General features: G+C 40.3%; 1 protein-coding gene and 1 pseudogene across 1 annotated transcript; both read right to left on the bottom strand.

The window, feature by feature from the left end:
• Window positions 1-8,922: 8,922 nt before the first annotated feature.
• LOC101125479 (zinc finger X-linked protein ZXDB-like) lies at window positions 8,923-38,408 on the bottom strand. The gene is made up of 2 exons (XM_019018851.2): window positions 35,940-38,408; window positions 8,923-12,863 (listed from the first exon to the last, which is right to left on the bottom strand). Exons 1-2 carry the CDS (start codon window positions 38,337-38,339, stop codon window positions 12,852-12,854), a joined length of 2,412 nt encoding a protein of 803 aa, XP_018874396.2. The 5' UTR covers window positions 38,340-38,408; the 3' UTR covers window positions 8,923-12,851.
• Window positions 38,409-61,808: 23,400 nt separating this feature from the next.
• On the bottom strand, window positions 61,809-62,676 carry LOC101125838 (protein L-Myc-like; annotated as a pseudogene).
• Between the last annotated feature and the right edge of the window lie 9,413 nt (window positions 62,677-72,089).

Below are 72,089 nucleotides of genomic sequence, written 5' to 3' on the forward strand. Positions count from 1 at the left end.
GGATCAGGGTCCCACTTAAAGCAGCACTCTGGCCATGTTCTGGCAAAGCAGCTGTGCTGTGCTGGGAGGACCCTTCCTCACCCAGACCATTTGGATGCGCCAAAGCCCACAGGCTTGAATGACTGAGTTGACCAAGCAGCAAAGATGGCCCACCCCTCCCTCTGGGGGCTTTGTTCAATCTCAGGCAGGCCCTTCCCTGTTGTTGGTGGCTGGCTGGAATTCCAAGCCAGTTGGTCTTATCCTGTGAGGTGTGATAGAAGTGAGGCCTGCAGACCAATGTTGCTCACTCACTTAGATTCAGACCCCTTCCTAGGGGTATATACAGACCTCCTGCCTTGCTAAGCATCCCAGGGCCAGAGTATGTAAAGTTCCCAGGTCTCTGTGCATGCATGAGCAGCTGCTCTGCTGACACTCCACACAGTTCTGTGTGTCAGACCCAAGGCCCTGGTGGCATGAGTTCATGAGGGGATCTCTAGATCTGAGGGTTGCAAAAATCCATGGGAGAAGCATGGTTTTCCAGTGTTGCACATTCACTCACCACTTCCCTTGGCTGTGGGTAGGGGTTCCATTGCCTCTGTGTCACTACCAGGTGGGCCATCACCCTGCCTTGCTTTTCTTCATTCTCCATGGCTGTAGTTGTTTTCCTGATCAGTCCCAATGGGAGTACATGGATTTTTCATGCCTTTCATTCCTCTCCATGAGGAACACACAACACAGCTTCTTCTACTTGGTCATCTTGGCCCCTCCCTAGAATGATTTCCAACTCACAATCTAACATTGCACCCAGAGGAACTAGAAAAACAAGAAAATGTAACCGTAATGCTAGCAGAGAAAAGAAATAACTAAAATCAGAGCATAACTGAATGAAATTAAGACTCACACATCCATACAAATTATCAATGAAACCAAAAGCTATTTGAAAAAATAAACAGTATTGATAGACCATTAGCTAGAATAACAATGAAAAAAGAGAAGATCCAAATAAGCATAATCAGAAATGACAACTATGACATTATAATCAAAGACAAGGAAATATAAAAGGTCCTCAGAGACTATTATGAATATGTGTATGCACACGAACTAGAAAATCCAGGAAAAAATTATTAAATTCCTGTAAACACAGAAACTTTGAAGTTCAAACCAGAAAGTTATTGAAACTCAGAATAGACCAATAATCAGTTCCAAAATTAAATTAGTAATAAATCCACAACCAACAAAAAAAGCCCTGGGCAAGATTGATTCACAGATAAATTCTATCAGAACAACAACAACGAGAGAGCTGGTACCAACCTTACTGAATTTTTGCAAAAATTCAAGGAGGAGGAACTCCTCTCTAACTCATTCTACTAAGCCAGCATCATCCTGATGGCAAAATCTGGGAGAAATATAATGAAAATGATAAAAAATATGGACCAATATGACCAATGAATTTAGACAGGAAAATCCTCAACAAAATACTAGCAAATTGAATTGCTCAGCACATCAAAAAGTTAATTCACCATGATCATGTAGGTTTCATTCCTGGAATGCAAGATTGGGTCGATAAATGCAAACAAATAAATGTAATCCATCCCATAAACAGAATTAAAAACAACTACTATACAATCATCTCGATAGATTCAAAAAATCTTTCAATACAATCCAAAATCCCTTCATTATAAAAACCATCAAAAACTAGGCACCAAAGAAACATACCCCAAAATAATTAGTGTTATCTGTGGCAAAACTATAGCCAATAGCATACCGAATGGGCAAAAGCTGGAAGCATCCCTTTGAGAACTAAAACAAGATAAGGATGCCCCTTCTCACCAGTTCTATTTAACATAGTATTGGAAGTCCAAGCCACAGCAACCAGACAAGACAAATAAAAAGGTGTCCAAATAGGAAAAGAAGTCAAACTATCTCTTTTTGCTGATAATATTATTCTATACCCAGAAAACCCTGAAGATTCTGCTAAATGACTCCTAAAACTGACAAGGAATTCAGTAAAAATGAATGTGCAAAAATCAGTGGTATTTCCATATACCAATAACATTCAAGCTGAGAGTCAAATCAAGAACCCAACCCCATGTACAATAGACACAAAATAGATAAAATACCTAGGAATAAATCTAAACAAGGAAACAAAGATCTCTACAAGAAGAATTATATAACTCTGCTGAAAAAAAATCAGAAATGATACAAACTGATGGAAAAACATTCCATGTGAATGAACTGGAAAAATCAACATCGTGAAAATTACCATACTTCCAAAAGCAATTTACATATTCAACACAATTCCTATGAAACTACCAATGTAATTTTTCACAGAATTAGACACAATTATTCTAAAATTCAAATGGAATTTAAAAGAGTCTCAATAGCCAAAGTAATCATAAGTTAAAAAACAAACAAAAACAAAGCTGGAGGCATCATTTCACTCAGCTTCAAACTATAATACAAGGCCATACTATACTTCAAGTATAATTTGAAGCATACAAGACAATACCTCAACTTGTGCTACAGAAATAGACACAGAGACCAACGAGACAAAATAGAGAACCCAGAAACAAAGCCACACACCTACAATCATTTGACCTTAAACAAGTTGACAAAAATAAGCAGTGGGGAAAGAACTCGCTTTTCAATAAATGGTGCTTGGATAACTGGCTAGCCATATGTAGAAGAATGAAACTGGTCTTTAATGAAAACTTAACTCAATGGATAAAAGCCTTAGATGTAAGACCTGAAACTCTAAAAATACTAAAAGAAAACTTAGGAAATACCCTTCTCAACATCGACCTTAGCAGAGAATTTTTGGCTAAGTCCCCAAAAGCAATTGCAACACAACCCAAAAATAGACAAGTGGGACCTAATTAAATGAAAGAGCTTCTGCACAGAAAGAGAAACTACCACTAGAGTAAACAGATAACCTACAGAATGGGAGAAAATATTCACAAACTATGCAGCCAACAAAGGCCTAATACTCCAATCTATAATGGCTTGTTTTCCAAGATGGTGGACTGGAGGCAGTGTTATATGCCTCTACCACCTAGGAGGATGTAATAGTATGTAGAAGTTCGCATTGTAATTTTTTTTTCTTGAAGCAATGCAGGAACTTGGGAAAACTGAAAGAATACACAGACTTTGAAAGAAGCAGCAGGCTACAACCTACACTACATGCCAGGCAAATATCTGTAAGTCCCCAAAGTGTGAGGGCGGACAGACTGCCTTCAGGATACACACCCCCATGAGACAACCTGAAAATCCAGACCATGGGAAAAGGTCTTAACGCTAGACAAGTCTAGAAGGGATTTAGGGTGCAGTAAGAAATATAAAAATAGAAGCAGCGGTGGAAAGTGCCTTGCATGCATTCCCAGTCTCCAGTGCTCATGGGGGAAAGCCATTCCTTGTTATATCTCACAGGGGACCTCGTGTAATTCTAAAAACGAGCTCAAGCAGTGATCACAGGCTGAAAGAAGCTCCCAACAGAATTTCACAGGATAACCTCAAGTGAAGGCAAACTCCCCTGGTCAGAATCCGAAAGATGAGTGGGAAGAGTGCTGCAGCCAGGAGCACAGAAGCCAGGCACCTGGCTTTGCAGGCAGACAGGGAGGGGCATGGCCTAAAAGTTGTCATTGTAGGGAAAGCTTATGGCCTAAGGCAGGTTTGAGTTCTGAGCAAAGGTTGACTGGAACTTAGTTTGCTGCATCTAGGTGAGCACTGCAGGAGTGAGACTCACCTTACCAATTGCATGGGATCTGCATGGGGCTTACTGTTGCTTGCTACTCTTCACCCCCTGCATGAACTCTTCTGTCCAAGAGAGACAGTTACACTAACCTCTGAAACATTACTCCAGTAGCCTGGGGACCACCCCCCAGCCCCCAGAGAGGCCACAGATTTCCCTGCACTTGGAGAGTCATAGCATAGACCCACCTGACCCAGCTGCCACCTTGCTGTGCCCCTCCACCTGACCTGGTAGCTTAACGTAAGAGACAGAAACTTGTGAGAGCATTATGGCCTCACCCATCACCTGAGAAACCAGAATATCTCCCCTGGCAACATAGGGCAAGCACAAATCTCACTGGTACTACTGCATCTGTTGTTCTTTTGTTGTTGCCACCTCCTGGCTGGAGGTCAAGTGACACAGGCCATTATAGTATTCCATGGTGTGGCTAGGACCCAACCCGGTACCAGAAATGAAGGAGTTAACCCTGCAAGACCCACAGCCCCGAACGATGTGACTTCTGTGGATGACACAAACCCCGGACGTTACCTGGGGGATGCTGAAAAGGACAACTCAGGAGGCTGAACAAATTCGGTTCTGGACACTGTCCCATTTACTCCAGATAATTTGTTTCTTGCTATGCTTTCTGTTGTACATTGCATCTCACGTAGGTTATTAATCCTTTTTGTGCTCTCACTTTGTCTGCAACCTGTACCTGCTACCTTATATTGGGCTCATATCTTAGACCTGCCTTTCTTTTGCCCTGTTACCTGGGTAGACACTCCCTTCCCAGCCTATAATAACGTGACTGCTTGGATAGGATGGATAGATTTACTCCCAGTGTGGTCTCTCAGTAATGGCACACATTGGACTAAGGTGCCAGATTGGAACAGGAATTAAATGAAATTTAAAGATGTGTAAGCAGAAACTCAGTTGTATGTAAGAAAACCCAATTCCCCCTGAGAAAGAGAAAGACCTGGAGTCCTTTAAAAATTAACTGCCTGTTTTTCTGTGGCTAGTGAGTCTTATCTCTTCTCCTTTCCCAGGCATTGTGAAGACCCTGTTTCTCTAGCTGTGCAGCTGCAAGGTCACTAGACAGACAAAATCAAGTCATAAAACATGTTTTTCCTTGAAAAGTAAGAAATGATGTAATGCATATCTCAATTAATTGAATAACCGTCTTTGTTTCTTGCTTCTGTAATATGCCTCCCCCTGTACAGATCTCCCCCTGCTCCACAGAATGCTTAAAAGGTAACTTAACTCTTTATTCAGGGCTCAGTCCTTCGGATGTTAATCTGACTGGGCTGGTGCACCTAAATAATAAATATCCTCCTGAACCCCATTTGTCTCTCTGATTCCTTAAAAATCCCGCTACAAGATAACACTACATATCATTTCACTATCTTCCCACTGCGTGTAAGTTATAAAGGCTCTAACCCTTACTGTGTACCTGCCCAAAGACAAGTATGGCTACATCATGGCAAAGAAAATGCCTTAACAATTTTAGCTGCAGGTAGTCTCAAACCAGGCAATTATTCATAATCACACTGATCAGTGCCTGATTTGCACTGACCATCCATATGTTTTCCTTATGGGAACTAACATTTCCATTACACTCTGAAACACCATGTTTGTGACACAGGTGTAAGGACAGGCTTGGTTTGCCTCATGTGTCACTAATCACAATGTATCTAATTTAAAAATTCTAGTGTCATGGTATTAAGGAGACAATCTGAGACATTTCTACCAGTCAATTTGACACGCAACTGGCAGGGTTCCTCTGCCCTTGCCACCTTAGAATGTGCCCTGTCCCAGGTCAGACACAAAAGATTCATATTTACACTTATGGCCTTTATAGTCTTAGCCATAGTCATCCTGGCAACTACTAGCATTGCTGTGGCATCTGTTACTGAATCAGTACAAACAGCTTTTTTTGCAGATAATCTGGCCAAAAATGTGTTTAATGAACTTCTCTTACAGCAAAGTATAGATCAAAAAATTCTTGCATGTCTGCAAGCCATCGAGACTGCTTTAGAATATGTGGGAGAGCAACAAGATGCACTAGCATTCCAGCAACAATTAAACTGTGACTAGGAACATAAACATATCTGCGTCGCTTCTCTACCATGGAATCAATCAATACATAGTTGGGATGAGGTTGAAAAGCACCTCTGTGGAACCTTTCATGACAATTTAACAGCAGATGGAAAGCAACTTAAAACTAAAATTTTAGAATCCCTTCACGCCATAGATCTACACACCCAACATAGGCCATATGGAAGGGTATACAAGATCATCTCTCCTGCTTAGACCCCTGCTCCTCAGGGTCACTCTTTGGGAAAGAATGTTGCTAATCATACTCATTATTGTTTTATGTTATTTGCTAATTCTAGGATGCAAAGCCAGAATAAGCATAATGACTGCCACACCTGACCTGTTGCTGCACACATCTATGCTCTCCAATCAAAAAAAAACCTGATGCAGAAAACAAAAAATGGGGAGATTTTGGGGTTCAATCAGGCTGGTGGGAAAAATATTAAAGATAGTTATAGTAATAGCCACAATATGTTTTGGAAAGCCTGAGAGTTTGCATAGCTTCAGATTGTCTGGCTGAAGGCAGCCAGAGTCTCTTTGCAGTAGCCAGAGAGCTTAAGGTGCAAATACAAAAGAATGTAGAGTAGTTTATCTAACTAACTTGTTTTCCTAAGACCACCCTTTGATGTACCATGGGTGCTTGATTGCTTTCTACTCAGAAAGTCCACAATATCAATTACCCTCTAATGGTATTTACTCACGACCTTTGTCACTTAATCTTTACTAAATAAATGCAAGTCTCACTCACTGATGGAGGCCACAGTGTCAACTGTTTACAGTACTCTCCAGGGAGTCTGTAAGCAGCTCGAATACTCAGCTAGACTGGCAAAGCAGAATATCTGGGTATCACTGTACTTCATTCATCTGCCACTGGGTCAGGGTCTGCAGGTCAGACCCCCGCAGTACACTAGTAAATCAACTATGGAAAATAGTATGCAGGTTCCTCAAAACACTAAAAATAGATCTACCATATGATCCAGCAATCCCACCGCTGAGTATACAAACAAAACAGAAAATAAGCTATACAGCTAACCAAAAAGGTGAAAGATGTCCAGAAAAATAACTACAAAACACTGCTGAAAGATATCAGAGATGACACAAAGAAGTGGAAAAACATTCCATGCTCATGAACTGCAAGAAGCAATATTATATAAACAGCCAAAAAGCCCAAAGCAATGTACAGATTTGATGCTATTCCTATCAAACTACAAACATAATTCTTCAGAGAATTAGAAAAAAACTAAAATATATATGGAGCCAAAAAAAAGGCCCAAATAGCCAAAGCAACCCGAAGCAAAAAAGAACAAATGTGGAAGAATCACACTACTTGACTTCAAAAAATACTATAAAGCCGCATTAAGCAAAATAGCTTGGTACTGTACAAAAGCAGACACATAGACCAATAGAACAGAATATAAAACTCAGAAATAAAGCCATACACCAACAACCATCTGAACTTCAGCAACACTGACAAAAACAAACAATAGGGAAAGAAGTCGCTATTCAATAAATGGTGCTGGGATAGCTGGCTAGTGACATGCAGATCGATGCTGGACCCCTACCTTTCACCATATACAAAAAAATAATTTAAACTTAAGATCTCAAACTATAAAAATCCTAGAAGACAACCTAGGAAATACTATTCTCAACATTGGCTTTGGCAAAATTTTTTGGCTAAAACCTCAAAAACCATTGCGACAAAAACAAAAACAGACAAGTGGGATGTAATTAAACTAAAGAGCTTCTGCACAGCCAAAGAAAGTATCAATAGAGCAAACAGACAATGTACACAATAGGAGGAGATATCCGCAAACTCTGCATCCAACAAAGGCCTAATATCCCAAATCTATATGAAACTTAAATCAGCAAGCAACAACCAAATAACCCCATGAAAAAGTGGGCAAATTATATGAATGTTCAGTTCTCAAAAGAAGATATAAAAGTGGCCAACAAACATATTAAAAAATGCTCAGCATCACTAATCATCAGAGAAATGCAAATCAATACCACAATGAGATACCATACAACACCAGTCAGAATGACTATTATTAAAAATTCAAAAAACCAACAGATAATGGAGAGGCTGCAGAGAAAAGGGATAGTGGAAATGTAAATTCGTTCAGCCACTGTGAAAAGTAGTTTGGAGATTTCTCAAAAAACCTAAAACAGAGCTGCCATTCAACCCAGCAATCCTATTAACATGTATATACTCAGAAGAAAACAGTCTACCAAAAAAAACACAGGGGCTCATATGTTCATAGCTGTGCTAGGCACAATAGCAAAAACATGGAATCAACCCAGGTGCCCATAAATGGTAGATTAGATAAAGAAAATATGGGACATATACACTATGGAGCACTGTGCAGCCATGAAAAAGAATGAAATCATGTACTTTCTAGTAACGTGGATGGAGCTGGAGGCCACAATCTTAAGCAAATTAACTGAAGAACAGAAAACCAAATTATTCATGTTCTCACTTATAAGTGGGATGTAAGCATTGAGCACACATGGACATAAATATGGGAACAATAGTCACTGTGGACAACTGGACAGTGGAGGGAGGGGGTCCGTTAAAAAACTACTTATTGGGTACTATTCTCACTACCAGGGTGATGGGATGCATACTCCAAACCTCAGCATCCACTATCACACGGTATTTCCATGGGACAAATCTGCACATGTACCCCTCTATCTAAAATAAATGTTAAAAAATAAAATAAAAAATAAATTCGCATGGCCATGTGTATTGCAGCACTATTTAAAATAGCCAAAATATGGAATCAATGTAAGTGTCTATCTATCAATGAATTGGTAAAGAACATGTGCTATACATACACAGAGGGATACTATTCAACCATAAAAAGTAAAATCCTGTCATTTGCAGCAGCATGGTTGGAACAGGAGGCCATTATGCTAATTGAATAAGCTTGTCACAGAAAGACAAATATTGCATGTTCTTACTCATATTTGGGAACCAAACATGTAAATCTCATGAAGGTAGAAAGATAGATACTATAGGTTGGGAATGGATGGGGGTTAATATTGAGAAGCTTATTAATGGGTACGAAAATACATCTAGGTAGAAGGAATAACTGCTAGTGTTAGATAGCACAGTAAGATGATTATAGTTAACAATAATTTATTGTATATTTCCAAATAGCTACAAAAGATTTGAAATATCCCCAACCAAGAAGAGATACATTTGACATAATAAATAAATAATAAATAAATATTCTAATTACCCTGATTTAATAATTACACATTAGATGTATGCATCAATAAATCACAATGTACCACATAAATATGTACAATTGTTATGTATCAGTTAAAGTAAAAGACAAACAGCCAACAGGTATATAAAACCTGTTTGATATTACTAATTATGAGGAAAATGAAAATAAAAAACAAAATCAATATCATCTACCCCAGTTAAAATGATACTATTAAAAAGATAGCAAATAAGAGATGCTGGCAAGGTTGCAGAGAAAGGGGAACGCACCTACACTGTTGGTAGGGATGTAAATTAGCACAGTCACTATGAAAAACAGTATGGAGGTTCCTTAAAGAAATTAAAACTACCATACAATCCATAAATTCTACTGCTGGGTATATATCCAAAAGCACGAAATTTAGTCTAGCAAAGAGACATTTGCACACCCATGTTTATTTGCAGCCCTATTCACAACAGCCTAGATACAGAATCAACCTAAGTGTCCATCAACAGTAAAATGGATTAAAAAATATGGCATATGTATACAATGGATTATTATTCATCTTTAAAAAATAAAATCCAATCATTTGCAGGAACACAGATGGAACTGGAGTATAGTATGTTAACCAAAACCAGCCAAGCACAGCAATACAAATATCACGTTTTCACTCATATGTGGGAGCGAAAAAATTGATCTAATGGAAGTAAAAAGTAGAATGGTGAATGTCAGAGGTGGGGAAGGGTAGTGGCGGAGGAGGAATAAAGAATGGTTGGTTTATGGGTAAAAAAATCAGGTAAGTAGAAGGAATAAGTTATGTTGTTCAATAGCACAGTAGGGCAACTATACCTAACAATACTGTATTGCATATTTCAAAATGGCTAGAAGAGAAGCTTTGAAATGTTCTCCACATAAAAGAATGATAATTGTTTGAGGTGATAGGTACCCCAATTGCCCTTATTTGATCATTACATAGTGTATGGATGTATCAAAGTATCACATGTACTCTGAAAATATGTGCAATTACTATGTATCAATTTTAAAAAGCAGGCTTCAAGATGGCTGGCTGGAGGTGTCAGGGCTCACTTTTTCCACAAAGATGGACCCAAATAGCAAGTAGATAACCACATGTTGATTAGAGCTTTGGAACACTAGAATTCCATATAGAAGTGACAGGTAACCTATGAGGTATAAAAGCAGAAGAAAGCAAAGTAGCTGGCCTGGCTGGGATTGACTCAGAGCCAGGAAGAACTCCCTTTTGCAAGGAAAATAGAGGGATACCCAGTGGTCCACATTCTCAATGTGGACTCCTACAATCATAGCCACAGAAGAAAAACTTGGCCTACATGGGCCCTGAGGACCATATAGGAAGGTGCCTGGTGTACATATGATGGCACTTGTCCAGAAAGAGTTCATGTTGGGTTCCACAAACACACTGAGATTCAAGTACAATTATGAGAGCCCAGCCCCTGCTAGACTACATCCTGCCCTGGAACCCAACATCCCCTGCATCTCCACATCCCTGGAGCCCTGTTGATATTCCCCTATGTTCAAATGGAGGTCTACAGCAACACAACATCAGCTGGACCCAGTGGTGAGGATGGTTTCTCAGCAGTCTAGCCTACACAGTGTCCAACATTCCAGATAATAGGCAGTGTAATGCACTAGAAAATCTGCCCACAGGACAAAAGGAGCCAAAACTTGCACTTCCCATAGCCTTACAGCTGCCCTTGGGCGGTTACTGCTAATGACAGCAATCCTATCCCTTCCAGCAGCTGGGCCACTACACACCTGCATGCAAATTCAGGGAACCTGAGGACTGGCCCACTGATGCACTTACTGAGGCCTGAAGAAAGGCCTACATCACTGACCACCACTGGCACTCAGGCATGCCATTGTGGGGTAAGAACAAGCCTGCCCCATTCATTGCTACTGCCTCTGGCACATGAGCATGCTGTCTGAAGGACTACAGAAGTGTATGCTCTGCCTGTCACATTCAGCACACACACAGACAGGCTCTTCCCTCCTGCCACTGCCACTAATAATGCCCACATACATTATCCAGGGGCTGGGGGCTAACCCATTCTGTCTATGGGTACCCTCCATTGAGGGGCCTGAGGGCAGGCCCTCTCCACCTACCACAGCTGGTACAGAAACTCGTGCCCCCACACAGTGTCTAGTGACCTGAGAAATGACTCACCACTCCCTACACCCCATCCTGGATACTAAGGACAGGCTCATCTACACCCATAACCACCATTGATGGTACCCCACATACACAGCCCTAGGGATTAAGGATTGGCATGCCTAGCCTGTTGTCACCACTACTAGTGACCCAGAACCATCCTGCTTGGCATGACGATACCAAACAAAGCTTTGCCATAGTCTCCACTAACAACCACATCTCATCCCAAAGAAATCATATGAAAACTATGATTCTGTGCTCACCCAAAATCAGCGCCAAAGAATCCTACCCAACCAAGACTATAGATAAATCTTTTAAAAAAAGATAATTCATAAGATTGAAACGAACAACTAATACCAGTAGTGCAGATATCTACATAAAGACAAAAGAAACATAAAAAAGCGAGAAAACATGACACCTGCAAAGTAACACAATAATTTTCCAGTAATGGGTTTCAAATAAAAGACAATCTATGAAATTCCTCAAAAATAATTCAAAATAATAGTCTTCAAACAGTTCAGTTAAATAAAAGAGAATACACATGAACAATACAAAGACATAAGAAAAAAATTCCTGATCTGAATAGAAAATGCCAAAGATAGATAAATCCCATAAAAAACAGAATCCCTGTTACTAAAGAATTCCATGAATGAAATAAAAGTACAATCAAGAGCTTCAACAATAGACAAGAACAAGTGAAGAAATAATTTTTGAAAATGAGAAGACAGATCTTTTGAAATAACCCTGTCAGACAATCTTTAAAAAGAAGAAAAAAGCCAATGTGACATATGAGATATAATAAAGTGGTGAAATATTCATTTTCTGAGTTCTAGAAAGAGAAGAGATGAGCAAAGGCAGAGAAAAACTATTTAACAAAATAATAGCTGAAAACTTCCCAACTCTTGCAAGAGATGCAGACATCCAGATATAGGAAGCTCAACAATCCCCAAATATATTCAACCTAAAAAGTTTTCTCCAAGGTGCGTTATAGATAAACTATCAAAAGTAAAAAACACTCCTAAAAGCAGCAAGAAAAAAGTGTCAAGTAACATGTAAGGAAATCTCCATCAGACAAAGAGTGAATTTATCATCAGAAACCCAATAGGCCTGTGTTAGGCCATTCTTGCACCACTATAAAGAAATACCAGAGACTGTGTAATTTATAAAGAAAAGAAGTTTAATTGGCTTACAGTTCTGCAGGCTGTACAGAAAGCATGGACTGGTATCTGCTCAGCTTCTTAAGAGGCCTCAGGGAGTTTTTACTCATGGCAAAAGGTGAAGCAGGATAGGACACATCACATGGCAAAAGCAGTAGCAAGATGGGGGGAGGTGTTACACTGTTAAATAACATTTCTGATGATAACTCACTCACTATTATAAGAACTAAGACATTCATAAGGGATCTGCTCCCGTAATCCAATCACCTCCCACCAAACCCCACGTCCAACATTGGGGATAACATTTCAACATGAGATTTGGGTAAGAACAAATATCCAACTATATTACTCTGCCCCTGGCCCCTCAAATATCATGTTTCTCTCCCATTGAAAAATACAATCATGCCTTCCAAATAGTTCCCCAAAGTCTTAGCTCATTCTAGCATTAACTTAAATGTTCCAGGTCCAAGTCCAAAGTCTCATCTGAGACTCATCTCCTTTCACTTATGAGCCTGTAAAATAAAATTTAAAAAAAGTTATTTACTTCCAAGTTGCAATGGAGATGCAGGCATTAGGTAAACATTCCCATTCCAAAGAAAGAAACGGCCAAAAGAAAGGGGCAATGGGCCCCATGTATGTCTGAAACAAAGAAGGAGAGTCATTAAATCTTAAACCTCCAAAATAGTCTCCTTTGACTCCATATCTTGCATCCAGGGCACATTGGTACAAGGGAGTGGGCTCCCAAGGTCTTGGCCCATGTGGCTTTTCCACATTAAGTTTGCAAGCTGCCAGTGGATCTACCATTCCAGGGGCTGGAGTGTGGCAGGCCCCTTCCCACAGCTCCATTAGGCAGTGCCCCATAGGGGACTCTGTGTGGGGTATCCAACCACATATTTTCTCTTGGCACTATCCTCACAGAGATTTGCTGTCTGGGCTGTGCCCTGGAAGCAGGCTTCTCTCTGGGCACCCAGGCTTTCTCATACATCCTCTGAAATCAAGGTAGAGGCTGTCAAGCCTTCACTGTTGCACTCTGCATGCCCACTGGTGTAATACCACATGGAATATACCAAGACTCAAGACTTGCATTCTCCAAAGTGGCAGTTCAAACTGTACCTGGGCCTCTTTGATCCCTGGCTTGAGCTGAAGTAGATAAAATATGGAAAGCAGTGTCCTGAAGCTGTGCAGGGCAGTAGAGCCCTGGGTCTGGCCTATGAAACCATTATTCCTCCTAGGCCTCTGGGATGGTGATGGGAGGAGCTGTCATAAAGGTCTCTGAAATTCCTTCAAAATCTTTTTGGATATTAGCACTTGGGTCCCTTTTAGTTATACAAATATCTATAGCAAGTGGTTGTTTCACAGCTTGCTTAAATTCCTCTTCCAAAAAACACTTTTTCTTTCTTTGCTATATGACTTGCCTGCAAATTGTCCAAACTTTTATGCTCTGCTTCCTGTTTAAATATAAATTCCAACTTTAAGTAATTTATTTGCTCCCACACATGAGAATATGCTGTTAGAAGCAGCCAGGCCACATCTTTAATGCTTTGCTGCTTTGAAATTTCTTCTGCCAGATACTCTGTCATCATACTCCAGTTCAATCTTCCAAATATTCCTAGAGCATGTACACAATGCAGCCAAGCCCTTGACTAAGGCATAACATGGGTGACCTTTGCTCCAGTTCCCAATAAGTTCCTCATTTCCATCTAAGACCTTGGCAGCCTAGACTTCACTGTCCATTTCACTATCAGCATTTGGTCACAACCATTTAACCAGTTTCTAAGAAGTTCCAAACTTTCCCTCATCTTTCTGTCTTCTTCTGAGGCTCCCAAACTCATCCAATATCTGCCTGTCACCTAATTCTAAAGCTGCTTCCATATTTTCAGGTTTCTCTATAGTAATGCTTCACCCCTTAGTACCAATTTTCTGTGTTAGGCCATTCTTGCATTGCTATAAAAAATGCCTGACACTGGGTAATATATAAATAATAGAAGTTTAATTGGCTCATGGTTCTGCAGGCTATACAGAAAGCATGGCACCAGCATCTGTTTGGCTCCTAGGGAGGCCTCAGGAAGCTTTTATTCATGGCAGAAGGTGAATCAGGAGAAGGCACATTACATGGCAAAAGCAGGAGCAAGAGGAAGTGGGTAGGTGCCAGATACTTCTAAATACAAGATCTCACGCAAACTCACTCACTATTAAAAGGACGGCACTAAGTCATTCATGAGGGATCTGCCACCAAGACCCAATCACCTCCCACCAGGCCCTACCTCCAATATTGGGGAATACATTTCAACATCAGATTTGCGTGGGGTCAAATATCCAAGTATATCAAGGCTAAAAGAGAATGGAATGATATATTCAAAGGACCAAAAGAAGAAAACTTACCAACCAATAACACTATACCCAGCCTTGCTATCCTTCCAGAAATGATGAAGGAATAAATTATTTCCCAGACAGGCAAAAGCTTTGAAAAATGATCACCCCCAGACCAGTCCAAGAGGAAATAGTTAAGGAAGTTCTACATCTCTACACAAAAGTATGATATCTATCATCATGAAAACACATAAACGTGTAAAACTTACTTGTAGAGCAGACACACAAATGAGAAATAAAATGGAGACAAATGTTATCATTACAAAATCTACTACATTGTAACATAAACAATAAAAGAGGGAGAAAACCAAAGATATACAAAACAATTTGAAAACCATTAGTAAAATTGCAGGAGTAAGACATCACCTATCAATAATAGCCTTGAATGTAAACAGTTTAAATGCCCCAATTAAAACTCATAAACTGACTGAATGGATTGAAAAAAAAAGACTCAAATACATGTTGCCTATAGGAAACTCACTTCACCTGTAAAGACACATATGGACTGAAAGTGAAAGGATGAAAAAAAGAATATTCCATGCAAATGATAACCACAAGTGTGCAGAGGTAGTTATACTTGTATCAAACAAAATAAACATTAAGTCAAAAAATATAAAAAGACACAAAGAATATTATCATATAATGATAAAAGGATCAACTCAGCAAGATAATATAACAATTGTAAATATGTATACAACAAACACTGAAATACCCAGATATGTAAAGAAAAGATAATTAGAGCTAAAGAAAGACATACATCCCAATACAATAATAGTTGGGGAGTTTAACACCTGACATATCATTGGAAAGATTGTCTAGACAGAAAATAGCAGAGACTCACTAGGATTAATCAGCACTATAGACAAAATGAACATAACGAACATTTACAGAACATTTCATACAACAAATACAAAATACACATTCTTCTCATTAGCTCATTGAACACTCTCCAGGACAGACCTGGAGAGTGAGTGACTTTGTGAGGCCACAAAGCAAGTTTCAACAAAGTGTTAAAAACAAAAATCATATCAAGTATCTTCTCAGAACACATTGAAATAAAAAGTCAAAAAGAAAAAATTTGGAAACTACAGAAATTAAAAAAAAAAAACGTGCTCCCAAACAATCATTGGATAAATAAAGAAATTAAGAAAAAACAATCTTGAAACAAATTAAAGTAAAAATAGAACAAAAAATATGTGACACAGAAAAGAAGTATGAAGAGGAAAGTTTATAGGAGTATATACCTACATCCAAAATGTGGAAAGATTTCAAGTATTCAACCTAATAATGAAGCTCAAGGAATGAAAATAAAATAATAATCCAAACCTAAAATTAGTAGAAGGTAGAAATATCAGAACAGAAGTAAACAAAATAAAGTCTAAATAAACAATGCAAAGGATAGAAGAATTAAAAAGTTGGTTCTACAAAAAAAATAAAAAAATTATGAACTCCTAACTCTAATAACTAATAATAAAACTCAAATAAAATTAGAAATGAAAAATAAAACAAAGACATGACAACTAATAGTATGGAAATATAATAGGTCATTAGAGACAATTTGAACTATTGTACTAGTCCATCTTCATGCCGCTATAAACAATTGCCTGAGAATGAGTAATTTACAATGAAAAGATGTTTAATTGACTCACCGTTCTGCAGAGCTGCAGAGGCCTCAGGAAATTAACAATCATGGCAGAAAGAGAAGCAAATATGTCCTTCTTCTCATGGCAGTAGAATGGGGAAGAATGAGTGCCCACCAAAGGGGGAAGCCTCTTATAAAACCATCAGATCTCGTGAGAACTAACTCACTATCACAAGAACAGGATGGGGAAAACCACCCCCATGATTCAATTATCTCCACGTGGTCATCCCTTGACACATGGGGATTACTGCAATTCAAGATGAAATTCTGGGTGGGGACACAGCCAAACCATAATATTCTACCACTAGGCCCTCCCAAATCTCATGTCCTCACAATTCAAAACACAATCACACCCTTCCAACAGTCCCCTAAAATATTAACTCATTCCAGTATTAACTCAAAAGTCCAAGTCCAAAGTCTCATCTGAGACAAGGCAAGTCCATTCCACCTATGAGCCTGTAAAATCAAAAGCAAGTGGTTACTTCCTAGATAAAATGGGTACAGGCATTGGATAAATACATCTGTTCCAAATGGGAGAAACTGGCCAAAACAAAGGGGTTAGAGCCCCCATGTAATCATTAAACCTTAAAGTTCCAAAATAATCTCCTTTGATTCCATGTCTCACATCCAGGTCATGCTGATGCAAGAAGTGGGCTCCCATGGTCTTGGGCAGCTCCATCCCTGTTGCTTTGCAGGGCACAGCCCCACTCCTGGCTGCTTTCACTGGCTGGTTTTGAGTGTCTGTGGCTTTTCCAGGTGCACTGTGCAAGCTGTCAGTGGCTCTACAATTCTGGAGTCTGGAGGATGGTGGCCCTCTTCTCATAGCTCCATTAGGCAGTGCTCCAGTGGAGATTCTGTGTGGGGGCTTCAACCCCACATTTCCCTTCCACACTACCTTAGCAGAGGTTTTTCATGAGGGCTCTGCCCCTGTATCACACTTCTGCCTGGATATTGAGGCATTCCCATACATCCTCTGACATCTAGGGGGAGGTTCTGAAACCTCAATTATTGACTTCTGTCTACCCACAGGCTCAACATCATGTGAAAGCTGTCAAGGCTTGGGGCTTGTACCCTCTGAAGCCATGGCCCGAGCTGTACCTTGGCCCCTTTTAGCCATGGCTGGGACACAGGGCACAAAGTCTTGAGACTGCACAAAGCAGTAAGACTAGGAGGCCAGGCCTCTGGGCTTGTGATGGGAGGTACTGCCATGAAGACCTCTGATATGCCCTGGAGACCATTTCCCCATTGTCTTGGAGATTTACCCTTGGCTCTTCATTACTTATGCAAATTTCTGCAGCCAGCTTGAATTACTCCCCAGAAAATAGGTTTCTCTTTTCTATCACATCATCAGGCTGCAAATTTTCTGAACTTTTATGATCTGCTTCCCTTTTAACATAAGCTCCAATTCCAAACCATATCTTTGTGAATACATAAAACTGAATGCTTTTAACAGCACCCAAGTCACATCTTGAATGCTTTGCTGTTTAGAAATTTCTTCTGCCAGATACCCTAAATCATCTCTCTCAAGTTCAAGATCTCTAGGGCAGGGGCAAAATGCTTCTAGTCTCTTTGCTAAAACATAGCAAGAGACACATTTATTTCAGTTCCCAAAAAGTTTCTCATCTCCATCTGAGACCACCTCAGCCTGGACTTCATTGTCTATATCACTCTCCGCATTTTGGTCAAAGCCATTCAACAAATCCCCAGGAAATTCCAAACTTTCCCACATCTTTCTGTCTTCTGAGCCCGCCAAGTCTCTAGGAAGTTCCACACTTTCTCACATTTTCCTGTCTTCTTCTGAGTCCTAAAAACTGTTCCAACTTCTGCCTATTACACAGGTCCAAAGTAGCTTGCACATTTTTGGGTAGCCTTGTAGTGACACCCCAATCTACTGGTACCAATTTATTGTATTAGTCCATCCTCACACTGCTATAAAAAAACTGCCTGAGACTGGGTAATTTATAAAGGAAAGAGGTTTAATTGACTCACAGTTTCACAGGGCTGGGGAGGCCTCAGAAAACTTACAATCATGGCCGAAGGGGAAGCAAATGCATCCTTCTTCTCATGCGGTAGGAAGGGGAAGAATGAGTGCCCAGCAAAGGGGGAAGCCCCTTATAAAACCATCAGATCTTGTGAGAACTAACTCACTATCACAAGAAAAGGATGGGGGAAAACACCCCCATGATTCAATTATCTCCACCTGGTCCCACCCTTGACATATGGGGATTATTACAATTCAAGATGAAATTTTGGGTGAGGACACAGCCAAACCATATCAACTATACACTAAAAAATTAGAAAACCTACAGAAAATCGATAAATTCCTAGACACATACAACCTACCAATACTGGGTCACAAAGAAATAGAAAACCTGAGGACACTAATTGAATCAACAATGAAATGTCCCTTGACAGAGAAAAGCCTAGGGTCAGATATCTTTACTGCTGAGTTCTCTTCTTGCCCATGCTGTCTGCGTGATATAAAGAATTAACACCAATTCTTCTGAAACTATTCCAAAAAAAATTAAGAGAAGGTAACTCTAACTCATTCTATGAAGCCAGTATTATCCTGATACCCAAATCACCACAAAGACATAACTAAAAAAAAGTATAGGTCAATATTCTTGATAAATATAGATGCAAAAATCCTCAACAAAATACTATCAAACTGAATCTAACAGCACATAAAAAGAAACATCCTGATCTGTTGGTAGTTATTCCAGTAATACAAGGATGGTTTCACATATGCAAATCAGTAAATGTGATATATAACGTGAATACAATGAAATACTAAAACCATATAATCATCTCAATAGATGCAGCAAAAACATTTGATAAAATTCAACATCTCTTCATGATGAAGACTCTCAGAAATTAAACGGAGAAAGAAGGTAACTCAACATAATTAAGGTTTTCTACAACCTGCACAGAGCTAACATCATACTGCATGGGGAAAAGATGAACCCTTTCCTCTAAGAACTGGGACAAGACCTAGAAGCCCACGTTCACCACTCTAACTCACTATGGTACTGGAAGTCTTATCTAGAACAATAAGGCAAGACAAGGAAATAGAAGGCATCTAAATTGAACAAGAGGAATTCAAATCCATCTTTACACAGAACACAATCTTATATATAGAAAAATCTTTAAAATGTTAGGGATCAAAATATCTGATGAGATGCTGGTAGTCTGTGCTTCCTCCACAGAGAGGAATTAGAATAGTTAAGTGGATACGCACATTTTGAACAGATCGTTTAGCAGAGAATGCTAGGATTCACTGAAGAAGTGAAAGAAAGCACCAGAAGGAGAGGGTTCGAAGCAGCTCGCCTGGCTGGGAACTAGCTGAGAGATGGGAGAGGCTCCCGGACATGGAAAACAGTAAGAGAGAAACACTCAGGGTTCCACACTTTGTAATGGGCTTTTACAATGTTGGTTATAGGAGAAACCTCTGACCTACTAGGGCCTCAGGCCTGACATACGGAGCTGCCTGAAAACTGGACACAGACATTACCCCAGAAAGGGAACCAATATGGAATCCCACAGGTATCTAAACCTAAATAGACTCAGCTGGGTGCCATTTTGAGAGCCCTAATACTGGGGATCTACAGACACAGTTACTGCTGCTGTGTTGCTCCAAGGGGGAAAAGGGAAGAGCAAGTGCTCCCAAGCACCCCTGGGAGGGTCCCTACTGCTCTGCTGTGGGCTGCTGTTGAGACTGAGACATGAGAAGACTGCACTTCCCACAGCTTCTTGGCCATGCTGCTAGCCTGAGAGGTGCCCTGTCCTCATGCTGAGTTCAGGCTGATGTGGCTGCAACTTCCATCGGGCCAAAGAAGGTTAAGAAGAATCAGCCTTTCTACTCATATATCTAAGACAATAGCCACTACCCTGCAATGGGATTCTGTGAGACTGAGACATGAGTGAACCAAACTCCCCAAAGTTTCTTGCCCATGCTGGTTGTGTGAAGGTGGGGCGGCGGGGTGGCGGGGGGCGGTGGGGGGGTGCTCCTCCTTCTCTTGTCCCAGGCCCAAGGCAACATTTTGAAAGTTTAATGCTGGGCTGCACCCTGCCCTCATGGTGAGTTCTAGCTGGCACCGCTAGAGCCACTTACCAGCCAAGGAGGAAAAGTGAAACCAGGCTTTCCTATGCATGTCTAGGACAATACCCATTGCCCTGCAACAGGTTGCTGTGAGGCTGAAATGCAAGGGAACCACAGTCCCCACAGCTTCTTGCCCATGCTGTCTGCCTAACAGGGGCACCACTCTCCCTTGCTGTAGGCCCAAGGTGCCATTTTGAGAGTTTAATGCTAGGTTGCACCCCATCCTCAGGTCACATTTGAGGTAATGCAGCTACAGCTGCTACCCAGCCAAGGGAGAAAGAGGAGAAAACAAGCTCTCCTAAGCACACATAGAACAATATGCACTGCCTTGCTACAGGCAGTTGTGGTACTAGGGACTCGTATGCCCAACCCATTGCACTACCAGCAATACCAACATGGACTGCTTGGGTTGCAGTAGGTTGCTCCACCACGAATACTGCCATCAGCCACATCACACCTGATGCCTAGGGGCCTGAAAACCTGCCCACACACTTGGCTCACTGTCCTCACTACTAGCTTCTGAGCAAGCTACCTGGAGGTCCAAAAATCAGCCCTCCAGGACTTACTAACACCGGAGCAAGTGTAAGCTGCTCTGGGGCCTAAAAACAGGCAAACTCACACCACCGCAGCCACTACCGAGGCCCAGAAACTGGCTCAGTTGTCAACCAAGTCGCCAGCAAAACTTCACCACAACCTCAACTAATAATTGTACCCCAAGCCACTGAGAAAATCACAGATTATCACTTATACTGTGTACTTCTGAAGTCATACAAAGATCACACTACTTCAGGCACCCCAAATCAAAGCCAAAGTATCCTACCCAACCAACAACATATATAAATTTTCAGGAAATAATTTTTCTCTACAAAAGCAATTTCAAAAAATTAGAATAAGCAACTGCTAAAACAAATACATAGATATCAATGGAAGGCCACACAAAAAACCATGAAAAAGCAAGGAAAGAAACACACCCCAAAGAAACACAATAATTGCCTAGCAATAGATACCAATAAAAAATAATTCTTCAAAATGCCAGGTAAAGAATTCAAAATTGTGATTTTAAAGAAGCTCAATAAGATGCAAGAGAAATCTGAAAACAAATATAAAGAAATCAGACATAAAATTTAGGATATAAATGAGAAATTTACCAAGGAGACAGAGATCTTAAAAAAAACAAGCAGAAATTCTGGAAACAAAAATTAATTGAAGAAAATACAAAATACATTTTTTTAATGTATTAAAAACTTCAATGTATTCAGCTTCAAAAACAGACTGAACCAAGCAGAGGAATCTCAGAGCCTGAAGACAGACCTTTTGAAATAATGCAGTTAGACAACATTTTTTTAAAAAAAGAATAAAAAATAATAAACAAAGCTTTTAAGATGTTTGAAACTACATAAAATGGCCAAGCTTGCAAATTATCTGTATTCCCAAGGGAGAAGAAAAATTAAAACTTTAGAAAATATATTTAGGTTAATAATGGATAAAAATGTCCCAAGTCTAGCAAGGGAGTTAGACATGAAGCTATAGGAGACCAAGTGATCCCCTAAGGCAAATATATCGCAAAAAGTATTTCACCATGGCATATTATATTCAGAATGTCTAAAGCCAATGTGAAAGAAGGAAGTTTAAAATTAGCAAGATAAAAGCATGTAATCACCTATAAAGGAAACCCCATCAGACTAACAGTGGACTTTAAAGCAGAAACCTTATGAGCCAGAAGAGAATAAGATGGTATTTACAAAGTGCTGGAAGAAAAAAAAAGTCAGCAAAAATGTTTACGTCTTCGCAGAATAGACTTCATAAATAAGAGAGTAATAAAGACATTCCCAGACAAGCAATAGCTGAGGGAATCCGTCACCACTGGATCAGCCCTACAGCAAATGCTGAAAGGAATATTAAACACAGAAATGAAAGTTCAGTAGTCTATCATGAAAATAAATGGAAACATAAAACTCACATGTCTTATAAAACAACCACACAAAGGAAGAAGACAAAGGAATCAAATGGCAACGTGACAGAATTTCATCAAATCACCAAGACAAAAAGACAGAGAAAAATTTAAAAAACAAGTATTTGAAAACAACAACATGGTGGGAACAAAGCCTTACACATCAATTTTAACCTTGAATGTAAATGGATTATGTCCTTTGCGTAAAAGATACAGATCAGCAGAATGAATTTAAAAAATGCTGCCTAAAAGAAACTTGCCTTACCTATAAAGACACATATAGACTGAAAATAAAGAAGTGGATAAAATATTCAACACAAACAGAAACCAAAAGCGAGCAGAAATAGTTATACTTTCTTAGGTTAAAACAGACTTTGAATGAAAAATGGTAAAAAAAGAAAGACAAAGAATGTCATCACAAATGATAAATGGATCAGTTCAGCAAGAAGATATAACAATTCTAAACATATCCAACACTGGACCACCCAGATTCATAAAACAAATATTACTAGACATAAGGAGAGATATACACAGCAATACAATAATACTGGGGACTTCAACACTTTATTTTCAGCATTAGAGAGATCACCCAGACAGAAAATTAATGAAGAAACATTGGACTTAAATCAGACTTTTGACCAAATGGACCTAACAGACACATACAGGACATTCTACCCAACACCTGCAGAATATACATTTTTTTCATTAGCACACAGAACATTCTCCAAGATAGATCATGTTAGGCCACAAAACACATCTCAACAAATTTTAAAGTACTAAAATAATATCAACTATCTTTTCAGACCACAGTAAAATAAAAATAAAATAAAAATACCAAGAGGAATTATACAAGTCATAGAAATTAAACAAAGCGTTCCTGAATGGTCATTTGACCATGAATAAATGAAGAAAAAAATTAAAACTTTTTGAAACAAATGAATATGGAAACCTAAGATAACAAAACCTGTGGGATATAGAAAAGGCAGTGTTAAAATGAAAGTTTATAGCATTAAATGTCTACATCAAAAATATAGAAATATCTCAAATCAACAACCTAACATCACACCACAAAGAATGAGAAAAGCAAGAACAAACCAAAACCAAAATAAGCAGAAGGAATAATGAAGATCAAAGCAGAACCAAATTAGAGACAAAAACAAACAAACAAACAAACAAACAAAAAAGAGAAGATCAACGATATGAATAGTTGGGTCTTCAAAAAGATAAAACTGATAAACCACTATCTAGAATGGCCATGAAAAGAAGAGAGAATATCCAAATAAATAAAGTCTGATATGACAAAGAAGACATTACAACTGATAACATAGAAATAAAATAGGTCATTAGAGACTATTATGAAATACTATCTATATACTCACAAACTAGAAAATCTAGATGAAATGGATACATTTCTGGACACATACAACCTTCCAAGAATGAAGGATAAAAAGCCTGAACAGACCAATAACAACTAGGAAGAATGAATCTCCAATAAAACATATCCCACCAAAGAAAAGCCAAAGACTGTATGGATTAACAGCTGAATACTACCAAATATACAAAGAAGAATCAATACCAATCATCCTGAAACAGTTCCAAAAAATTCTCCTTAACTCATTCTGCAAGGCCTGTATCACCCTGACACCAAAATCAGACAAGAACACAAGAAAAAAGATTAAACTGCAGACCATTATCACTGATTAACATGGACACACAAATTATCAACAAAATAATAGCAAACTGAATCCAACAGCACATCATTAAGATGAAACACCATTTTAAAAATGGGCTTTATACCAAGGATGCAAGGATGGTTCAACTTATGCAAATCAATAAATGTGATATATCACATAAATATAATTAAGGAAAAAATCCCTATAATCATCTCAACAGAGTCAAAAAAAGCATTCAATAAAATTCAGCATCCCTTCATGATAAAAAACTGTTAATGAACCAGGCATAGAAGGAACATACTTCAAAATAATAATAATGGCCATATGTGACAAACCCATAGCCAACATCATACTGAATGGGGAAAATTTGAAACATTTCATCTGGAACTGGAACAAGAGAAGGATGCCTCCTACTCTCAACACTCCTATTCAGCATAGTACTGGAAGCCCTAGACAGAGCAGTCAGGCAAGGGAAAGAAATAAAAGGCAGCCAAATTGGAAAAGAGGAAGTTAAATGATCCCTGTTTTGTGATGACATGATCGCATATCTAGGCAAACCTAAAGATTCTACCCCAAAAACTCTTACATTTTAGAAATGAATTTAGTAGAATTGCAGGATGCAAAATCAACATACAAAAATCAGTGACTTTTCTATACATCAATAATGATCTAGCTGAGAAAAAAAACAATAAGGCAATCCCATTTCCAATAGCTACAAAAAAAGTACCTAGGAATACATTTTAAAAAGAGGCAAATGATCTCTACAAAAAGAAAAAAACCCTACAAAACACTGATGAAAGAAATTGAAAATGACACAAATAGAAAAACATTCCATGCTCACAGATCTAAAGAACTAATAGCATTAAAATTACCATACTGCCTAAAACAGTCTGCAGATTCAATGCAATCCCTATCAAAATGACACCATTTTTAACAGAATTAGCAAAAAGAATCCCAAATTTCATATGAAACCCCCCAAAAAATCCGAATAGCAAAAGCAGTTCTAGCAAAAAGAACGAAGCTGGAGACATCACTTTACCTTACTTAAAATTATACTAGAAGGCTATAGTAACCTAAACAGCATGGTACTCTTATTAAAATAGTAACATGGATCAATGGGACAGGATAGAGAACCCAAAACAAAAAGCCATATATTCACAGCCAATGTATCTTTGAAAATGTCAAAAAGAACATACATCGGAGAAAGAACACTTTCAGCAAATGGTGCTGGGAAAATTTGATTTTCATAAGCACGGGAATGTAACTGCTATGTCTTACCATACACAAAAATCAACTCAAGATGGATTAAAGATTTAAATGTAAGGCTGAAACAAATATTCTAGAACAAAACCTAGGGAAAACTCTTTTGGGCCTCGGTTTAGGCCAATAATTTATGACTAAGATCTCAAAGGCACAGGCAACAAAAACTGACATAGACAAATAAGACTTCAACTAAAAAGCTTCTGCACAGCACAGGAAATAATAAACAAAGTGAACAGACAACCTGCAGAATGGGAGAAAATATGTGTAAAGTATACATCCAACAGGGCACTAGTATTCAGAGTATACAAGGAACTCAGCCAACTCAACAAAGAAAGAAAATCCCATTAAAAAATGGAAAAATGACATTTATGGAGATTTTTCAAAAGACCTACAAATGCCCCACAGATATGTGAAAAAAGTATTCAACATCACTAGTCATCAGAAAAAAATGCAAATTAAAACCATGATGAGATATTATCTTACCTCAGTCAGAATGGTATAATTAAAAAGTCAAAGAATAACACATGTTGACAAGGATGTGGAGAAAAGGGAACTTTTATACATTGTTGGTGAGAATTTAAATTAGTACAACCTTTATGAAAAACTAAGTATGGAGATTTCCCGAAGAACTAAAAATAGAACTACCACTTGATCCAGCAATCCCACTGCTGGATATCTACCCAAAGGAAAAAAAAATCATTATATTAAAAAGATAGCTGCACTTGTATGTTTATTTCAGTTCTAGTCACAATAGCAAAAATATGGAATAAACCTAAGTGTTCATCAATAGATGATTGGATAAAGAAAATGTGGTATGTATACACAATGAAATACTATTCAGCCATAAAAAGAATGAAATCACATTTTTTGTAGCAACATGGATGGAACTGGATGTCATTATCTTAAGTGAAACAAGTCAGACACAGAAAGACAAATATTTCACGTTCTCACTCATAAGAACTCCCATATCTGATGGTGAATGTGTAAATTAGTACAAACACCTTGGAAAACTGTTTGGCAGTACTTACTAAAATTTTACATACCTAGCTACACTCCCATTTATTTATTTGATTGTTCATAGCAGCATAATTAGCACTTGCCAATAACTGGAAACAATGTAAATGCCTATAAGCAGAAACTAAAAAAATTATGGGTGAGGGATACACTATAATTCTACAACAAAAATAAATGAACAAGCCACGTGTGGTCTCCTATGCCTGTAGTCCCAGATACTAGGGAGGCTGAGGTGAGAGGATACCTTGAGCCCAGAAGATCAAGGCTGCAATGAGCTATGATAGTGCCATTGCACTCCAGCCTGGATGACAAAGAGAGACCTTCTCTCTTAAAATAAAAATGAATAAATGAATTGTTTATACATGCTAAACCATGGCTGAATTTCACAAACAAAATGTTGAGTAAAAGAAGTCAAAAAGAATATAAACTTTCCATAAAGTTTAAAAATAAAACTAATCTGTAGTTTTAATATATTCACACAAAAACTTGTACACAAATATTGATAGCAAAAACTAATAATACCTAAAGGTGGAAACAACTCAAATGTCCATTAATTAATTAACAAATAAAATGCAGTATAGCTATACAATGCGATACATTTCAGCCATGAAGAGTGAAGTACTGATATGTGCTAAAACATGGATGAACTTTAATAACATCATACTAAGAAAAAGCCAGACACAAAAGCATATATTGTACAATTCCATTCATATGAAATATGCATAATAGACAAATCCATAGAGACAGAAAGTAAATTAGTGGTTTCCTGGAGATGAGGGAATGGAGAATGATTATGGGATTTCTTTTCAGAGTGGCAGAGGTGTTCTGGAATTACCCAGTTGTGATGACTCAGCAACATTATGAATGTTTTAAAAATGACTGAATTGTATATTTTAAAATGGTGAATTTTACATTATGTGAATTTTATCTCAATAATAATAATAAATGAAGAGAAACAAGCAAATAAAAAACATCTAACTTTTGATTTTGAAAATCAAGTTATTTATTTTGGTACAGGATGGTAGTGACTAGCAGAGAATATGAGGGAGCTTTGAGGTTCTGGTAATCCTTTCATCTGAGTAGTGGTTTTATAGGTGTATTCATTTTTTGAAAATTAATAAAGCAATTTTGTAATGTATGTTATATTTTTAAAGTATGTTATATTTCAATAAAAGTTATAAAAATAAAATTTACAAATTAAAAAATGTTTTAGGGCCAGTTATAATTCAATACATGGTAACTTAAAATTATATCAAGAAATAATTAAAATACACAATATAGCCTCACAACTAACAATCTATAGGTTGTTATCTGGAAGCTTATTGAATTGAATAATCCAACAATCTTGAAAATAAAAATAAAAATCAATTAGCAATTTTAAAGGCATGAATCAAAGATTCACATTTAGTTTAAAAATACTCTTAAAAATACTTGGAGTGGAAATACTTAAAAACACCAACTACTAAAATTATCATGTAAAATAATCAATAGCCTCCAATTTCATAACATTTTGGCATTTCATAGTCAGGGCCCAAATCTGTAATTTTTCTCTTTACTTATTACTGTCTTCAAGAAACTTTCAAAAGATAGATTGTATTAGACAGACAGATTACCAATGTTGCAATAATGGCTCTGATTTTTTTTTATGTCTAACTGTAACTGGAAAATTCTGGACATGCTTCAAAATTGTCACTATGCTTTTATCCAGATGTTTTCAACCAAAGACACTTAGACCAAAACACTTGGCTATAGAGCAAACTTAATCATTTGATTGTTTAAATTCTATTTTCTCATTTCTATTTTTGGGAAGAATCCTCAATGATTTTTATAAATACAGGCAACATTTTATCTTTAAGAATTTTTTTGTCCCAAAAGAATCTATGGTGAATGACAACAAGAATCACTTTGCAAATAATATTCTATCCAGTGTGTTTTTGCAATACTCAGTAGATTTGGTACATAGATTTAGCAGTGAAAATGACTATCCACTGCCTACTGTAAAAATGAAATATAATAAAAGTTAGTCAAATTTTTAGATTTCACATAGACTTACTGCTGTAGATAAACTATTCTAAAAATGAACTGAATAGAAATATGCTGAATAATATACAAGAGTGGATTTATCAGCAAAATTTATAAATACAGAGAATTTGATTTAATAAGAAATTAATCTCTTTTTTCCAATTGAATTTGCCTTTCGTTCATTTCCATAAGTCTTCCCTGTTATCTAAAAAAGTAGTACGGCTAGTCTAGGTTTTTCCATTTTCAAAGTAACCACATTTCTAAAGTTATAAAGACTTATTTTAACAATGTTCTTAAATCCTAATGCTTCCTAAGTACATAAATGAAAGTGACATACCCAAATGGCAAAATGAGCCCTCACATAAAAAATAGAAAAGCAAGTTTTACTTAATCAACGCTATTTTAGAAAGTGAGGCAAAAATAATATTGGCTTATTCCCTCTTCTACTAGCATGTCATAACATTTGATGCAATTCCTATTATTATTAATAATTTAAAATAAAACAAGTTCCAGAAAGCACAAGAACATAAAATGACTTTAAAGGGAAAGTTGTTGCATCTCTTTGGAAATATCAAGGGTCAAGTTTAGCATTAACGAACTAATGCCAACACAAATCGGGAGGAAAAATAGTTCTCACTCTGCCTAGCAGCACATTCTAAAATTGGACCTCGCCTGGAATGAACTTCTATTCACTGAGTCATTGCCTGTGGAATTTCCATTTTAGCTCTCTAATTTGGCTAATTTCCCCACAAAAAGACATGAGAGAAGCTTCCTTCTTCCACATGCAGTATTATGTTATTTCACACTGCAGTTATATCCCTCTACTGTGTACACAGGAAAGGGAAATAAGTCTTGACAAAGATGAATCATTTCTTGACTTTATTCCAAGGAAAGACTGGCTTAGAATTGAAATGTTTTCATTTTGGCTACCATTTGCAATTTTTATTGTTAAATGTATTTATTTTTTAAACTGACAAAAATTGTGTATATTTATCATATACAATATGTTTGAAAATATATGTAACACTGTGGAATAACTAGATAGAGCTAATTAACACATGCATTACCTCATATACTTACTTTTTGTGGTGAGAACATAAAATATTATTTATCACTATAGTGAGCTTTATTTTTTTTATAATGGGCTTTGTTTCCTTTCCAAATGTATTCAGTTAGTTATACTTTATTCAGAATGTGAGAGACTTGCTTGATGATTAACACTATCCCCCATCACATGATTGGTGAAGTTTCAGGATTCTCCATGTTAAACTCCAGTAGTTGTCATTCCCAAGTATCAAATGAAGTCTTTATAGCCTTATTTTCAGCTAGCATACCTATATAAAATAACTACTTTCTAATTAAAGTCTTGTTTTTTTTGTTTCAGAAAATTAAAATTTGCTTGTATGTCCAATATAAGGAAAGTAAAAATTATTTCAAAAATTACAGATGTAAAATCATTTATTTATTTGCTATGGTTTTCTCATTTGGAAACAAAATGTTTGTTTTATACAATTTCCAAAAGATCACTCTCAGGTTTTATACTTAATATATCCGGGATTCCAATCTAGAACAAATCAAAATATAGCATAATTTACAAATTATTTCCCATAGTATTTTGCTATAATTAAAGCTACCAGTCACAATTCTGTTTAAATTTTAATTTAGGACAGTTTATCCTAATTGCTGTATTGCAGCTTAAATTTTAGATTCTTAGAACTTTTTGAAAAAACTTTTGATAATCTGCACATTGAAATATTCCTCAAAATTTTCTGTCCATACCGTGAAAATAACAACTGCCATTCTATTTGAATCTGTATAATTCTAATACATAACCATCTAGAAATTGATTATATATTATTTTTCATTGCTTGCTGAATTTTTGTTTCTATCTAGCTTGTAATATGTGTGGGTAAAGGGCAGAATTTGTCAAATATGTGCTAAAAATGTTTGTTTGAATAAAGTAATGCAACATACTTTTGTGTTATACTTCATAGTGCCTCACACAGAGTAGGCACTCAATAACCACCAGCTGCTTAATAAGCTGGTAATGATAAGAGGTAGTCTAAGGATTCACAGTTAGTGCTCATAAGAATAATTATCTCCTTTGTTTAAAATACTGAGTTAAGGTATTTTCCATAGGCAGAATGATGGTTAATGTGTTTTGCATGTGCATAAATGTCAGCAGAAAACTAGAATGAAATGTATTGTTCTGTTGACAATGCAGGACAGCAAAGTCACCACCGAACAAAATGTAATTGCTAGGTAATTATACTATTTATTTACTCTCTCTTTTTTTTCACTCCATGCTCACTGAGTTATCACCATTAGTAGTCAGGGTAACTATAAAATGTGTTACATTAGGGTGTAAAGAGAAAAGAGGATGTGACTTCTGTAATTGAGTTTCCATACATCATCACTTGCCATGTTAGCTAATGAAAGAGAGGATTATGAGTAAGAAGCCCAAGTATCACATCGAAGTTGGTTTTTGGGCAATCCTAGTCCTATCTCTTCCAATTTAAGAGAAATGCAGTTAAAACTCAATCTAACACAGTTTAGCATGAGAAACTATTGAAATTAATGACTAAGCAGTATCCTCCAAATTATGGAGATCTGATTTGTTATATTAATAAGCACCAAATAAAAAATACCTGTTGAATATCTGTAGTAGCAGAAAGCAGTAGTAAGAAAGAAATGGAAGCCAGAGACGACATAGCTCATTTTGATACAGAGTAGTCTGGGCTTATATTGTACAAGGTTGAAGAGTCCTGCAGATTCTCAAAGGGAAATAACATTATAAACATCAAATGTGAATCTAAGAACACATGAGGGAGCCAAACAAGATAAAGTCGTCTAACAGTGTGGATAATCTAGACTATGCATGATTTATTCAGAGATAGCCATAGTTTATCACTTCCTGATAAATTAAGCATGTCCTAATCTTCTTTGCATAAATATTCCTGAAAATATTTTATTACACAACTTTGTTCATATTAATCAAGTGTAATTTTTATAGTATCCAAGAAATCCTTAGGGACATTTTTAATCTTCCTTTCTCTTTCTGATGGGTGTCCTATACATTCAATAAGTCACCAAATTATATTCATTTCCTCAATTAGGACACATCGCCTATATCTCTGTCTCTTCTCGTCACCACTTCAGTCCAAGCCTTCATCACAACACTCCGGAATTATTACAACAGACTCCTAAGTGACTGCACTATTTCCCCCATTGTATCCACATTATACATGTCCACTATATTAATATTTTTATATAATCATATTTGACTTCCCTTCTCAAATATCTTCACTGGCTTTCAATCATATCCAGAATAAAGTCCTATCTACTCTGACTGGTTTGTATTGCCTTCCAGAATTTGGCTCCATACTGGCAGTCTAACCCTAACACCCAGCACTTACCAAATATGAGCCCTGAATTTGAGTTAGGCTGTTTTTCACAGTGTTGTGTGGCTAATTCCATTCTGAGTTCTTTGTGCTTTTCTCCCAGGCTGGAATTCACCAACACTCTTCTTTATATAACTAAATGTAACCACCCATTAAGCTCCAGCTCCTGCCCCTCCTTTCACTCCAAGCCATTCATTTGGTGCCTGAAAACATGTTTGTTGATTTTGTTTAGTTCTAAAATGGCTAATAGGTGAATTTCTATGTCCTCTCCAAAATTAAGATATGGCTCATATTTTACTCTTCTTATCTATATCCCTAGTATTCTACCTTGCATTCTGTAAGGAGTCAGTAAATTAACTTGAAATATGCAGAGGGGACCATAGCTTAAAAATTGTTACCAGAGGCCCCATCTATTTAGATTTCATAAACATATAAAATTAATTTTTAATGATTGCTTTGCTTGTTATAGTTTTTTTGTGCTTAAACAATCTGTTATCTAAACCCTTGGTCCCTAGCCATTTTGGCACCAGAGACCAGTTTAGTGGAAGACAATTTTTCCACGGATGGGGGGATAGTTCTGGAATGATTCAAGCACATGACATTTATTGTGCGCTTTATATTATTATTACATATTCACCATAATGTAGAATCAGTGGGAGCCCTGAGCTTGTTTTCCTGCAACTAGATGGTCCCATTTTGGGGCAATGGGATACAGCAACATATCATTACGAATTAGATTCTCATAAGCAGTGTGCAATCTAGCTTCCTCCCATGCGCAGTTCACAATAGAGTTCATGCTCCTATATGAGAATCTAATGCCACTGCTGATCTGACGAGAGGTGGAGCTCAGTTTTGCTCCCTGGCCGCCACTCACCTCCTGCTATGCAGAACAGTTTCTAATACGCCATGGACTAGTACCTGTCCATGGCCTGGGGGCTGGGGACTCCTGCTTTAAACCCTAGCATACAACTTGCTTTTTAAAAAATTGTTAAGCAAATCTATTTTTCAAAAAAGCTATATATATATATATATTTATATATATAATTATTATATAGATATATATAAATATAAAAATATTATGTATTATATATAAATTTATATATAATATATATAAATTTCAATTACATATATAATATATACAAATTTCAGTTTTTTATATATATATATAAATTTCAGTTCGGCCTTACATTTCAATTGTCACATATTTTGAGTGAGTTGCATTTAGTTTAGTTTTTATCATCATGAAGTTATCAAGTGGATCTGTTTGATACCAATAATTACCAAGGGATTATGAATATTCCCATCAGGGAGTTAATCATTGCTTTATGTGGAATCAAGGAACAGTCAAAAATACCCTGTTATACTAACGCCTTATCTTATTTTTCTTGGATGAGAATATAAAGCATTTAATCCACAGAAAAAGATGATCCTCGTATTTCAACAAGTTTCACTTTTACTATTCAAGGCTTTCAATTATGTAACACTATAATGAGATAACTGGTAAAAATGTCAAGATTAACATATTTAAACTCATGATAAATATGCTCATCAGGATCCCCCAGAATCAAACCTTCCTGCAAGGCATTTTTTATTGTGTTTTCAATTGGCAAAATGTTAATAAATCAAGGACTGAAGATAAAAGGCAAATGAGATAAAATTAAATCATGTTCCATTGTTTAAACAAAAAGGCAAGCTTATGCCAACACTAACAGAAACACTAATATGTTTACAGTCACACTTCTGTCTGTAATTACATGCCATGTCAACTATCATGGTGGGACAGCAGTATTGAAAAAGAAATCTTTTGAAAAAATTGAACAAAAGAAACCATGTGAGCCCACAGACAATCACAAGATCTTTATCTTAAAAAAAAAAAAAATTGTCCTTTGAAAATTCTATAGACCATAACAAAAGCTTATGATAGTTTTCATGGGAGGAAATAGGTCTAAGGGATTAAGGAAATTAAATTAAAATATCTATATAGTTATGTATCTTAATGGATGCCTATGACCCTTGCTTTCACCTCAGGCCTCTGCATTTTCTATAGGAAAATAATAATAATCTATTTAAGAGGACTTAACTAATGAAAACACATTTCTAAAATGGCTTAAAATCTTCCTAAAATACTAAGGGAGAACTGTTAAATGGTTAGACACAAAATTCTATTTCTTTGAATTACAAATTTATGTGTATTTTTTGCTTTTTCATTGAATAAGTACAACCAACTTAAAAATTATAAAGACAGTAAAGATGTATATCAAGGTGGTATATATTAAAGTGCACTGTTAAAGTGCCATAATAATTGTTATCCCCAAGTATCCACATGTAAACAATACTGGGTTACAATAGTTGAAAGCAGCTAATAGTGTTTGCTACCAGGACCACATTGTAAAAAAGGAAAAGTAGAACTACTTCTCACTAACGCCTTATATAAAATGTCTCCATTATTATCTGATTCATGTATAAACACATTGCCATCTAAATCCAGAAAATTACTTCTCAATGTACACACATACTTGCAGTAATACTGTGACTGAAAAATGGGCCATAAGAAGAATGGCTGAGAGATGGTGACCATGAAAGAGACATGTCTAATTTAAATGTAAGTAAAAGAGATTCATGGCAAGGACTGGTGTACACCTACAAGGAAATAGCGTGGAGTACAAAGAATGTAAGAGAAATCAATTAAGGTGGGAGGCAGCAAACAGTTATAAACAAAATAGTCATGAAACTCAAGAGTCGAATGGGAGAGTGGGAAATATTTTCTCTTTGTTTTGAGCTACACACACACACACACACACACACACACACGTTACTAAGTGAAATATATTTGTAATTTGAGCTAGGTACATTTTAATATGAACTGTAGATCTGACTTTGCCATAATTACCTCACAGGATTGTGAGGATCAAATATAATAGTTGTGAAAGTGCTAAATTATAAAATGCTATACTCACATAAGATAGATGGTATCTACTCAAAATGCAGACAAAACTCTCTCATTTCAACTCTAAGAGTAAGCCAGCAATGAGCTCTCTACGGCACAGAGGGGAGAAAAATCTCCCTCTGGTCTATGTCCAGATTGTCTTGGAAGAATAGGCTGAATACTCATTGCATGAGCTGGCTTTGAATGCAGACCGAAGATACTATCAAATTGGTCTAATGGACATGTGGCCAATGCCACAAAAGAACTGTGTGTAGAAAAATCCTTCTTAATCTGTTGAAGAAATAACTTCCTTTTCCTCTTTCTTAACTTTCACAAATGTTTATTTCCTGCACAATCCTGATACTAATTTGTGCTAATTTCTCCCCTTTGAGGAGGGAAAACAAGGGGCAGGAAAGGGAATGAAGAGTCACCAAAACATGCTGAAACACATATAACATTTTCCTTTCAATACAACCTACCGGGGTAGAAAAATAAGTCTAGGATGTAACACATATGTTCACATTGCTATGACCATTTTACAGATAGAAAACTGAGGCTAAGAGAGACTAAATAACTTATTAAAGGCCAACTTATTCAAAACCACAAAGCAAACATTTCACTCTGGGTCTGAGTGATAACAAAAGCCCTTGTATTTTCCACAACAAAAACATACCTTCATCATTTAAAAAAAAGGTTAGAATGATAAACAGCTAAGAAGAACCAACTCCTATTTTTAGCTCTTTTTTTTTTTGAGCTCTATCATTAGATTTTCGTACTGTGTAAAACTTCCATTAAATTTTTAATGTAAAACACCAGTTCCTCAATCTTTCATTATTTAGTGCTACAGGGCTCAAACCGCTTCTCATTACAAGTACAAACAATAATAATTGCAAAATGCCCGAAAATTTTCAAGAAAAAGCACAAAATCACAAAACAAAACAAAACAAAACTGAAAAGACCTTATGAGCAATGTGTTCAAACCACCACAATTTATAAATAAGGAAATTAAGGCTCAGACAGGTTAACTGACTTGCTCAGGGTCACACAACTTGTCAGTTCCAAACTCAAGATCAGAATTTAAATCTCCAAACTTGTAGTCCAGGGCTGTGCTCTTTTTGCAAACCAAAAAGAAATGACTGCACTTAAATATTTAGTCCAGAATATCCTCAAAATTGACTGTAATAAAAGTTAGCCACATAGCAAGGAATGAATAGAGTTGCTTCATACCAAAAATGAGCTGCCAGTCACAGTGATAAGATTTCTTTCTTTCTGAGAACCATGGTTTCCTGCTGCATTGGGGAATCCAAACTGGGTTTCTCCCTCCTGTCCAAAGAAGTCAGAGTTAGGATGTACGCTCCACTCCGCTTTGGCTGGTGTCAGTAGTTCTGAGACACTGTTTTCACAAAGGGTGCTCGAAGGAGTCAGAGCATCTGTGTCCACTGTTAGCTTACTGCTGGGTGTCAAAGCTTGGGGCTCTGGACTGGAGTTTTTCATGGCCAAAGAGTCCAGAGATCCCAATGGCCCCACACTTACACTTGAGACCTCATCCATATTTAAGGAGCTCTGCTGAAAACCAGTGGCCGCCGTTCCGAAAAAGAGAGAGGTATCCAGGCTTTGAGGAGGGTCGCTGGTGGCCATCAAGGACGGAGGATCCACAGCCTGCCCTACGGAATTATTATTAGCAGGGAGGTGCCCTGCCAGAGTCGAGCTCACAGAAGCCACATCAATAGTCAAGATTCCAGAGTTCACCAATGCTGTGTCCAGCAATGCAGCAGAAGTACTGTCAGGTACATCAGAGAAGAGAGACACTATCTCTGCATCACTGAGATCATTCTGTCTCTGGCTGGTAAGTTCACTGCTGGGTGTAAGAGAATTTGCTGCTTCTAGCTGAGCTAAGAGATCCTGGCCCACCTTGTGCCTTTTGGCCATGTGCGTCTTCATGCTGTGCTTGGATGTGAAGAGTTTATTACAAGTGGAGATCGGGCAACGGCTTTTCCAAGTGTCCACATCCTGCAGGTGTTTCTTGGAGTGAATGTAGAGGCTACTGCGAGCAGAGAACCTGGCACAGCAGCCTTCCACAGGACACACGAAAGGCTTTGTGCCCAGGTGGGTAATGCTGTGGCCTTTCAGATGTTCGGCCCTCGTGAAAGATTTCCCACAGCCTTCCACAGGGCACATGAACCTCCGGTCATCGTCGTGCTTCCTTTTGTGCCTTAAGAGTTTGGACATGCTGGTGAAGTTCCAGCCACAGCCATCAAAGTCACAAAGGAAAGGTCTCTCGCCGGTGTGACTCCGCAGGTGAATTTTCAGCCTACAAGCCTTGTCATATTGCTTGCTGCAGCCAGGGAAAGAGCAGGAAAACAGTTCCTGTTCCCTGAAATGGGCGCGGTTATGGGAAAACAGAGCACTCACTGTGATAAATGTCTTCTTGCAGCCAGAAAACGCGCACTGGTAAGGCCTCTCGGGTTCGAAGTGGCTGCGCTGGTGGGCGCCGAGTTTGGCCTGCGTGGGGAAGCTCTCCTCGCACACCTCACATTTGAACGAGTTCTCCTGCTCATGGCCCTTCATGTGCGCCTTGAGGTTGTACACGGTGGTGAAGCTCTTGCCACAACCCTCCGCAGGGCAGCCGAAGGGCCGCAGTTTATCGTGCGACTGCAGGTGCCTCTTGAGCTTGTAAGAGGTGGTGAAGGTCCAGCCGCAGCCACCCAGGGGGCATTTGAAGGGCCTCTGGCCCTGGCTGCTGCTGTGAGTCAGCAGGTGCACCTTCAGCTGGTGCTTCTTGGCGAAGGTTTGCCCGCACAGCGCCTCGGGGCACAGGTACAGCACCACGCCTGGACCAGAGCCCAGCAGTCCGCGGGGACCCAGGGCGGCGGCCGGGCCCTCCGCCTCCTCCTCAGGCGCCGGAGCTGGCGCGGGTTCGGCCGGCTCGGCTAGCAGGAGGTCTGGCGGCAGCTCTGGGCAGTCACCCGGGTGCGCGGCATGCGGGAGCCCAGCTTGCGGGGCGATCAGACACCCGGGCTGCTGGGCAGGAGCGGCCCCTGGCTCCCAGGCGTGTGGTGGGGGCGTGGCCAGGGTGAGGACGCCGTTCTCAAAGCGCAACAGCAGGTCCTGGTTGTGGATAGTGACTGTGCCCGCGAAGGCCGCGGCGGGGCTGGGGGCAGAGATCGGGGCCGGAGTGGGAACTGCGGACAGGCAGCGGGGGCCTAGCGCAGTGGGCCCCGCGGGATTCGCGCCGCTCTCGCCCCCCTGGAGCCCCGGGCCCTCCTCGGCCTCCTCCCTCAACACAGGCCCTGCGGCCTGACCGGAGCCCGCGGTCTCCACGTCGCCACCCACCGGGTCAAGCAGCACCAGGAAGAAGTCGTCGCCGCCGCCGCCGCCGCCGCCGCTACGTTGATGGGGCCTCGGCGCCAACAGGCTTGGGCCAGGGCTCGGTGAAGCCCTGCGGGCCTCCTCGCGCCGCCGCCCGGGCCCGCCATCTTGGGGGCCCCGGAGCAGCAGGAGGCGGCGCGTGGGGACCTGGCCAGCCGGCGGGTCAGGGCCTCGGTGGACCCGGCCGCCACCCGCGGGGATACCGCCGGCGCCGCCCTGTAGTGTCCCGCGAGCCGGGAGCAGCTTTGGGATTTCCATCTCTGCGTCCGAGAGGCTCGGCTGGAACCAGAGCCGAGGAGGAGGCGCCACCCCGCCCCCTGCCGCGGGCCTGAACATGTTCCTGAAAGGGGGAAAAAAAAGTGCAATGCGCGGAAACTGGCCCTATCAGATATTAAAACGTATTCAACGCCACAGTGATTTAATATTCTGGTACTGGGTCTCTGGAACGGAATAGAAAGCCCAGAGGTAGAGCCTGGTATGCATAAATATATTCTACAATTAATATAAGTAATTAAGGAGGTCTTCTGAAGTAATGGGGAAATGACGACATCTTGTTCAATAATGCTGTGGAACACCTAGGTATCTATCTGGTAAAAGCAATTTTACTCCGTGACTCATTGTATATACCCAAATAAACACACCCCAGCCCCTCCCAGTGTTAGACATGTTGCTTCATACTTTTTGTGTGTTAAAATTTGTTTATTGGCTGGCTACCTGGCTGGATTGATGGATGAAAGACAATTCCTGAGAGAATAAACTGTCTCTGTGTCAGCATTAAACCACCATAGTGCTGGCATTTCTGCCGAAATTGCCCTTCCCCTTCCCACCTCTGCGCGGGACAACTTCCATACTCACAACTGTCTTGAGCAAAGTGCTCGGTACAATTTGCCACATAGTTCAATTTTTGTCTGCTGATACAGAGATTAGAATGAGTGAGAGATGCGGCCAAAACAGATTAGCACTCTTCAGCCTACAAATGCAAAGTCTGGAGGATGAAACAATTTATATTGAAATCTGGAAAAAACCCAACCCGCTCCTGGCTTCTGCCTATACAGTGCACAACCTAAACCAACTCTTTGCCCTTCGACGATCGGTTGTACCATGATAAATTTCATGTCCACTCTCATAGCGCAATGAGGGCATTGCTCAGTTTATTCTGCATTCTCCAGCACATTCTCTGGGCAGGAGTTCCAGTTAAATGTGTTAAGGTTAAACCCTCAGTCACTCAATGGACTCTGCCAAGTAATGTGCACAGACGATCTTGTCCAATCGCCCTGGTGTACCTGCTCACATTTAAGTGTGGTGGCCCAGTCTTGCTGGGCCTTTGGTGCCTAATGTCCTTATTAATGATGACGACAATTCTCCAATTTGTCTGTCATGAATGAGTTTGGAATTGACACAAATATAGGGTGAAATATCTGAGATGAGAAGGCTTAGAGTGATGAACAGATTGGTGGTGGTGGTGGTGGGGGGGGTGTAACCTGTTGTTTAAATACTCCCAGCTCTCTCGCCCTCTTTTAATAACAGTGGACACTTGGTCTCTTGAAAATCAAGTTTTTCAACCATAACTATTCGAACCTCATCAAAATTTCTACTCCACATACTTTTCTTTCTATTACTTTTTCTGGAGGAAGTATTTTTCAAATCTGAAATTAGAAGAGTGCATATAACGTATCTGTATAGTTTAGATTATTTTACAAATGCAGACACCTATGTAACCAGGACCAAGGTCAAGCAATAGACCACTGCCAACCTCCCAGAATACAGCTGCTGTACTCCTTCCAGTCACAACCCACACTCTCCTATATAGATATAGTAATTGCTCCGACTTTGTAATAATCATTTCACTGCTTTCCTTTATAGCTTTATCACTTTTGTACGCCTCCCTAAACAATAGAGTTGATATGAAGTTGTATAAGTGGAATCATACGGCATGCTTCCTTTTATAGCTTGCTTTTTTCACTCTGTATTATGCTTGAGAGACTCGTCCATGTTGTTCATAATAGCTGTAAGTAAGTAGATCCTTTGTCTCCATCGACTGTCGTTCCAGCATATGCTTATAGCAAAGTGATTATTGTATGATTATACCACTCCATTCTACAGCAGATGGAGATTAGGATTGCTTCTACTTTTCAATGATTATTGTGAACATTCTTGCACATTTCTAATGGACACATGTGTAAAAATCTCTCTAGGGTATATATCCAAGAATAGAATCACAGGGCCATAGGGAATGGATATCCTCAGCTTTACTAGATGATGCCAAATTGTTCTCTGTAGTGATTGGGAGAGTTGTCAATCCCACCAGCAGCACAGAGAGTCCTTACTGATCCACATGTTCACCTACACCAAGTATTGCCCGAATTTAAATTTTGCCGGTCTACTGGTGGGCAATATCCAAATTACTATTAAGCTTTAGCACATTTTCGTGTTAATGAGCCTTTTGGAGTTTCTATTTTGAGGAAGGCCTATTCAAATTTACCTCTTTTAACCCACGTTTCTATTTTATTGTTCATCTGATACTGACTTAATGAGTCTGTTAAATATTTTAAATACTCTTCCATACCTGCGGCCAAAATACTCCCTTGCTCTGTTTGTATTTTCACTTGCTTTGTGCTCTGTTTTGTGAACAGAAGCTATTAATTATAATATAGTCAATTTCATCATTCTTTTCCTGATGGTTAGTGCTTTTTTGTTTTAAGAAATCTTTTCTGTTTTAAGGAACCCTGGACCATGAAAGCATTCTCTATATTTTCTTCTAAAATATGTCTGCTATTGCCCTTCATAGTCAGATCTTAATCCACCTGCAATTGATGTTTGTGTATTGTGTTAAGTAGAGTTCCATTTATGTATATATGTATGTAAGTAAGTGAATATCCAGTTTTCTCAGTGAACCACTTATTGAAAAGTCTGCCTTTTGCCAGTTGATTTACAGTGCCATAAATCAAGTATCTACACATATGTGGGCTAGTTCCTATACTCTCTATTAAGCACTTGTCTGTTTGAAATACCTCACTGTCTTAATTACTACAGATCCATAGTCAATTCTGATATTTGGATTAGGCAAATCAATTCTACCTTGCTCTTCAAAAGTGTCTTGGCTACTTTTGGTCCATTTCAATTCCATTTAAATTATAAACTAATCATAAAAACTTCAACCAACAGCTAGTTTGGGGTTCTAATTTGAATTGTGCTGATATTTTAGATTTGACTTCTCAATATTGAATGTTCGATTCGTGGTTATGGTCTATCTCTTCTTTTAATAAGATCACCTTTAATTTGCCCAAATATTATTTTATATTTTTCCCTCAAGGCAACTTTTTTATCCTAGGCATTTAATATTTTGCAAATCATATGTTTGAAATTTCTATTGTCTAAATTTATAGCTCTAAATAGCATACAATTGGCTTTTGTTCGTTAAGATTTTATCCTATAAGCATATAAACTCTTCTATCAATTCTAATAATTTGTCTGTAATACTTTGTAGAATTTTATATACACTGTCATATCATCTGAAAATAGTTCCAGTCTTTCTTCTTCCTTTCCAAATATCTTATTCCTTTTTCTTGCCCTGCTGCTCTGCCTGGGACCCCACCCCTACCCCCAGTAAACTATTGCATAGAAGTGGTGATAGTGGACATCCTTACTTGATGTAGCTCTTGAAGAGAAAGCTTTCAGTGATTCTCCGTTAAGAATGATGCTTGCTGTAGATGTTGTGTTCTGCAGCAATATGGATCCAATCAGGAGATAGAAAGCACACAGTGATCTAGAAGGGGAAAATTTAATATAAAGAATCATTAAGCGATGATAAAAGATCTTGTATAGGATACAAGACAACTCTATGTGGGGTTTTCTGGGGCTGGGAGAGAGTACCCAAGGAAAGACAAGCTTAGAATGAAAGCTTCTCCCCAAGGATGGATTTTATACCTAATTGGAGAAGAACCTACTGGATGGCAGAGAAGTTCCACTGGTTTGCCAGTACCTAAGCTGGTCTACAGAGGCAGAACTGGTCTACGGTCGCAGAGGAAGCAAGAAGGCACCCTTTGGAGCATGGTAGTGTGGACAAGCCATAGCTGGTGGCTAGTATGTGGTGTGAAGTAGGGGTTGGGAGTCCTGTCTCAGTTGGAGGCCTGGAGTAAACAATGCCCCTTGCACAGGATCAGGGTGGGGGCTCGGTGTTGAGAGGGCTGCAGTATTGAAAGGACTACATGAACCTGGTCATGTGTGTGTGTGTGTGTGTGTGTGTGTGTGTGTGTGGCTGCGGAGCAAGTGAGCAGAGGGAAGCAGTGGGCAGATGACTTGGAGTACAGGATGTCCCAATCAAGAGGGCCACAAGAAGCTGATCATCAGGGCACACCAGGACTGCAGGTTTGCTGAAGGACAGTTGTTCTGGGCCCAGGCCTGGGACAAAACATCCTGAATGTCCTTACCTCCACACCTCTGAGAGCCAGAAATCATAGAAGTACCCTTCCTTTTTCAATGTCTGTCCCTCCAGAGCCCTCTATTAAGTAAGTGTAACATCGTGCTCTTTGATGCTACTTTAAAAGAGAGATGCTTAAAGAATCCCTCTATTATCGAAGAATATATATTGACTGGTGAATTTGGAGCTAAGAGGTAATAAATAGATAACTGGCTTCATATCCTTTATCAGGTTAGAGGAGTCCATGCTGTCTGTAGTCGGTATGAATAGTAGGCACCCTACCTGCCAGGGTTATAGTTGTTGATTGCACAAGGGAGATTATCTACCACCCTGTTTTTGCTTTGGTAAGCCTACACTTCACCACTGGGTAATATAACCATGTAACAAAACTGCACTTGTACCTCCTAAAGGTATGCAAACAATACTAATGATTAAAGAAACAGGCCTGGGTATTTCAGGGATTTTAGTTGACTATTTAGGATTCTCGGTGGGCCCAGTGTTCCCAGACCTGAACTGAGTTTGCTGCAAAACCCAGCCTCTGGCACAAAGGGGCATCAGTAGCTTAGGGCATAGAGCCTGTGAGCCCTATAGTCTAGCCCTACCCAGTATTGGCCTGCTCCACTCACAAGGAGAGCTTTGTTGTGTTGTGAGATTGCGTCTTCCACCATAAATGTGAGTAGCAAATGTTCTCTTCAGGAATAGACTAATTTAGTTTATACCTTAAATGCTGCTCTGTTCTCCTGCACCAGAGTTAAACAGATAAAAGGTGCTTGGATTTCATTTCAAGTCATGCTTTACAGAGCCTTATCCTTGCAGAAGCAGGGCAGTAGATTCCCGAGTTAGTCTCACAAAGTGTATATCTCTAACTATATTGGCAGTTTGAGTGTTTTAGTCACACTTTTCTCAATTTGATTTAGGGCCCAAAATAGGCAAAAATTCATGGGAGAAAATAGCCCATGGTTTTGCCCTTCTTGTGTGAAATCTGAAATTCTTTCACTACCACGAGGAGTCACTATTTAAGCCTGCCCCATGGGTAGTTGTCACCACTAGACTTCCAATCAGTCACTCTCACTTGCTAGAAATGGCTTAGAACTAGGTTTTGTGGAAAAACAGACCTCCAATCTGCAGTCTCTGAAGGAGAGTGACACAGCTGTGGTATCTTTCCTTGCAGGAGAAAGGGGAACTGGGAGCCTCCCATGTTGAGCTGGCTGGGAGGAACCCACTAGGGCTCACATCCTCCCACTGACAACCTTAGTGACCCCTGTCTGGTAACCTCTGACCCCACACACAAGACCAAAGAGGGAAAGAGGAAGTGCGAGCAGCTCAAGGATGCAGTTTTTGTTCACCGTGTGAACAACCCTCACCCCAACCTTCCATGCTCTGGCCAAGGATGCGGAGCTAGAGCCAAGATTTGGTAGTTTCTGAAAACTCAAGAAGTTGTTTCTCTTGTCTGGTCCAGGTGGAGGATGAGGGTAGAGGTTAGGAGTAATTCTGCGTTTCTGCCAAGGGTAATTCCGTGATTCTGTCACACTTTTGGCGAGCTTGACAATTACTGCACCACGGAAAACAGCCCAAACACAAAGCCCTGCGACCCCTCCAGAAAAGGTAATAAAATTTCCTAGCATGACCAGTGTCTGTTACATTAAGCTCCAGTATTCCCTCAAAGTTTGTATGGGTGTAGGGTTTTTCTTTCTCCCACTGTTTTGTCTTAGTGAAAACACTCCAAACCACACACAGGGATAGCTCGGCCACTACAAGATATTGCCCAGGTTCTGATTCCCTTCCATCTGCAAGCTTGTCATCTTCTGACTGGCTTAGAAGAATTTCTAAAAAGGGAATCACCTGTGCAATGCTCTCCCTGTGGAGGGTGTTCGATCAGCATCTCTGTGGGGCCAGAAGATGGACCAGGGACTGATGGCCTGAGCCTTCTCCAGGAAAATTTCACACTGTTTGCCAGCAGAATGCATCACTAGGAAGTACTGTCTCAGTTATTTGCTCAGTGGGGGACTTTACAGGACCTAAGTCCCTGCCTTCCACCTCTGTAGAACAATCAACCATCTTTGTGTCCTATCAGCTTTAACTTCTCAAAAATGTATGTGCTACTTTTCTCTTGCCTTTCATCCATGTGACCTAATGGAGATAGAATATTCACATGTATCTTTACCTTCTGGCCATTCCACTGTCATCCTCACCTCTGCCCTCCTGACTCCAGGGGTGTGGTCCCTAGGCCCTCAAGCAGCAGTCAGACAGCCTCACTTGGGCCTGGGCTTTGACTCTGAGTTCTCCATCAGGTGAACTGTGGACTCAGGCTCAGCTCATCGATCAGGACCTGGTGCAAAATGAGGTCCACCAGCCAGATGGTCACCTTGATCAGAGGAAATGCTTTTCCCTGCAGCTGGATCAGCAGCAGAGTTAATGGTTTTCACATCATTTATCCCACATGTACAGATGCAAGACCACTGCTTCAAAGCCCACTGGACTCAGATGGTTGGCTTTGCTTCCTGAGCTTCTCCCAAACTCTCAAGGCCCAGGCGGAGGAGAGGTCTTTAGTTCCTAACCACTGGCTGCATTTTGCCTCACTCTGCCCTGCACATGACTTAACTTTTAATTAAAAAAAAAAAAAAAGCACTTCCCCCAAAGGTCTGACAAGCTATGAGACCTTTCAGTGGGACCTTGAAGGATGAGGAGGCATTGGGAATGACAGTTTACAAACTGTCCACAGGAATTGATTGGAATATTTTTTGTAATAGAATAGTCTAAACCCCGTTAGCATGTTTGAGTACTTGATTCATCACGTGGTATTTGGAAAAAGTGCTCATCACTTTTTTATTTTCTCACCAATGGGAAACTAATCCAGACTGTTCCTTAAATATCAGATTTCTCACCCATAACTCTGTCCACAAGTGGTTCATATCTGAGTCAAACATGCTCCTATACCATCAAAGTAGAAAGTAGGACCTTTCTTGAGATGCTCTTTACTAATAGTGAAAAAAAAAACATACATTTACACGATGTGAAACAATACTTTGAAAATATGACCCAGAATGTGAAAAAGCAATAGCACACTAAAATAAACACATAGAAACAAATAAGTCTTGACCATTTTTATTTATTATTGATGTTTAAAGATAAGTTAACTGGCAAATACATCGTCAAAGATTTTGCAGTACTTAGGTGTTGCTTTGAGGGTTCTTTGACGCAAGACATGTTGCCATTCCTTAAATTTAAAACTAAAAGAAATTATATGTAATTTATATAATTTATAAAATACAAATTATTTATATTTTATGAGCATAACTCCTTACCAATAATCATAAGACCTTACCACATTCAAAATGACAATCATTTTCATCACCTCCTAAGGCTTTCTCATGCCCCTTTTATGTTGCTTCCCTCCCTACCCATCCCCATCCCTGTTCCTAGGCAACCACTGATATACGTTCTCTCACTATAGATTAGTTTGTGCTTTATAGAATTTTATATAAATAGAATTATACACTGTATACTCTTTTTTGTCTTCTTAAAATCAGCATAGTTATTTTCAGATTCACCCATGCTGTTATTTCTATCAATAGTTCATTACTATTTGTCATAGTATAGTATTTCATTGTATGGTAATTTGGCTTGTTTCCAGTTTTTCACTAGTACAATTGAAGCTGCTATAAACATTCACATACAAGTCTTTATGTGGATCTATGCTTTCATTTCTCTTAGATGAAAACTCAGGGACAGTAGTATTGTACATGTGCGCTTAACGTTTTAAGTTCGGGTTAACGTTGCAGATTGATCTCACCTTGCTGCTTAGAGTACTGTTGACAGTACAGATTGAATGGATTTGATCTCAGACCATGCTAGTCGGATTAATCAGAGTGGGTGACTAAGTGGCATGTTATTATATCAGTGGGTTAAAGATGACCTCCATATATTAGCCTTTATATTGCCATTATACTTCCTCACAGCAGGCTGAAAGCCTGCCAACGCCAAACTCGAATTTTTCACATATGCAATTGCTTTAAATATAGCTCAAGTAAGCATATGTGTAGCCACTTAGGGCTTGCCTGCCTTGCATGCCCCACAAAACTGCACTGACATCTGCTAGCCACATTTAAGGCAAACACAGGGGCTATAAAAGACCCCATGCCACTGCTTGCCTCCAGAACCCTCTGACCCAGAGACTCCCTCTCCTGCTGCTGAGTCATATCGCCCAGACACATAAGGCCCTCTCCTATTCTCCTCTACCCCAGGAGTTACCTTGCCCTCTTCCCCTTCTGCTCAGTGGCCCTCTGCTGCTGCCTCTGGAAGGTCTGATGTGAGAGACCTCCCCTTTCTGGCAACCTGTCAAAGCACCGCCGAAATAAAAAGCTTCTTGGCTGGGCGCGGTGGCTCACACCTGTAATCTCAGCACTTTGGGAGGCCGAGGCGGGTGGATCACCTGAGGTCAGCTGTTCGAGACCAGCCTGGCCAACAGGGTGAAACCTCGTCTCTACTAAAAAATACAAAAATTAGCCCGCCATTGTGGCGGGTGCCTGTAATCCCAGCTACTTCGGAGGCTGAGGCTGGAGAATCACTTGAACCCGGGAGGCGGAGGTTGCAGTGAGCAGAGGTTGCGCCACTGTATTCCAGCTTGGACAACAGAGTGAGACTCCTTCTCCCATCTCAAAAAAAAAAAAAAAAAAAATGTTTTTGGGCGCTACTGCCACCTCGTGGTCATGTCTTCTTCATTGATCAGCCCAGAAATCTTGGAACTCACCGCAAGTGGTGAGGAGGATGGGATTTTCGTGAACAAGAAATTGGCATAGCGTCTACCCAGTCAGTAGGAAAATCGATTGAAAAATCAGTCCTAGGCAGCCTTAAGTGCTCAGACTCTACATTTAGAATGCCTCTGTAGCAGTTTTGCGCAGCATCGCTCATTGCTGTACTGCAACAATATACTTTTTGCAGTCTCCTTCTATACCTCATTGACCTGGCCCAGAGGTAGTACCAGTAGTTGAGTGAACCCACACCACTAGAACTGGCTTTTGAGGTCTGAGATGCCAAGGTACTTGGGAAGGAGGTCAGCCCACTTACCTGGGTCCCCCCCTCAGTTGACATTGGACATTGTGCACCTGTGCACCTGAATAGAAAAAGAGGGAGTGCATGCCTCTGGAATAAGGGTGAACCACCCTGGACTGCATAACAGGCTATGGTGGGAAGTGTTCTCTTTGGCTGGGTTGAGGATTTGGGGTAGTCTGAGATGTGAGGATGTCCTCCTCCCCGGAGACAGCTAGGCAAGCAAATGAGCCAATAAGGCAGAGACATCAGGCCAAGGCTGGTATCCTAAGGGCAGCTGGTAGAGAGGCCTTTGAAAGCAGGTAGCATGCCTCTACTGTTGTTACACTCAATTATGATGTTGCAGTTGTCATCATGCTATCCCCTCTCCAGAGGGATATTAATATCTCGACCTTTGGGCTGAGCTATCTAGAGTGGTACTTAAAGTGACTGAAGGCAAAAAAGTTTATATTCCTGCCCCTCCTGGAACTCTACAGGAGGTTGCTGTCAGGTCAAACAAGCATTCCTAACCATGAGGCATGTGCTGACCTTGCTGGCAGCAATTTATCACCAGGATGCCACCTGGAGAAGAGGTAAGAGCCCAAACTCTTGGGAGAGACAGTTTGGACAAGAGGTCCCTGGAGAGGAGAATAGGTGCTCTCCAGAAGAAAAGGCAGCACAGTGTCACCATGGTAGGGACTGGGAAAACTTACCCTCTGCTTTGCCTGTAGCCACCCAGAAAGTAATAAAAATGGAAAAGACAAAAAGGGAGAGCCAAGAAGGAAGGGTCTGTTCCTGCTCGGAGGAGGAGTCCTATCCTCTCTCTTACCCGAGCCCCAGTATCTCCTTAAGTACCCAGGCCAAGAACCAAATAAACAAGGGGCTGCCTGGCTCTACAGAATGCATCTGGCAGGGAACTGATTCCACCTAATGGGGAATGAAATTAAACAATTAGGAGCGATAGTACATGATGGAAAAATTGTGTCCCCACTAAAGGAACCTGTATAATTAGAGCAGAATTTGGGAAGAAGCCACACAGAGGCATTGGACCTCTGTTCACATCTTTATTGCTGATGTGTATTTTTGTGGATTAGAAAACTGCCCACCATTAGACCTCATAATGGCCTGGGAAGACTGTCCAGGGAAAAGGTTAGCCAAGGCCAAACATCTCCTCCACCAGTTGGACATGTTGGAGTGGAGGCAACAAATGAGGTGGGGCAGGATGACTTGACAAGACTGGAGGAGTCTGAATTGAGTCCTGAGTCCACTCAATTGTTCCTCGGGGGGCGGAGCTCCTGGGAAAATCTTCTTTACTGGGCATGGTGGCTACTGCTAAAACAATTCAAGAGGCCATAGCTGCACTGGATTTAATAGAAACTCATGAAAGACAAACTCAGAGTCAGGTGCTGCCTGCTAACACTATAATACCCTACCTGGCCTAAATCAAAGTTACTATCACCACTCAGGCTGCCCCCTCCTGGGCCAAACAAACCACCTGTGGCCAGGCTCCCATGTATGCATCAACCATGAGATGAAGAAAAGAGGTTATGTTAGACCCTAAGGCACAAGAAGGTCCCAAATTGGATTATCTCTGGTGAATGTTTGGAGCAATTGCAATACTTACTAGGGTTACATTACGACCCCCTCCCACCCCAGCTGGCTTTCCCTTTGGAGGTAACCTTATCTTCCACACCTGTCTCTGATGCCTGCCAAATGGCTAAGAATCTTCTCTCACACAGGGATCCTGCAGTGTCGGAAGGCCCCTTCTGACAGACAGTTGCCCTTTTACCATATTAACTGTGGCTTGGGCACCGACAAACAACACTGGCTAACTCTGTCAGTCAAGGGTGCCCAAATCTCCCTAATGCCAACACACACACATGCTTTAAAAGGAACCCCCTCCTGGCAAGTAGGTTACCTGCTTGGAAGGGGGTTAATTAAAGGGATTAATTAAAGGGATAATTCCCCTCTTAACTATTAAAATTGGCTCAGTTTTGCTAAAAATATGCTTCTGTCCTGCTTGCCTCCCCTCCAAGATTATCCATTTCCCCATTATTGGAAGAGACCTCCTGAGGCTGCAGATAAACTCATGACATAAGACTAAGGTTTTTATGCTACCGGTGGGCACTTCCCGGAGGGAACCAGTTAACCTGCCCCTCTTGGTTCAGGTGGTTCATATACCACAGCAGAAGCTGAAGCAGGACACTGAAGGATTATGGCCTGTCACAGGTGACATAGATAAACAAGGAACACTGACTCCTACTACCTCACCTATCAATTCCCCATATGGCCTGCACTAAGAGACACTACTAATCAGTGGAGACTATAGACCATAGAGAGTTCAACAGGGCTGTTTCCTTTATTAGAGCACCTCTATAGGACATTGTTGCCTTAATGGGTGTCATTCAAAACATCAGTGGTAAGTTTGTATTAATCCAGGGCATCTAAGGCCCCCAGAATTTGAATCTGGAGTTGTAGACTTGGCTAACATGTTCTGTTTAGTAAAAATTTCACAGTTGAGTCAAACACATTTCACTTCCACCTTTGAGAGTCAATAGTGCGCCTTTACCCACTTGCTTTTGGGGTATTTGTTTCCCCTCATCTTCATTGTGATGCTGGCTTTTTGGGGGATACTTAATAGCCCTCCAATTGCACAGGCATTGCCAAGAGGACATAGACACCTGCCCCTCAATTTCACCAGAAACTATGCTTTGGCATTATATCGGTGACATCCTCCTCGCAGAACCTGACCAAGACTCTGTTTCACAGTTGATCACAACCCTCAGTAAACCACCTCTCACTGAGAGTGGATTGGCAATTACACCATGTAAGGTATAAGTCTGTAAAATTTGAAGGCTACACTAGGAACTCGGAAGGGTGTTTTTCCACTCCTGCCTGTTCAGACGTTAGAATACTACACTTTCCTCCTGCCTGTTCCCAAGCCAAGGACCAAGGACTACAGGCCAGTACAGGACTTGTGCTTGGTTAATCAAGCTACAGTGAGTTTACATCCAACAGTGCCTAACTGTACATGTTGTTAGGGTTGCTGTCAGCTGAGGACAGCTGGTTCACCTGCTTGGACCTGAAAGACTCTTTCTTTAGCATCAGACTAGCCCCTGAGAGCCAGAAACTGTTTGCCTTTCAGTGGGAACATCTGGGGTCAGGTGTCACCACTCAGTACAGTTGAACCCACCTTCCCCAAAGGTTCAAGAACTCCCCCACCATCTTCGAGGAAACATTGGTTCGGGACTTCCAGAAGTTTCCTGCCAGAGACCCAGGGTGCGTGTTGCTCCAGTACGTCGAGGACCTTCTGCTAGGACACCCCACAGCAGTCGGGTTTGCCAAGGGAACGGATGCCCTACTTCGGCACCTGGAGGACTGTGGGTATAAGGTGTCCAAGAAGAAAGCCTAGATTTGCTGACAGCAGGTACATCACCTGGGATTTACTATCTGACAGGGGGAGCACGGCCTGAGTTATCCGGTCTTGGTCTTGCCTCCTAAGTTTCAGGCGCTGCAGGTTTTACATGGCTGTGGCGGATCCAGGCCGGGATTCCTTCTACCTTCACAGCAGTGAGAGTGGTCAGGATGATGGGCTGGGGTCCTTCCCACCGTGCATGCAAAGGGGCTATGTTTCAGTCTTTGATCCACACTCGGTCACCTTTCCAGAACTTTGCGGTCGGTAGGCAGCATGCAGTTTCCATGTGATCCTCAATACCTTTGCTGTTTTCTGTACCAAGTCAGCCACAAACGCTGGCCCATTATCTGAGCCGATTCCTAAGGGCAGTCTAAATCTAGGAATAAGATCTCTACACTTTGACAGCACAGAAATAGTGATCAGACTATTTCCAATCTGATAAAAGACAAGCTCCTCATGCTTAAACCGCTCACACCAGTAAAGAACCCCCAACATTCATTAGGAATTATAGCACAATGCCTTCCTCACCTCCAGTATTTGCTGACCCTTGCTGAATTGTCTATCGAGACACCTGTAAAGCTTCCTTTTTTCAGTAGGGACCTGAACATCTACAGTCACTGGGTGAGCTAAAGGAGGCTAATACTTTGGCTCTCCCTCTAGTGCTCCCAAGGACAAGACTTGCAATTATAAGCTTCCACTGCTCCCAAATTTGCTTCCTGGAGCCTCTGGACCAAAAGGACAGGTAAACGCCTACCCATGGGCTTTTGGTGTAAGTAGCTCTCAGCCTCAGCCTAAAGTATTCACTAGACAGACACCCACTGGCAGCATATGGGGCACTTATCAAAACTGAAGCCCTGGTGGGGCAGAGAAAATTACCCTATGGACCGAGATTCCTGTTATGCCCTGGGTAATGGACAGAGCTGCCCATAAAATTGGATCAGCAACGGAAGCTTCTTTATTAAAATGAAAATGGTATCTACAGGATTGAACTACACCTGGCCCTCCTGGAGTGTCACTACTGTGTGAGGAAACGGCCACATACTCTGTCAGTGAGGTTAACTTGCCAAAACCCCTGGAAATGCCCCTGGCTCTTGCTCATTGGGGAATGGAGGGAGTATGGCCAGCACTTTCATAACAAGAAAATTAATGTTTTTCTTTACCAATGGAGTAAGCACAGGGTATAAGGGAGTCAGATAAAGGACAGCAACAGCCTACTACCCTTATTCAAATACTCCAACTTCTATATGGGGAGGGGCCAAAGTGCCCAATAGGCCAGGCTGTGTGCAACACCCCTAGAAATAGAGAAGGCCTTCGACAAACATTTTACTAAGCTTCACATTTTTGGCAACTCCTGGTCAGTGGCTAATAGGCTATTGGGTTGGGACTTGGACAAAATCAGGGCTGGAACATACAAGGTTGACACATTTGGGGTAAGGAGATGTGGGGGAAAATATCAGCACATTGGCCTCCACTCTGCGCATCTTTGTACACCATACCTCAGCTCACAGCAAACAATACAACCTGGAAGCTGACAAACTAGCTAAAGTACCAAAGTAGTTAATCCTTTTGAAAAGAGGGGAGACAGCAGAACTTTGGTAAGAGATACCCTACACCCTATACAGGAGAGGTCAGGGCATTTGGGCATTATGAGACCATGAAAATCAACTGTTAATGAGAAATAGACCCAGCAGAGAGACATTTACATGAAGCCGTTAGGGACTGTACCATAGACCCGAAATCTAGAGACTTGGACCTACTGCACAGGAGGAGAAGGGCTATATCAGAGCTGGCAAATCCAGTCAATTTCATTGGGCCTCTCTCTGAAGCAGCAGGAACTATTACATATGCCACAACAATGTAGTAATTCCTACACAGGCTTACTCTTGGCTTACCCACGAAAGGCACCAAGCTCTGCTAATGTTATTGAGGAACTGATAAAATAGTTTGTATGCCCTTTGGGAGTACAAAAGTTACACAAAGTTATCCAGTCAGATCAAGACTCTCACTTCTCTGCAAAGAAGATTCAACCATAGGCATTACCAAAGAACACTGCTTGGATTTCTCATTTATTCTCTGGTCCTACAGTAGCAGGTGTCACAGAATGACAGAATGGGCTTTTTAAAACAAGGGATATTGGAAGAACATGCAGGACAATAGCATTCCCAGTAGCCAAAAATACTGCCCATAGTCATGCTTACATTAAATCCATACCTCTCTGGCATAACCGCACTGTATTTTAATTCACAGCAAATGAGGAGACCACCAACAGAGATGCTGCAACCTCTGGTGATGTATGTACCCACTGGACACAACATGATTTACTAGTATTCACAAACATGGGGGCCCTGAAGTGACCGCCCACAGCAAAGGAACTTGGCTCTTTCACCTCTTGCTTCTTCCTCATAGAAAATCCAGAGCCTGGTCATTTCTTTTCCCCTCAATCCTGACAAGGATCTGGCATGGACCACTCACTCTGGGTGCATTCTCAGTCTTAGTCTGTTAATTACCCAGAATAAACCTAGTAAACCACCCACCACTATCTGGAGAGGGAAGCATCCTCATTTTCTGCCCATGTACTTTGCTCCACTAAGGGCACTATGGAACAAACTTTGACCTGCTCTGGACACCCAGGACATTGAACCAACAACCCTTGTATCCGATAACACCATTTGGGTGACTCCCAGAGGACAATCAGATTCCCTAGTGCTGGCTGCAAATGACCTCCAACATTTATGCCTATGCTGTTGTTCTGCCCTTTCCTTACCTGAGAAAGTTCCTACCTTCACCAATGTCAATTATACCTCGATTGGTGGATCACCCTATCCCTGGTAATCCACACCCTACTGCTGGCAGAGTATGTATGGAAACAGCATGCCACATACACACCACAGGGAGACCCAACATAGGTCAGACTGGGAACAAAGGGAACCATGCTCCCATTTCACTGGGTCAGTCCACAGACATCAGCACTGAGGTTAGCACTTCTCCTCCTCTCTCTACTACCACTTAGTAACATCCTTCCAGCTAAGTCGGATTGTACAATTTCACTTGTGACTCATAGATGCCTTCTAAGCTCTGTGGGCCGCCTTTTCCTTCACATCAGATGAAACCCACTATTATTAACTCATGTGCCATTAAACAAATGGAGCAATGGGCCACTATCTATTGAGCCTCGTTTAAGGAATGCCCAGAGATAGTATGCACCAAATATTACAACCAGGATGCTTGTGATTGGTGTTGTTATTAATACTATAATCCAGATACAATACCCACAAGCCATTACGGGATTGCATAGATAAAATGACAGCTTTTTCTTATCCCTGGAATTATAATAAGTGCAATCGACACCCACAGTGTATACCTTTACAATTATTGGCTTCTAAGGCAATGCATACTACATGACATTACCTGGGCCAAGACATTTCTTAAAAAAAAATCACACACACACACACACACACACACACACACACACACACACAAAACAACCAGCTTGGGAATTCTTCCCTAACCTAATCTCAATATACTAACTGCAAGTTTTACATAACACTCAATGGAAGTGAACTCTACAGCAATTGCAATGCTGGCTACCCACAGTGAACAACTCATAGCTCGTGGTGTCACAGCACAGACAGTTCTTACAAAAAACATATTTGATCTCAGGGAGAAATCTAACTACTGTTTGCATGGGAGTTTGTCCACCCACATTGATAACTATTTGCTTATAGCTATTGTGAAATTTGTCCAAAACCACAGTTATTAAAAACTTAGAAACTATTTGAGGGCAGTTGTTGCCCAATGTTACTTTTCTGAGGGCTTCTTAAAAATCCATACACACTCCAAACCTACAGAAGACATAAACGATAATGAGAAGACATGTAATGAAACTAACTTGGGAGGAATGTTTTCATCTTCATTAAAACATTTTTATGCCTTGTCATTTCTTTTTCAACTTTTATTTTAGATTCAGTGGGCACATGTGCAGGTTTGTTACCTGGGTATATTGCATGATGCTGAGGTTTGGGGTACAAATGATCCCATCACCCAGGTATTGAGCATACTACCCAACAGTTTGTTTTTCAACCCTTGCTCCCCTCCCCAGTCCCCCTCTAGTAGTCTCCAGTGTCTCAGTAGACACTTTATGTCCATGAGTACTTGGGAGGAAATTTATTGGTGTAGTCACACTGCCACCTCCCAAGGGGCCACTCCTGAGGTTGTTAAAGATATACAAACCTCTTCCCTATGAAATTTTCCGCTAAAATGGAGTCCATAAAGCATTTGGTCCCCCACTGAAACACAGTAATGTTGCAATACAAGGGAATATAAAAGGGACCTATGCCTTGATACAATTGATATCTTTTTTTTTTTTTTTTTTTTGAGACAGAGTCTGGATCTGTCGCCCAGGCTGGAGTGCAGTAACGCGATCTCGGCTCACTGAAACCTCTGCCTCCTGGGTTCAAGTGATTCTCCTGCCTCAGCCCCCAAGTAGCTGGGACTACAGGAGCGTGCCACCACACCCGGGTAATCTTTTTTTTTTTCGTATTTTTAGTAGAGACGGGGTTTCACCATATTGGCCAGGCTGGTCTGGAACTCCTGACCTCGTGATCTGCCCACTTCGGCCTCCCAAAGTGCTGGGATTTCAGGCATGAGCCACCGTGCCCAGCCGATATCTTTTTTTTTTTTTAAATACTTGGTTTACCTGTTTTGTTCACTCATATGCGAGTGCCTCATAATTCAGAATCTAATTTGGTGTGTGGCTAGACTAAACGTTCTTCTTGGACTGCCAATAACACCTGCAAAACCTATCCCACACTCATGGGAACACATCAATGCTATTTACTATTTGCAATCAGCAGGAAACTCAAGCACAATGCACAACAGTCACAGCAAGGAGGAACATGCAATTGCTGACTACACCAAACGTGCCTATAGCCTTAGCCACAGCAACATATAAAATGGTAAATCTAACCTAATGCAGGGCTTGCTTCTGCCAACCTGATTTTAGAAAATATAGTGTAATATTTCTTCCCTGGCAACGCTGCATCATATACCTCACTTATTTAGATGAGCCGATTCTCCTAACCATTGACATTCAATAACCTTATCCAGAGGCTTATCTCACGTAAATGTATAGACAATGGTAGGCTGAACCCACAACAAATTTAGTTAACCCAGGTGCTGAATGCAAGGTGGATAACACAAGCCTGTTTGACTATACCATTTTCTGCTCCTATTAACACAACCTGGAACTTCTGGAACTTCACGAAGCCATGTGAACTTCCCTTCAGTGGAACAGAGAATTCAGGCAGCAGAGGGAGCCTGGTGGTCCTGTAAAGGAATCAAATGGCTTCCCTATCACAATCTTCTCCTCATCCAACCCTGAAGAATATTTCCTGCACTTGGGATTGGTGCACAATTCCAGTAGAATTTTATTCAACAGTGGAATCCCCTCCCCCAAGTACTTGCCGCCACCAAACCACACTAGCTGCGACTCCCCAATGTCACAAATGAGCTTTCCAAATAGTTCTTCATGGTACTAACTTCCCTAGGATCACTAATTTTGGAGGCAGTAGGAACAGCATATGTGTGGAACAGCACACCACAATTAAGAGAAACACAGATAGCCATGTTGCAGGAATTACCCACAGAAATTAGATAAACAGCCCAAGGACTGAAACTCTTTGCTGAATCTCACTGTACTTTAGTGGCCATGGTGTGAGATAACCGCATAGCCCTAGGTCAGGCTGCTGGAGGGGTCGCAGGGCGGAGGGGTCGCAGGGCACAGGGGCTGTGTGCTTGCTAAAATTGTCTTGCTGCATGTGCGTAGATAACACCAAGTTTTACAGATAGCTGGGGTCATGTACCAAAGGGGATATAAATGCCACTCTATTGACTAAACGGACTGGTCAAAACAAAATTGTCTCCTTTCAAATTTATTCTACTGGCTGCCCAAGTGGGCAGATTGGCTGAGAACTGGCTTTTAAAATCCTAATTTGTAGCCTTATAGCATTCTGGGTCTTGAGGATGCTTCATCGCTGGCTCCCAACTGAGACTCCATGAAATAGCATACAACTTAGATTGTAAAACAACATGGGGCCAAGGCATGGACTGTTAAATAAGTGGGTTAATATCTTTAGATGGTGCCTTGTTATCTTGTTCCCTATATTCAGAGACAGCTAAGACCATTAGCTCAAAGCTCATTGGAACTAAAATCAAATGTTTACACACCCAGTTGCTTTAAATATGGCCCCCAATAAGCACATTTCTGGCCCTTTAGAACCCACCCACATTGCACCCTCTGTAAAACTAGACACAGCATCTGCTAGCCATAGATAGGACATACTCTGGGGCTGGACAAAAGCCCCAAGCCTCTGATGCCCATGGGAACTCTCTGACACAGAGACTCCACACCTGGCTGCTGAGTAACATCCCATAGACACATAAGCCTCCTGTCCAATTCTTCTCTCCTTTGGAAGTTGCCTTGAACTCTTCCTCTTCTGGGTGGTGGCCTCTTGCTGCTGCCTCTGGAAGGACTCCTGCTGTGAGGGAAGTTCCACTCTCCTGAAACCTTTCAAAGGGCCACCCAAATAAAGCATGTTGTGTGCTACTGCCATCTAATGGTCATGACTTTTTCCTTGCTCAGCCCTGATATCCAGAAAATCAACACACATACTTAATGGCAAACTTTGTCAGAAGCCAAGATAGTGGAGAAACAATGGTCAGATATTGTTGAGATAATTGTCCATGGCCTTTCTACATTTATTGTAACAGCTTTTGTCTCTAACTATAGTTTGAAGAATACTTGTATGTCAACATTTGACTGGCTGCTCCTCATTTCTCCTGTGTGATTTGGGGCAGAGGGCAAGGGGAACTAATGCAAACATGAACCAAAACAAACTCTGACCCAAGAATCTCACATATTCTGCCAACATCTGTGAAACTGAGGTATGCTAGTTGGTGAGCTTGCAGGTAGGGTACAGTCTCAAACTCTTCACATTTCTTGCCAATTTTGGTAATGAAGATGAAACATAGCATTCTGGAAAGTGATAAAACAAGGGTGCTTCACTGGCCTGGTTAGGGGATATGAGAAGACTCCTCGGGATTGGAGAGCAAATGCTTTTTCCCGAATGGATTGGCACTAAGTGCATTAAGGGCCCTTCCCCACTCACTCTCCTACCTATTAATGAAGCTGAGGGGCAGCATGCAGAATTAAACCAAGCTGTTTGAATCATGGTTTGGTTGTTGTTCACTCTCCTCTGCATGGGAGGAAGAAGGGATGATGTCATGGTGCTGAGTCAATGACTTGCCAAACCTGAATAAGTGGTGTCAGCAGTGAAGATATAGAGTTTTCAGTGGAAAAAAAACCATCTGAAGTTTGTTTGGTTGAACCACACTGCTGGCTACTGGAAACCAAATGCAAACATGCCTTGCTTACTAGTATAGACAGAGTCTTTCTCTCTCTCTGCATTTCCTAACTCCTGGTTCTCTTCCTTTTCTCACTTCAGGTGCTATAAGAAGAAAGATGATTAGTGGTGAGCCAGAAGTCTCTCTGTCCTCAAGACAGACTAAAAGGCATATGCATGGTAGGGTACTTCAGGAAAGGGAGGGACTCACATGTTCACATAACTGTTACATATAAGCTCCCATGACACTATCTTATCTGATTTTCTGGGGAGTGGAGGGAAGGGGTAATAGATATGAGGTAGATGAAAGCACCAAGACTGTGGAGCAGAGCTGCTGGGGAAATCAAGGGACAGAATGGAAGAATCCCTGAGCCCTTACAGTTCTGCACAAATGGAGGTACACAGGAGAGGATTTAGCATACAAGCTGGGGCAAAGAGCCAGAGGGATTACAAAAAAGGCTTACAGTCCCCATCCCCCGCCTCATCCCAAGACTCCCCTGCAATCCCTACATTCTGGCCTGGACATAGGGAAATCCCCTAACAGCTCTTGCTGTAACCCCTGAAATTCCTGTAGTGAACTCTAGGTCTGAGTTCATTTAAGGGAAAAAAGTCCAGAAAAGCAATTGTTGGGGTTTGGGCATGGTTCACAGTGGGGTTTGGAAGCCAATATGACTTTGTACAGGGGCGCCTTTGGGAAAGTTGAATAAACTGTTCTTGTTGCTTCTACTTATAAATGGCAGGATTTGATGGGTCATATGCTTGTAATTTCTCATTCTACAGGTCTCATATAAAGTCATCCCCATCACAGAGAGACAGAGGTAGAGGGAAGTGTTAGTGGAACAAACTCCAATGAGATTTGTCACCAGTGGTTGGCTCAGGATTTAGCATTAGTGTCTCTACCTTCTAATGTTCAACATTTTCACTATATACATAATAATTGTGTCAGCTGGCCAGCTAGAAGTCTCAGTCTCAAGGGTCCTCAATGCAGTGTTATTACATATCTGTCAGCAAGGGTGGCTGATTTATGCTCCCAAATACAGGGGCCTGCTTGCCAAGTAATCTCTTGGGACTAAGCAGGCAAATTCACAACATTAGATCCCTCTAACAGGAAAAAATTGACGTCTCTTAATACAACCTGCCATCGAAAAAGAGGCTCAGAACCTCAATCAACTCCTTGGATATTACATACAGGACAAATCTGTGTAACTGATGATTTTGCCGATGGGGGCACCTGGCAAGGAGAAGCAGTCAACACCCAGAGAGATCCCTTGGGGAACTGGACTTGTTGCCTCCCTGATATGGCTACAGGGTACATCCCTTTTGAAAAGCAGCTAATGGCTTGCAATTGGGATTCTGTCAAAACTGAACAATCGATTCATGGAGAATTTGTTACCATCTGGCTCGATATTTCCATCTTTGAGTTGGTCAACTCAGACTCAATGACTAGCAGGTAGGAAGGGGTCAATAAGCTCGGCTTATGAAATGGAAATGGTAAAATCAAGAACAGTCATCTGATCCCACAGACATTTCTTTTTTATTATATTTATTTTCTTCATGTTTGAGAAATATTTTTTGTCAAGATGTCCCAGAAGGCAACATTTTAAAATTGGGCAATCAATAATACAAAATTTCAGATAAACTTGCCTTTCCAAATAAATCAGACCCTTGAAACAGAAGAAGCACCCAAGGGTTTCTTTTTTTTCTTTTACAAAACAGTTAACTCCACTTTGCAAAATGCGTACAAAAATACAATATATTAAAAAGACTGCCCCAACATAATACCCAACAGCAGCTTATAAAACCAAGCTATTCATGTAGGACATTAGTAACCTACACCTGGCCTGTTCTCCCTCCATAGACAGTTCCAGAAGTCAGTTGGTTCCTGTAAACTACCACGCTCCTGAAGGGTAGAGAGGCTATTTCAAAACATCCTCTGGGATTCTCTGAGGCCACGAAGCAACCTCAGAAAGAAACCACTATGGAAAATAGATTTGAATGTAGCAGCTGGTTTTCCAGAGCCACAGATAGTACTTATCACCCCCCATCCCTTTCCAAATTCAGAACCATCAAGCACCTGCTATTTTGGGCAGAGTTCTGGAGGGGCTTGTCCTTTTTCCAGGACAGGGTTAGGGGTTCCTGAGGTTACCCGCATGACAACTGCTGGGCTGGATGTCTTTCCCGGAATGGAGGCTGTACCTGGATTCTCCTTGGACATGCAGAGTCCAGCTGGGGCAAAAATCCATCATGATTGGCTAAGCAGAGCTCCTGCAGGCTCCTTTAAAACATACCAGGAAGCAAGTCCACCTTCTGGAAAAGAAATATGACTCATGGCAGGCTGGTAGGGAGCCAAGTATGCTGCAGACCCCACAAGTTCCTTGGAGATGCCCAAGGTGGACGTGTTTGCATGGTTCCGGTAGAATTTCACACTCATCAGTCAAAGATTGAGATGAGAGCTTCATGGAAAAGAGGAAGCGGTATAGTTCTCCCTTCTGAGGTGCCTTACATCTGCCTTGAGAAGAGATTATAAGATGGGTGGCCTCAAGTGCCACTTGGACAGGGAACAAGTTCAGGAGCCAGGACTCCAAGATTTCCTCAGGCCCCAGGCTAGGATCCCCACTTCCCTGTAACTTGGGGAAACATTTCTAACCTGTGGGAAAGGATGCTGGAAAGCCCATTGCACAACAAAGGCAAAATGAAACAAAAGTCTCTCATGAGGACAGAAAGGTCCCTTTATCAGAGAAGGCCCAGAGAGCTCTGAGACAACGAACCTAGAGTGCAAGCTCTTTAAATGTTCTCAGGGTCTCAGCATTGAAACTGGAAGGAGAGGTGTCAGCTAATATCACAATATATACGTTAAAGGTTTCCAACTCCTCAGATACTGTAAAGTGTCTGACAGTGAAGCAATGGTCATGTTGATCAAATCTTCAAGCTTGTCATCACCCAAGACAGCTTGTGTGTCTCCTGGAAAAAAAAAAAAGCCACAGTAAGAGTGCTGTCTAGGCCCAGCTGTCCTTGCATGACCCCAGACATACCAGGGAGCATTCTTGCATCACCCCAGAGATACCAGGGAGCATTCTTTCCTAGTCTAAGGCTCACGCGGAGTGTGAGATTTCATGCAGGCTGGAGTCCCCGACAACATACACCACCTGTTGCATAGTATCTGTCAGCCTTTTCTTCGGAGCTAGTGAGGTAAACAGACCCCAAATCTCCTCAGTCAGCTACCTGCTGAGAAGCCAAAGGCGCCAGAGAAGACACAGCATGAGTCAGGAGAGAGAAGGAGCTGGGTTTCAAGGTTTCCAAGAATGCAAGCCCTTATTCTGTGTGTACTGGCTGCAATGCATTCTGGGACCTACTGCAGAGACTGTCCCGTCATAACCAAAATGTGAAAATTACTAAAGGGGAAGGGGAGGTCAAAAAATAAACTTGTGTCTTTGTAAGATAGAACAGTCAGGCTTTTTGGTCAGTTAGTAGCCACTGAGGTACGCAATTCATTTCTGCAATTGCTGTTGCTGGCGTCGGAGCTGCGTTTTCTCCATAGACATCTTTTTCTCGGTTCACGCCAGGTCTTGCAAGTATCCCAAGGCCTTGCTTAGGATCACTACCGTGGGGACCTTAGAGCAGCTGGCCAAGGTGGGTACCTGGTCCCTCAGGGCCAAGAACTGAGAACGCGCAGGTCATTCCACCTCTTGTGCTGCAGGAAGTTGTGGCCCTTCCTCTTGGTCACATCCTCAGTGTCAGAACTGGCAGCACTGGGCAGCCTTGCTTTCTATAGGTGAGGGGCTCACAATCCCCTCATCCTCCTCATCTTCCGTTTCCCCTGGAGCATCTCCCTCCAGAGCCTCTTCTTGGAGACCTCTCTCTGGAGCCTCTTCTTGGGAACAGCTTTCTGGAGAAATATGCGCAGCGCAGTTGTGTTGTTGCTGGTGGATGGAGGTATGGAAGTGTTTCATGCAGGGGTTCAGACGGTCGACTCAAACCATGATGGTGATCGACTTCTGTATACCCAGTCTGCCTCTTCTTTGCTGTCACAAGGTCAATTTCCTCACCCTCTGAGTCGTTTGGGTTCTCAAACCTGGAGCAGGCCTGAGTCTTGGCCTTGCCCAGAGTCCAGGGAGCAGTGGGCGCTGGGTTGCCGTCTTCGAGGCTGGGAGGGCAGTCTGGGGAGGAGGGCACCTTGGGCGGGTTCCCCCAGGGCGCGCCAGTGGCGAGCCAGTCGCTCCCCGCTCTCTACAGCTGTTCCCAGGCCAAATAGCTGCTCCACATGCAGTCACGATGGACAATGGATGCATGGTTCCTGCCCCAAGCTCTCGAGTGGCCCCGAGATTCCGTCTCATCCCCGGCACACTCTCCGGATCACGGCTCTGTGCGATCAATCCCAGGGTCTGGGTCCCTGGCGCTGGGATCCTAGTCTCAGGGCGGAAATGCGGGGGTGGGTTGGTGGGTGGGCGATGGCATCAACTCGAATTTCTTCTGCATCTCTGCTTTATATGTAAGAGTGGCAACTGTCTCTCTGGGGGAAACTTAACCTCTTATTCTCCTGCTTGAAACAACACTACTAGTTCAATTGGACCCTGTTTACAGAGGTTTCCCTAAATATCTGGGCTTGCCTCAGTGAAGGATTGGCTAAGCTGAAAACTGATGGTGTTCACTGGCTCCTGTGTCTGTTCAGCCTCTGAACCCGCTATGCAGAAATAAAAAGAGGACTTGGTTTCTCTGCTCAATGGTCAGAACCCAATTCTTGGGACACTACCAATGGTCCAGCCTTTTGGTATGCCACTTGGAAAACTAGTCTGGCAGATTAAAGACTCTTCTTTGGGACGTCATGTGGAAACAAATCTTGACTACTTACTGAACTGCCTGGATTCCTCATATACAGACCCATGGCAAGGGCTCATTCTCTGATGAGACTAACTAATCAAGGGGATGATTGAGCCTGACTTTATATATCTAATGCAGAATCTCCTGCTGCATGCCAGGTCTGTGACTCCTGACAAAAGCTGACACATGTGTTTCATGGCGTGGAGACGTCATTACATAAGTTGTGGCAACCTCTCAACTCTGATGGATCTGATTGTTGACTCTCCTCTTGGGGCTTTTGAATATGCCTCACCACTGTTGAGCTTTTACAATGTTGCTATTCCAGTCTGATCAAGCACACTATTGTGCCCCTTAAAAATAATCCATGCTATGTTTTTGCATTAGAGAATATTTTTATTCTGCCAATGGTGTATTTTATTGCAAAAGCCACTCAATAATGACCTAATAATAAAGATGGACCATTGATGAATCTTACTGTCCATGGGCATCTAATATTACTGAGCAATAGCATGGTGGCCTTCTCATAATTGATTCAAAAATATCACTGACTCTACTTTCCTCACCATCTCTTGATCCACACACATTAGTAAGGAAGTTTGTTTACTGAATGTTGCTGTTCTTAGAAAAGGATCATCTCCTCTAGACTGCTTCCTGGGTAGGGACCAGGATGAAAGGAATACAGAGACTTTATTGGAAAATTTAGGATTCCTTCCAGATCTGTTCATTCCAAGTCCGGATGTTTCTTTCTTTCCTCTAACAGCAGCCCCAGGCCAGCCTGGTTGGTATACACTGTAGGGCTGACCAAAACTGGGAATAGGAGATTCAAACTTACTGGTTGAAGTTTTAAAATTTTTATAAAATACATTTTATTTTGTTTTAAATTGATGTATAATTGTACATATTAATGGGATACAGTGTGATGTTTTGATACATATATATTGTGTAATGATCAAATCAGCATAATTAGCATATATCTATCACCTGAAACATTTGTCATTTCTTGGTGGTGAGAACGTCCAAAATCCTCTCGTCTAACTATTTTAAAGTACACAATATATTATTGTTGACTACACTCAACCTACTATGCAGTCGATCATCAGAAATTATTTGTCCTATATAAGTGTAACTTTGTAGCTGTTGAGCAACATGTTCCCCTCCCCCTTGCAACTACTCTCCTCAGTTTCCGATAGCCACTACTAAACTCTCTTTGAGGTTAACTTTTTTAGATGCCACATATGCCTGAGATCATGTGGTAGTTCTCGTTCTGTGCTTGGTTTATTTCACTTAACATAAAGTCCTCTAGGTTTGTCCACACTGTTGCGAATGACAGGGTTTCATTCTTTTTGTTGTTGTTGTTTTGTTTTATTTTGTTTTTATTAGAGCATTGCTTTCTTTTGGGCATACTTTATCATCTTCCTAGAGTTCTTATCCTATTATAGTCCTTAATCATTTTTACTTTTTTATATTATTATTATACTTTTAGTTTTAGGGTACATGTGCACATTGTGCAGGTTTGTTACATATGTATACATGTGCCATGCTGGTGTGCTGCACCCATTAACTCGTCATTTAGCATTAGGTATATCTCCTAAAGCTATCCCTCCCCCCTCCCCCCACCCCACAACAGTCCCCAGAGTGTGATATTCCCCTTCCTGTGTCCATGTGATCTCATTGTTCAATTCCCACCTATGAGTGAGAATATGTGTTGTTTGTTTTTTTGTTCTTGCGATAGTTTACTGAGAATGATGATTTCCAATTTCATCCATGTCCCTCAAAAGACATGAACTCATCATTTTTTATGGCTGCATAGTATTCCATGGTGTATATGTGTCACATTTTCTTAATCCAGTCTATCATTGTTGGACATTTGGGTTGGTTCCAAGTCTTTGCTATTGTGAATAGTGCCGCAATAAACATACGTGTGCATGTGTCTTTATAGCAGCATGATTTATAGTCCTTTGGGTATATACCCAGTAATGGGATGGCTGGGTCAAATGGTATTTCTAGTTCTAGATCCCTGAGGAATCGCCACACTGACTTCCACAATGGTTGAACTAGTTTCCAGTCCCACCAACAGTGTAAAAGTGTTCCTATTTCTCCACATCCTCTCCAGCACCTGTTGTTTCCTGACTTTTTAATGATCGCCATTCTAACTGGTGTGAGATGGTATCTCATTGTGGTTTTGATTTGCATTTCTCTGATGGCCAGTGATGGTGAGCATTTTTCATGTGTTTTTTGGCTGCATAAATGTCTTCTTTTGAGAAGTGTCTGTTCACGTCCTTCACCCACTTTTTGAGGGTTTCATTCTTTTAAAGATTGAATAGCATTCCATTGTGTATATATACCATATTTTCATTCCTGTTTCATCTGTTGATGAGCACTTAAGTTGATTCCATATTTTGGCTATTGCAAATAGTGTTGCAATAAACATGGGGATCTGAACTCTTTGATATGTTGATTTCATTTTTGGGGGGGAGGGGGATCCAGCAGTGGGATTTCTGGATAATATAGTAGTACACCAAGTGTATAGCATTGTATAACAGTTCACTTTTCTCCACATCCTTACCAGCATATGTTATTTCTTGTCTTTTTTTTTTTTTTTTTGGCAGAGCCTTGCTCTAGCACCCAGGCTGGAGTGCAGTGGTGCGAACTCAGCTCACTGCAACCTCTGCCTCCCCAGTTCAAGCAATTCTCGTGCCTCAGCCTCCTGAGTAGCTGGGACCACAGGCATGTGCCACCATGCCCAGCTAATTTTTTGTATTTTTAGTAGAGATGGGGTTTCGTCACGTTGGCCAGGCTGTTCTTGAACTCCTGGCATTAAGTGATCTGCCCTCCTTGGCCTCCAAAATGCTGGGATTACAGGCATGAGCCACCATGACTGGCCATTTTCTTGTCTTTTTATTTTATTTTTTTAAATAATAACTATTCTAACTGGGATGAGTGGATAGCTCACTGTGGTGTTGATTTGCATTTCCCTGGTTCTCAGTGATGTTGAGCCTTTTTTCATATACTTGCTGCCCATTTGTGTGACTCCTTTTAAGAAATATCTATTCGAATCCTTTGCCCAAGTTTTGATTGGATTATTTGTGTGTTTCCTATTGAGTTGCTTGCATTGATTACATAGTTTCATATTAATCTCTTGTCAGATGCATAGTATGTGAATATTTCTTCATTCTGTAGGTTATTTCTTCATTCTATTGTTTCCTTTAAGATGTAAAAGCTTTTTGGCTTGATATTATCCCATTCATCTATTTTAGCTTTGGTTGTTTGAGCTTTTGAGGTCTTATTTGAAAAATTCTTTCCCAGACCAATATCATGAATTGTTTCCCCTGTGTTTTCTTCAAGGATCTTCTTAGTTTCATGTTTTATATTCAAGTCTTTAATCCATTTTGAGTTGATTTTTATATGTTGGGAGAGAGAAGCACCTAGTTTCTTTCTTTTGCTTGTGGATATTCAGTTTTTCCAGCACCATTTATTGCAGAGACTTTCCGTTCCCCAATGTGTGTTATTGGTACATATGTCAAAAACTAGTTGGCTATAATTGTATGGATTCATTTTTGGGGTCTCTATTCTCCTCCATCAGTCTATGGATCTGTTTTCATGTTAGTACTATGCTATTTTGTTTACCATTGCTTTGTAGAAAATTTAAAAGCCAGGTACTGTAATGCATCTAGCTTTGTTCTTTGTGCTCCAGATTGCTTTGGCTGTTTGGAATCATGTGGTTTTGTACAAATTTAGTATATATATATTTTATATATATACTATATATGTATATATATTTTATGTATTATATGTAGTATATATATATACATACTATATAAATATATAGTGTATATATACATACTATATAAATATATAGTGTATATATACTATATAAATATATAGTGTATATAATATATATTTATATACAATATATAATAATATAGTATATAATATATAATAATATATAATATATTATTAATAATATTAATAGTATATAATCATATAATATAATAATATATAATATACATATTATATATTATATTTATATATACATTTTATATATTAAAAATATATATATTTTACTTCTGTGAGGAAAGTCCTTAGTATTTTGATAGAGATTGCATTGTATCTGTACATTGCTTTGGGTAGTACGGACATTTTAACAACATTAACTCTACAAATCTATGAGCATGGGTTAACTTTACATTTATTAGTATCCTCTTCAATTTCTTTCATCCATGTTTTATTATTTTTTACTGTAGAGATCTTTCACCTCCTTGGTTAAATTTATTTCTAGGTATTTTTTGAAATTTTTTGAAATTTTTGTAGCTATTGTAAAAGGGATAGATTTCTTGATTTCTTTTTCAGATAGTTTGCTGTTGCAGTGTAGAAACACTACTAATTATTGTACATTAAATTTGTAACTTGAAGTTTTACTGAATTCATTTATCAATACTACCAGTTATTTTTCTTTAGTTGAGTCTATAGGGTTTTATACATATAAGATCATGTTACTGCAGAAAAGGACTTCCTCCTGTCCAATTTGAATGACCTTTATTTCATTCTCTTGTGTAATTGTTCTACCTAAGACTCCCAGTACCATGTTGAGTAGAAGAGAGAATGGACATCCTTGTCTTCTCCTGGATTTTAGAAAAAAAAGCATTCAACTTTTCCTTATTCAACATGATGGTAGCCATGGGTTTGTCATTTTATTTATTTACTTATTTATATTTGAATATTTTAACTTTTATTTTAGGTTCAGGTTTTTTATATGGGTAAACTCATGACTTGGAGTTTTAGTGTACAGATTTTTTTTATTATACTTTAAGTTTTAGGGTACATGTGCACAATGTGCAGGTTTGTTACATATGTATACATGTGGCATTTTGGTGTGCCACACTCATTAACTCGTCATTTAATATTAGATATATCTCCTAATCCTATCCATCCCCCCTCCCCCTACCCCACAACAGGCCCCGGTGTGTGATGTTTCCCTTCCTGTGTCCATCTGTTCTCATTGTTTAATTCTCACCTATGAGTGAGAACATGTGGTGTATGGTTTTTTGTCCTTGAGATAGTTTTCTGAGAATGATGGTTTCCAGCTTCATCCATGTCCGTACAAAGGACATGAAGTCATCATTTTTTATGGCTGCATAGTATTCCATGGTGTATATGTGCCACATTTTCTTAATCCAGTCTATCATTGTTGGACATTTGGGTTGGTTCCAAGTCTTTGCTATTGTGAATAGTGCCGCAATAAACATACGTGTGCACGTCTTTATAGCAGCATGACTTATAATCCTTTGGGTATACACCCAGTAATGGGATGGCTAGGTCAAATGGTATTTCTAGTTCTAGATCCCTGAGGAATCACCACACTGACTTCCACAATGGTTGAACTTGTTTGCAGTCCCACCAACAGCGTAAAAGTGTTCCTGTTTCTCCACATCCTCTCCAGCACCTGTTGTTTCCTGACATTTTAATGATCACCATTCTAACCGGTGTGAGATGGTATCTCATTGTGGTTTTGATTTCCATTTCTCTGATGGCCAGTGATGATGAGCATTTTTTCATGTGTCTTTTGGCTGCATAAATATCTTCTTCTGAGAAGTGTCTGTTCATATCCTTCACCCACTTTTTGATAGGGTTGTTTGTTTTTTTCTTGTAAATTTGTTGGGGTTCATTGTAGATTCTGGATATTAGCCCTTTGTCAGATGAGTAGATTGCAAAAATTTTCTCCCATTCTTTAGGTTGCCTGTTCACTCTGATGGTAGTTTCTTTCGCTGTGCAGAAGCTCTTTAGTTTAATTAGATCCCATTTGTCAATTTTGGCTTTTGTTGCCATTGCTTTTGGTGTTTTAGACATGAAGTCCTTGCTCATGCCTATGTCCTGAGTGGTATTGCCTAGGTTTTCTTCTAGGGTTTTTATGGTTTCAGGTCTAACATTTAAGTCTTTAATCCATCTTGAATTAATTTTTGTATAAGGTGTAAGGAAGGGACCCAGTTTCAGCTTTCTACATATGGCTAGCCAGTTTTCCAACACCATTTATTAAATAGGGAATCCTTTCCCCATTTCTTGGTTTTGTCAGGTTTGTCAAAGGTAAGATGGTTGTAGATATGCAGCATTATTTCTGAGGGCTCTGTTCTGTTCCATTGGTCTATATCTCTGTTTTGGTACCAGTACCATGCTGTTTTGGTTATTGTAGCCTTGTAGTATAGTTTGAAGTCAGGTAGCATGATGCCTCCAGCTTTGTTCTTTTGGCTTAGGATTGACTTGGCAATGTGGGCTCTTTTTTGGTTCCATATGAACTTTAAAGTAGTTTTTTCCAATTCTGTGAAGAAAGTCATTGGTAGCTTGATGGGGATGGCATTGAATCTATAAATTATCTTGGGCAATATGGCCGTTTTCACGATATTGATTCTTCCTATCCACGAGCATGGAATGTTCTTCCATTTGTTTGTGTCCTCTTTTATTTCATTGAACAGTGTTTTGTGGTTCTCCTTGAAGAGGTCCTTCACATCCCTTGTAAGTTGGATTCCTAGGTATTTTATTCTCTTTGAAGCAATTGTGAATGGTAGTTCACTGATGATTTGGCTCTCTGTCTGTTATTGATGTATAAGAATGCTTGTGATTTTTGCACATTGATTTTATATCCTGAGACTTTGCTGAAGTTGCTTATCAGCTTAAGGAGATTTGGGGCTGAGACGATGGGGTTTTCTAAATATACAATCATGTCATCTGCAAACGGAGACAATTTTACTTCCTCTTTTCCTAATTGAATACCCTTTATTTCTTTCTCCTGCCTGATTGCCCTGGCCAGAACTTTCAACACTATGTTGAATAGGAGTGGTGAGAGAAGGCATTCTTGTTTTGTGCCAGTTTTCAAAGGGAATGCTTCCAGTTTTTGCCCATTCAGTATGATATTGGCTGTGTGTTTGTCATAGATAGCTCTTATTATTTTGAGCTACGTCCCATCAACGTGTACAGATTATTTTGCTGTCTGGGTACTAAGCACAGTACCCAAAGTTTTTTTTCCCCTGGACTTCTTTCTCCTCCCACCCTCCTCCTTCATGCAGGCCTCACAGTGTGAGGCCTCTTTCTGCCCATGGGTTATCATTATTTAGCTCCCAATTATAAGTGAAAACATAGGTTTGGTTTTCTGTTCCTGTGTTAGTTTGCTAAGGATAATGGCCTCTGATTCCATTCATGCTCCTGAAAAGGACATGATTTCATTTTTTTAAATGGATGCTTAGTATTCCATCGTGTGTGTGTACCACATTTTCTTTATCCAGTCTGCAGTAGATGAGCATTTAGGCTGATTTCATGCCTTTGCTATCATGAATAGAGCTACAATGAACACACACTTGCATGTGTTTTCGTGGTGGAAAGATTTATATTTATTTGGGTTTATATCCAGTAGTGGGATTGCTGGGTCAAATGGTAGTTCTGTTTTTAATTCCTTGAGGAATCACCACACTGCTTTCCACAATGGTTGAACTAATTTACACTCCCACCAGCAGTGTATAAGCGTTCCCTTTTGTCCACAACCTCACCAGCATCTGTGATTTTTTAACTTTTTAATAATAGCTATTCTGACTAGTGTGAGATGGTATCTTATTACTGCTTTGGTATGCATTTCTCTAATGATTAGTCATGATGAGCATTTTTTCATATGCTTGTTGGCTTGTATGTATATGCTTGTATGTCTTCTTTTGAAACGTGTCGGTTTATGTCCTTTTCCCACTTTTTAGTGAGGTGGGTTGTTTGATTTTCCTTGTACGTTTAAGTTCCTCGTAGATTTTGTATATTAGGCCTTTGTCACATATATAGTTTGCAAATATTTTCTTCCATTCTGCAGGTTGCCTATTTACTCTGTTGATAGTTTCTTTTGCTGTGCAGAAGTTCTTTAGTTTAATTAGGTCTTATTTGTCAACTTTTGCTTTTGTGTTTTTTTCAAAAAATCGTTGTCAGTTCCTATGTCCAAAATGGTATTTCCTAGGGTATCTTCCAGGGTTTTAATAGTTTTGGAGTTTTACATTTTGGTCTTTAATCCACCTTGAGTTGATATTTATTTATTTATTTATTTATTTTTGCAACGGAGTCTCACTCTGTCGCTAGGCTGGAGTGCAGTAGTGTGATCTCGGCTCACTGCAACCTCCACCTCCCGGGTTCAAGTGATTCTCCTGCCTCAGCTTTCCGGCATATGGATTTTATATATGGCATAAGTCTAGTTTCAGTCTTCTTCATATGGCTAACCAGTTATCACAGCACCATTAATTTAATAGGGAGTCTTTTCCCTCTTGCTTGATTCTGTCAGATTTGTCAAAGATCCAATGGTTGTAGGTATGTGGCTTTATTTCTGTGCTCACTATTTTGTTCCATTGGTCTATGTGTCTGTTTTGGTATCAGTTCCATGCTGTTTTGATTACTGCATCCTTGTAATACAATTTGAAGTCAGTCAGTGTGATTCCTTCAGCTTTGCTCTTTTTGCCTAGGATTGCCTTGTGTATTTAGACTCTTTTATTAGCTCCATATGAATTTTTGAGTAGTTATTTCCATTTCTTTGTAGAATGTCATTGGTAGTTTGATAGGAATAAAATTGAATCTGTAAATTGTTTTGAGGTGTATGGCCAGTTTACCAATATTGATTCTTCCCTTCCATGAACATGGAATATTCTTCCAATTGTTTGGGTCATCTCTGATTTCTTTGAGGAGTGTTTTTTAATTCTCATAGTAGAGATCTTTCACCTCGCTAGTTAGCTGTATTCCTAAGTTTTTTATTATTTTGTGGCAATTGTGAATGGGATTGTGTTCCTGATTTGCCTCTTGGCTTGGGTGCTGTTAGTTTATAGGAGTGCTACTAATTTTCGTACATTGATCTTGTATCCTGAAACTTTGCTGAAGTTGATTATCAACTCAAGGAGTTTCGGGGCAGAGGCTATGGA

This window comes from Gorilla gorilla, chromosome X (genome assembly GCF_029281585.2).
Source record: "Gorilla gorilla gorilla isolate KB3781 chromosome X, NHGRI_mGorGor1-v2.1_pri, whole genome shotgun sequence".
Lineage (NCBI taxonomy): Eukaryota > Metazoa > Chordata > Mammalia > Primates > Hominidae > Gorilla > Gorilla gorilla.

Coding starts and splice junctions, on each gene's coding strand:
- LOC101125479 (XM_019018851.2), bottom strand. CDS start 38,339: ATGGAAATCCCAAAGCTGCTCCCGGCTCGCGGGACACTACAGGGCGGC.